This window comes from Gossypium hirsutum, chromosome D01 (assembly GCF_007990345.1).
Source record: "Gossypium hirsutum isolate 1008001.06 chromosome D01, Gossypium_hirsutum_v2.1, whole genome shotgun sequence".
In the NCBI taxonomy this organism is placed as follows: domain Eukaryota; kingdom Viridiplantae; phylum Streptophyta; class Magnoliopsida; order Malvales; family Malvaceae; genus Gossypium; species Gossypium hirsutum.
The window spans coordinates 41,786,474-41,858,562 of NC_053437.1; positions in this window are offsets into that span (position 1 = coordinate 41,786,474).

The window sequence follows — 72,089 nt, forward strand, 5'->3', positions numbered from 1 at the left end:
TGTGTGAAAAAGAGGGAAGAGGGAAGAGGGAAAAATAAAAAGGGTTTTGGAGGGAACCCTAGAATAACCTAGCCTTAAAAATTTTTGGCATTTTCTTCTTAGGTTGCCTAATTAATAGGATGAGGTCTAGCTATCTAAAATCTTTCCATTCACCTTTCTCTCTATTTTCACCCCATATTTCTCTTGCTTCAATGTACCCTTATCCACTTTGCTGTAGCATAATTCAATTTTGAATTATTGGGGCAAACACATATTAGTACTACCTCTATTGTGCTTGCACATTCATTCTTTCTCTGTAATTCCTTCGAAATCTATACACTAAAAGAACATAACCAAAATTGAAAATAAAATCAAGTAAGTAAAAATAAAAATTGTAAAAACAAAATTACAGTAAATCAAGTAACGAAAATAAGGAAAATAAAACAGGAAAGAAAGGTTGAGTTTAAAAATCTCTAAGGTTAATAGGTTGTTTGTCTCGATCCACATAAGCGCCCTAGTAATGCTTTAAACATTGTCCATTGACCTTAAAAATTATCCCAGTCTTGATATCGTTAATGTCCACTACAGCATGAGGATAGGCCTTGATCACGTCAAAAGGTCTTGAGCATCGTGATTTTTACTTACCAGGGAACAACTTCAACCTTGAGTTGAATAGCAACACTTGTTGCCCTTATTCAAATTACCTTGGCACGATCCTCTTGCTGTGCCTTCGCTTGGTCTTCTCCTTATAGAGGTTAGAGTCTCATAAGCTTGGGATCTGAATTCTTCCATTTCATTAAGCTCTAATAGTCTTTTATGTCCGATGGCTATCCAATCCATATTCAGCTTTTTAATTGCCCAAAATGCCTTGTGCTCTAGCTCAACAGCCATGTGACATGGCTTACTATAAACAAGCTTAAAAGGTGACATTCCGAATGGTGTTTTGAAGACAGTACAATAAGCACGCAAGGCTTCATCTAATCTCAAGGACTAATCCTTTCGAGTTGGTTTCACCACCCTTTTCAAAATCTACTTAATCTCCCTGTTAGAAATCTCAGCTTGTCCATTTGTTTGTGGGTGATATACTGTGGCAAGTTTGCGCTTCACCCCATACCTGTGCAAAGCATTAGTGATGAGTTTGCACTAAAAATTTGACCCCTCATCACTGATGATGGCTCGAGGCGTACCAAATCTCGTGAGGATGTTCTTGTGTAAGAACTTCATCACAGACTTGGCATCATTGGTAGGAAGGGCTATAGCTTCTACCCACTTGGAGACATAGTTGATAGCCACTAGTATGTATAGGTTGCTAAATGAGGGTGGAAATGGACCCATAAAGTCTATTCCCCATACATCAAACAAATCAACCTCTAGAATGTTTTGCAATGTCATTTCATGTCTTCTTGAAACATTACTAGTTCTTTGACATCGATCATATGCTTTATAAAAGCTATGGGCATCCTTGAATAAACTTAGCCAATAAAATCCTAACTGAAGTACTTTGGTAGTAGTTCTCATTCCTCCAAAATATCATCCTTAAGGGGCTAAATGACAATGTTGCAAAATGATGTGTATTTCATCATCAGGGACACACTTCCCAATTATCTGATCAACACACTACTTGAATAGGAAGGGTTCATCCCAGAAATAATATCTTGCATCATGAAGGAATTTCCTTTTTGTTTAGCTGTTAATACTAGGTGGTAGCAGACTACTTACTAAGAAGTTCACTATATCGGCATACCAAGGTAATGTCGTAGCAGCCAACAATTTCTTGGTTTGGAAGTCTTTCTTAAGAAGCTCGACATTTCCATCCTCATTTCCAGCTTCTAACCTAAATAGATGATCTGTTACTTGATTCTCTGTTCCTTTTCTGCCTCAAATTTCTTGACCAAATTCTTGTAGCAAAAGAATCCACTTGATCAGTCTCGATTTTATGTTTTTCTTGGCTACTAAGTATTTAATTGCAGAATGATTGGTATACACTATGACCTAGTGCCTACTAAATATAATCTAAACTTATAAAATCAAACACAATAGCAAATAATTCTTTCTCAGTGGTAGTGTAATTTAGTTGTGCTTCTGTTACAGTATGGCTAGCATAGTAAATAGCATAAGAAATCTTACCTATCCGTTGCTCAAGCACTGCTCCAATAGCAAAATCACTCGCATCGCACATGAGCTCAAATGGTAGTGACTGATAACTCTTGAAAGAGTTATATTTTAGGCCTTTAAATGGAATTAGTTATTTTTAATTAAGTAAATACATCTGCATTTTTAAGATAATTTTATAACATTGCATAACAAAGCTTAGATTTTGCTATAATTGTCATCATTTATTACTTTTATTACTTGGGGAAGGAAAAGGTATGGTTTTGGTTGGACACATGTGTAGGTAGAAAAAAAGGATGAAGAGGATGCAGAAGGAAAATAAAGGAAGTGAAATATTGCCATGGCAAATGGTGAGATTGATTGTCAACACAATTGCCATGGCAATTCCAGGAAGATGTCTTAGCACTTTATCCACGTCACTCTTAGCCAGCTAGACATGTAACAGAAAAACCACCTTGAAAAAGAGGAGAAACAAATGTGTGCTGAAAGGGACAAATCTACCAAATAAAAGAATGATAGAGAAGAAAAAAAAGGAGAAAAATAGGAAGAGTTTGCGTAAGAAGAAAATTGGTGACAAAGGTTTTTCTCTTTATTGGAAAATTCCAGGGAAAGAAAGGGTAGCAACTTAAGAAAGTAAAATACAGACGTGAAGAAGGGGGATAGATAGCTATCCTGGATTTACGTACAATCTAAATATCAAAGAGAAGTTGGAGTGTGGCGAGATTCTGCATTTCTGTGATTTCTGATATGACTTATTGGTTGATGAATGATTTTATTTTGATGTTAAGTTTTCCACCCATGAACTAAATCTTTTATGGGTTGGAGTTATTTGGGTGAATGTTTTATCATCTTTAATGCCCGTAATTTGAGATTGTCTATGTCACTGTTTCATTCAATTTATGCTTATTTGAAATACATGCATGCAAGCTCTAGACATAGTTGATTGTGTGCTGTGTTCTTAGATGTATTTTTAATTTTGAAAAGGTTAAATGTAATGGATCTTGAATCATTTGATGCAAATGAATACTTGACAGAATATTTGTAGCACTCTAGACATAGATGTTGCGAGTTGTACAGAGAAGAATGTTCATTGTAGTTACTAATCCAGAATTCTGTAGACATATAGTAACTTAGATCTCTAGCTTAAGATCTAGCTATCAAAAATGCCAGGTTACAGTAGTGACGCTCTGAACAGTTGATTAGATAATAATTTTCCATGGCATTATTTTGATATGAACATTTCACCTGAATAATTCTAGCCCGATTCATTCAACAATAGAAATACTCTTGCTTTTCTCTGTAATTTTCCACATCATTTTATTTTTCTTGTCAATTCTTTATTTTTAGCATTTGATTTCATTAATTCATTATACAAACATCTTATTCAACTTAAGAGTATTTCATGTTATTCAGTATAGTCAATAGGATTATAATAACTTAATTTCTTACCAATTTCGAATCCCTATGGAGATGATACTTTCTTATCACTTTATTACTTGAATGACGTGTACACTGGCACAATTGCATTAGTTATTTACATGCAACAGTGACCAATCTAGGGCCACTACTATTGGAGCTACCACCAGTCACTTCTTTAGCTCCTTGAAAGCAGACAGGCAAGCATCGTAAAAAAAGAAAGGTTTATTTTGTTCCAACAAGGTACACAAGGGATTAGAGATCTCAAAGAAGTATTTGATACATCTCCTATAAAATCTAGCATGCCCTAAAAAGCTCCTAATTTCCTTAACACTCGTTGGAGGTGGCAGCTTCTCAATCATTTCGATTTTTTCCTTTTCAAGTTCGATTCCTTTATGACAGACCTTATGCCCTAGGACTTCGATTCCTTTATGACAGACCTTATGCCCTAGGACAATGCCTACTCGTACCATGAAATTACACTTCTCTCAGTTTAAAACAAGGTTAGTCTCCTCACAACGTTGAAGTACCAACTCTAAGTTGTGCAAACAACCTTTCATTGAATACTGACATCATGCATCGTTGGAATGTTGCTGGTGCATTACACATATCAAAGGGCATTCTTCTGAAGGAAAATGTAACATATGGATAGGTGAATATTGTTTTTTGTTGATCCTTTAGGGCAATTACAATCTGATTGTACCCAAAATATCTATCTAAGAAGTAGTAAAAATCCTTACCAGCTAATCGGTTTAATATTTGATTAATGAAGGGCAGTGGAAAATGGTCTTTCCTTGTTGCTTTGTTGAGCTTGCGATAGTCCATACAGACTCGTCATCCCGTGATAGTTCGTGTAGGTATAAGCTCATTATTATCGTTATTGACCACGGTGACACCTCCCTTCTTTGGTACATATTGGACTGGACTCACCCAAGAGCTATCTAAGATTGGGTAGATAATGCCAGCATCCAACCATTTGATTATCTCATTTTTCACCACTTCCTTCATAACGGGGTTCAACCTCATTTGCTACTCAATACAACTACCATGACAATTTTCTAGCAAAATTTTGTACATGCAGATTGTCGGGTTGATTCCTTTAATATTTTCGATTGTCCATCCTAATGCTTTTATGAATTTCCTAAGTACAGTTAACAATTGAAACTCTTGCTCATAAGTCAGCTCAGCAGATACAACTATAGGCAGTGTGATATCCTTTCCCAAATAAGCGTAATTTAATTGAGCAGGTAGATGTTTCAACTCTAACATGGGTGGTTCTTCTATAGACAGTTTAGTAGGGCTGAAAGTTTGAGTAGATAAATCTAATGTGTCAAACCTCTTTCCAGGTCTATCGACAATTAGTTTGAATTCCAACAACTACTTATGGTGTCCTAATGGCCCTTAATCTTCAATAACATCTGGATTGATTCACTATGATATTTGTCATTATACTTTTTCTCAAATTTCTCTTCCACAATAGAGTCTAACAAACTGATAGCATTACACTCTTCTATATCATCAACACATTTCAAAGATTGGAAAACATTAAAAGTGATTTGTTAGTCATTCACCCTCATAGTTAATTCTCCCTTTTGAACATCAATTACAGTCATACCTATTGCAAGAAAAGGTCTACCCATAATAATAGGCACATCTTTGTTAGCTTTATAGTCTAATACAATGAAATCAGCAGAGAAAATGAATTTATCTACCCTTACTAGGACATTTCTGATTTTACCTTTTGGGTGTGCATATGATCAATCTGCCAATTGCAAGATCATAGTGGTGGGTCTTGATTCACCAATTTCTAGCATTTTGAACATAGACATGGGCATAAGTTTTATGCTCGCTCCTAAATCGCACAAGGCCTTCCCAACATATTGGTTACCAATTAGGCAAGGTATTGTGAAGCTTCTTGGGTCTTTCAACTTTGGAGGCAATTTATTTGTCAGCATAGCAGTGCACCCTTCAGTGAGACTGTTTCAAATTCTCCCAATCATCTCTTCCTTGAAAGTATCTCTTTAATAAACTTGACATAGTTGGACATTTGCTTTAAGGCTTTCACCAAATGTATATTGATGTGAAGTTGCTTAAGAACATCCAAGAATCGCTTAAATTGTTGGTCTTGTCTATGATTCTAAAATTGTTGAGAAAATGGTGGGGATGGGCAAACTTCAGGTTGTAGTGAGTTTTTTACCTGGGCATTATGTTCATCAATGCTATCTGAATTTTCTTTGGCATTGTTTGGTCTAGTTTTCTCATTTGTGGTGCTCTTCTTGTGTTGTTCAAGAGTTTTTATTTGATCAGATTCTGAATTTTTTGTTTTAACAATAACACTCTCATCAACTCTATCTAGTTGTGTGCCACTTCTAATAGTATTTCTTTACAATGTTCTTTCCCATGTGGCCTTGCATTCTCGATATCACTAAGCAAAGTTCCTAGTGTTCTTGAGTTAAAAGCATTAGTTATCTGTCCTACTTGGTTCTCTAAAGCTCGTAAAGATGACATTTAGCTCTGGATCACAACATTGTTCTTGGCCATATACTCCTTCAATAGAGATTCAATAGATGAGGAAGGAGATGATGTCTGCCTTTGTTGAACTCATTATGTAGGTCGTATAGACTGATGGAAACTAAGTGGGACATTCATGGTATTAGGTCAGATAGCTGTGTTGGAATTTCCAACTCCTTGATTGTACCACCGACAATTTGGGTATTACTTCTAATAGGATTATACGTGTTGGAATAAGGGTTGTTGTTCGTATTGAAGTTGCCTATATAGTAGACAGATGCTGGGTTCGACGGACATTCTTCAAACACGTGATCCTCACCATAGTAAACACATGATAACCCAACTACTTTCAACTTTTTCGCCTCACTAGGCTTTTGCATGGTCTTTATCATGTTGGCTAAAGAAGATACCTGAGCAGTAAGCGATGTAATCGCATCTAGTTCAAATGATCTAGCTACTCTCCTACCAGTTCCAACTCTTGTTGTGGGTTATTGATAATCGTTATTGGCAATTCTCTCCAAAATCTCGTATGCTTCATTGTAGGACTTGTCCAACAGAGTTTCATTAGCTAAGGCATCAACCACCATCCGTGTTTGTGCATTCAAACCATTATAGAACATCTCCATTTGGGTCCAATGTTGAAATCTATGCATAGGACATTTCTTAAGTAGATCTTTGAACTTTTCCCTCGCTTCATATAGTGTTACATCCTCTAGATGCCTGAAGGATGTTATGTCATTCCTCAGTTTAGCATTTATATTGGGTGGGTTATATCGCAGCAAGAATCATTGACAGAGATCATTCCATAGTTCTACTATTCCATATGGGAAAGCGTTGAGCCATGTTCTAGCACTATCTCTTAAAGAATAAGGAAACAACTTGAGTTTTAAGGCATCTTTAGGGACACCTTATTGTCTAAAAGAATCACAGACCTCCAGGAAAAGTCTCAAGTGCAATCTAGAATGCGAAGGTCTAAGGAATATAGTTATTCAACAGGAATGCCTCTACACTGATAACTAGTAAACTGATAACTAGTAACAGACCTATTGTGATCACGGAATAAAAAAATTAACAACTAAAAATACAAAAATTACAATAAAAACTAAAATTGCCAATCGCCAATCCCCGACAACAGTGCCAAAAACTTGTCATGTGGGAATATGATGTGCAAATTGTGCAAGTATACACGTTGAATCAAGTAGTAAAATGATGAGTGAGTATCGTTCCTACAAGGATTGGATGGGTGTTCTTTGTCTAAGTTACCACAATTGAATAGAAAAGATAATTGCATTAAACAATATGTTAATGAAATTAAAATGGGATTAACATATTAGAAATAAGAGCAATGAAATATACTAGTAGAGATTGCAATTGCAACACTTCAAACAAGACTACTAAAAATTTTAGCAAGATTGGAATATTGATCGTAAAGGCTGGGATTACTTAGGGATCAGTTCTAACCTGTGAACAATGTCGTGGAAAAACTATGGCAAACTTACTTTTCAATTGGGTACTAATGTGGTTTACCTCTATCAAAAGCAAGACCTTAAGTTATTCACCTATATGGCGCTATACGTCTATAGGCTTGAGAGTAACAACTACTATTAAGCATAACCCTCTAAATCGTATAAAGTAAGACTCCCATTTCAACATTATGGTTCCCGTCGTACCGTTCCATACTAAGATATTTCGTGAAGATTTCTACCCTAGGTAGATCGAAAAAACCTTTACTTTGATTCATAGCCATGACGACCTCTACTTATCACTATTCTCAGGCGACGTTATTAAACAATCAGCCTTGAGTTGACATTTCCTCTCATAAAACTCTTATTGGTCTACAAGTCTTCAGGCTACTCTTTGCCAACTTATAAATTGAGATTGTACCTTATTTTGATTTGATAATTTATGTTATTTGAACAAATATTTAGGTTTAAGTGGTATATCCCTAAAGTCAAGTGGGTTTAGAAAAGGAGGTACCAAGACCTCATTTCTATAAACTAAGCCTATAAATATTTTATTAATTTTTTTTGGAGTGTTAATAGGGTCATTGAAACTTTGGTTAAGAAATTTTAACGTTTAAATAGTTAATTAATTGAAAAGGACTAAATTATAAAATATGTAAATGTTGAACCCTATTAGCTAAAAAGGGTTAAATGGCTAAGGGATCTTAAATTAATGGATTAATGTGGTAATTATACCAAATTAATTTGTAATGGACGGTGGTGGCATTGTTTTTAATGAAATTTTAAGTATAATTAAAGGATAAACTTGTAATTATATAAATAAATTGAATAAAACAGAAAACAGAGAAAAAATGGTTTTTATCTTTTTAGTTGGAGAATCAAAACTCCATGGGAGCTTGAAATAAGCTTTCGAACAAGCTTGTCTTGTAACACCCCGTACCCGAGACCGTTGCCGGAGTCGGACACGAGGGGTTCACAGACCAAATTCGCTTACTATCGCAGTCCATTTTAAAATTTTCCAGGCAGTTGGCTAACTGAGACACTGTCACCTTAAAAATCATATCTTGAGTTTCACAACTCGAAAATCAGTTTCGTAATTTTTCCCTGAAACTAGACTCATATTCCCATCTACATATTTTTTTCTAGAATTTTTGGTTGGGCCAATTAGTACAGTTTATTAGTCAAAGTCTCCCATGTTACAGGGATCGACTACACTGACCTTTGCGCATTACGACTTGGATATCTCCCTGCACAGAGCTTCAATACTGATGCCGTTTGTTTCTATAGAAACTAGACTCAGAGAGGAATCTATAAATATATGGCATGACTCCTAATTATCTCTGGTTAATTTATAATGAATTTCCAAAGTCGGAACAGGGAATCCAGAAACCGTTCTGGCCCTGTCTCACGAGAACCTGAATATCTCTTAACATACTGTCCATATGATCGTTTCGTTTCTTTCCTATGAAAATAGATTCATCAAGGTTCGTTTACATAATTTATTAATTATTTAATTCCAATCCTACTATTTTTAGTGATTTTCCAAATCTACATCACTGCTGCTGCCAGCATCTGCCTTTAAGGTAGACTTTACCTATTTCATAGTTTCCATGATTCAACTAGCCCTTTTAGCATAAATAGCACAAATTATGATAGTGATTAACCATTCCATACCAAATGATTATAACATTATGCTCAAACATATATAAGCCATTTTCGCATGGCTATATACATTAACCAAAATATTCTTCCGCCACTAGTCTATTTTATACATGCCATAAGATAAGCCGAAACATAGCAGTACCAAACAGTGGATAGTGATGTGTGACTAGTTGCTGACGATCCCCGAGCCTGTAGCTTCGCAATGAGATCTATAAAACAGAGGAAACAGAGTAAACGGAGTAAGCATTACAATGCTTAGTAAGTTTTAAGCAGTGTCAACAGATAACAATCAAATTATAACATAGTTGTTCGTATTTTTATTTCACTCTTCCTTCGGGCATACCATCCCTTTACCGAATATGCACATCTCATCATATACAATATGCAGATAAACTTTCACATAAAAGTGAGCTCATGTGACATAGATATATCGTATGATTTCACATCGCCTCTCACACTGATCCGATGTCACATAATCATAGGAATAGTCTCATAGATTGCTCTCGTATGCATCACATAACTACCTTATGATTTAGTGCAAATCAAGCTCACATATAAACTTGGAGTACATACCTGTTTAACCTTTCGCATTGAATATATTTATAAGCAATTCTTATTACGAAGTCTTACCCGGACATAATCTCCACACGAAGTTATCGGGTCTTGCCCGGACAAAATTCCCACACGTAGTTATCGGGTCTTTAGAGCTCGGATATAGTACGAGCACAAAGCTTACGGACATTAATCAGTGATAATATTCTCGCATAAAGCCTGCGGGGTTTTAACCCGGATATAGGACTGACACAAATGCCCTTCGGGACTTATCACATTTATGCACTTTCACATCCATCACGTTGGCCACTCGGCCCTGTCACATATATACACTTTCACATTCATCACATCGGCCATTAGGCCTTATCACATATATACACTTTCACATTCATCACATCTGCCATTAGGCCTTATTACATATATACACTTTCACATTCATCACATCGGCTATTAGGCCTTATCACACATATACACTTTCACATTCATCACATCGGCCATTAGGCCTTATCACACATATACACTTTCACATTCATCACATCGGCTATTAGGCCTTATCACATATATACACTTTCACATTCATCACATCGGCCATTAGGCCTTATCACACATATACACTTTCACATTCATCACATCGGCCATTAGGCCTTATCACACATATACACTTTCACATTCATCACATCGGCTATTAGGCCTTATCACATATATACACTTTCACATTCATCACATCGGCCATTAGGCCTTATCACACATATACACTTTCACATTCATCACATCGGCCATTAGGCCTTATCACATATATACACTGTCTTGGCTGAATCTACATCTATCATTTTCCAATATCACAATTTAGGATTCACGTATGGGTTTAATCAATAGCTTATGAGCAACTAGAACAAGTTTATCAAGGTTTACAACACAATCTCAAATTCAGCACAAGCTGTTTTTCCTGAGCAATAGTCACTAAATCATTTATAACTGGAGCTACAAAACTCCAAATCACTTTCCGTTAATTTTTCCTGAATATAGACTCGTATATCTTCCATACATAAAATTTCCAGAATTTTAGGTTTGGCCAATCAATACCAGATTTTTCTTAAAATTTCCCCTGTTTCACTGTTTGACTAATCTGACCACTCTTCACTACGAATCAGATTTCTCATTTTACAGAATTCAAAATGTGTTGTATTTGATTTCATTTGAAACTAGACTCATCAAGGAGTCTAAGCATATAAATTTTATCTTATAACCATTTTTTTACAATTTATAATGATTTTCTAAAAACGGAACAGAGGATTACAGTGTCATTCTGCACTGTCTCACACAACTTTAAATATCTCATTATCGGAAATAAATTTTCTTACACGGTTTCTTTTATAAGAAACTAAACTCATTAAGCTTTAATTTCATAATTTATTCAGCCTCCCATTCAACTCCAACAATTTATGGTGATTTTCTAAATTCATGTTACTGCTGCTTCCCTGAGTAGGTTTATCACAATTTTACTCTTCTGACATATCCTTTTAGCACTTCATAATATCATACCCATTTGGCAACATATCATATCAATAACTTACCTATACTTCATAATAGCCATTAGGCTATATGCATAAAAATTTACAATAGAGTTATGATTCTTTTAATATGTGCTTAACATATCATACTCAATCACATTATAGGCTTTAATACTTAAAACTTACCTCGATCGCTAATGTACGTCAATTCCGACTATTCGACCAATTTCCCTTTTTCCACGATCCGACTTTGTTTCCATAAGCTCTTGATGCTCAATCAACAATTTTTAACTTCAAATTTGCAAACAGCAATGTCATCACTTTACATAACAGAAATTAAATTTCATTACTTAAACTATCCACGACGATCACCTTCCGAGCACCTTAATTTTCTTTAAGCTAAACCACCTCATAGTATACATATACACATTCGGCTAATTATAAAACAAATCAGCACTCATAACCGAATCATTGACTAAAATCACATTCGGTAATATGCTTTTAAATAATTTCAATATTTATTAACATCTAAAACTAATTTGCTTGGGGTGCCATGAATTATTCAAATCGGCCGAATATCATTGAATCTCTAAAATCATGCTTATAACCACTTGGCTGAGTTTCACATTTCAAAGCCACATATATATTATTCAAAGTATTTAACAACACTTAAAAATCCAAAACCATAAAACTCAATTCATATAACACCAAACTCAATGCTAAATCACCCTAGGCACATTCGGCACTAGCACAAGCACACACACATTTAACTTTTCTAAAATTCAACTTTAACAAGCTTCCTATGCTTCCATGATAAAAACCGAATGCTTATCTTACCACCAACATGCATATTTAATTATCTCAAGCCTCTCTTAATCAATTTTATTCATAATAGCATGAACTCAACAATCCATTACTCATACAAAACAACATAACCGAAAGTCTTACTCATTCCAAAAATTCAAATCTCAACTTGGTCACAAAAATAACTTGATATCTCACCAACACAACATCAACACCAAGCAAGAATGATGCATCCATGGCCGAGTGTCATTTCCATCACATAGCAAGATTTAGACCATGGGCTAGGTAGAACTCAAGCTAACAACTAAAACATGCATGCATCTCATGGAACATCATCAAACATACCTTAGCCTAGTTACATGCATGGCCGAACCTCTTCAATCTTTCTTCTTCCTTCCTCCTTAAAATTTTCGGCCAAGGATGAACCAAAGGATGAACACTTTTTTTTTTCTTTCCTTCAACTCACGGCAAAGGGGGGGACAATCACACATATCCTTTCTTTTTTTTTTGTTTCTCATCCTACTAACACTAATATTTTATTGCCCATGCTCTTTATTTTATTGTTTCCTCCCATGATGCACCAACACAACATGTCTATGACATGTTTTGCCCATCACCCTTTGTCCATCCTAATGTCATGGCCGGCCACTACTAGATGGGGAGGGGGAAAATTGACATGCAAGTCCCCCCTTTTTCAACATGCACTAATAGGTCCTTATGTTTTGATCTATCACATTTCAAAAATGTCACACATAAGCCCTATTGACTAAATTCACATGAAATTTACTAAATCGAAGCTTAAAATTTTCACACATTTATTTTAGACAATAAATATCATGTTCAAATAATTTGGTTACTCGGTTTAGCGGTCCCGAAACCGCTTTCCGACTAGGGTCAAATTAGGGGTGTCACATGTCTCATCTTGCATGGTATGTGTTTTAAGCTCGTTTCGTATAATTTTTATATTTTTGATATCGTTACAACTAGATCCAACTAACCCATATCTTTGTTTTTGAAACTGTTAAAGATTTTGAATTTAGCCATTGATGAATCTTAGTTATTTTTATGCTAAATGATGGTTTTGTAGTCTTGATTTTTGTTTAGGACTATTTTGTAAAGTGATTTTATTTAATTTTTAGGTAAAGGATTAATTTGATAAAATATTAAAACTGACATGGAATTTTTGTGAATTGTTAATAATTCTGGATTGTATCAAAATAGAAATAAGTTTGACTAGCACTGGGGTTTTTAGAAATTTTGATAAATTTGAAAATTTGAGTTTAGGGACTAAATTGCACAAAAGTTAAAATATTATGAGTAATTTTGTAATTTCACAATAAAATGGGTTATAAGCTAGAATTAATGATATTAAGTTAATTGGACTATTAATTGAATAAAAAGTTTTATTAGATCAAGAAACGAATCAAATGGACAAAACCGAAGAAAAGCTAAGGTGTCAGATTAGTCGTCCGCTTTATTTTTACAATTGTTTTTGTCGAAGTAAGTTCGTTTAAGGATGGAAATTATTATCTTTTCCATTTTGGATGAATTTATGTTCTGTTAAAAATTAATTGACAAAGATGTGATAAATTATTATCATGGTTCAAATAGAGGAATTAATCAAATTGAATGAAATGAGAGTTAATACTAATGTATTTAGTGATTTTGAATTACAGATTAATTGTTTATTTAAATGCTACTTTATTTAAAATTCATGGTAATTCGATTAATGAATATAATTCACTCGAGTTTTATAATGTTGTTTCTAGTTAATGGAATTGTAGATCTATATGTGAGATATCTTTGGTTATTTATATAACAATGAGAATTGCAAGTATGGTACATATATATATATGAAATTAAGAAGAGATTGTTAGTAGTAATTCTTGGATTTGAAATAAATTTTCTATGAATGTAATGAGTTCTATTGTATACGAAAATGAAGAAGTGCCCCTATTTGCACGACTGTGCCCCTGTATACACTCCGGTGCCCCTGTATACACTTTGGTGACCCTGTTTGCACGACTGTGCCCCTTTTCACACTTTGGTGTCCCTATTTGCACGTCTATGCCTCTGTTTGCTCTTCGGTGTCCCTGAATGCACGTATGTGCCCCTGTTCTGCATCTATGATGCCCTTGAAAAAGGAGTGATGACCGAGTATGTGAACCGAGTACTAGTGATTTAGACTAATTGATATGGGTTGTTACACGGAACTGGTGTGGTTGCTCGAGTTAAAATTATTAGTTCATCAGGATATGGGTTGTTATATGGCCTGGGACATGGGCTGCACACGGTCGTGTACCACACATGGTCACCCCACATGTCCGTATATGCTATGTTAGTTTTAGTGTAGGTTTCACTCGGTCTGAGACACGGGTTGGTACATTGCCATGTGTCTTAAGTCTGTGAGTTACACGTTATATGACATGGGCTGGGACACGATCGTGAGTCCCTACTTCGAATGCTCACACGGTCTAAGCTATGTCACACGGCCTGGCCATACGGTATATGATATTGTGATGTCTCTTGACTCATGTGGATGTTTTTTTTTCATTCTGATAAAAGATGTCTTCCAACAAAGCTAATTCCGATGAAGATGAGAGCAATGTTCGAGTCTCCTATCTAGGGGCTGCTTATATAGTGTTGAAATTCAAGAAGTCTTCAGAAAAGGTTCACAATACTTTTATTAATAATGAATAATATGTTTATTGTGCATATAAAAATCAATTCCGTGGCTTTACGATTTCCACCCCTTCATCCTCAAAGTTTTATCTAATAGAATTTACATAGGCTTTTATTTTATAAATTCGAAAATATGGGGCCGAAGAGTTTAAAGGTAAAGTGAGTGATGATTTAGTCAGAGCTGAATACTAATTAGCACACACTGAGAGAGTTTAAGATGAAATGTTATATCTTTCTGAAGATTATCTGAGATGTACAGTGTCACTGTTAAAAGAAGAGGTTATTCACTAGTACTATGGTATCGAAAAATAGATTAACTGGGATTTCTTCTAAATTGATTTCTGAAAGTATTATGTTAGCAAATGATATTTAGACAAGAAGAAAAAAGAATTTCTTGAGTTGAAGCTGGGAAACAGATCAGTTTTGAAATACGGGAAAGAGATTGTTCAACTCAGTGAATATGCTTATGAGATGATATTATGTACTTATTCGAAGATGGATTCAGTGATGTGATCAAAATGCTTGTGGATGCAATTAAATTTCGTGACTTTGTAATTTTATTGGAACGAGCTAAAAAAATGAAATAAGTTGTAATCATAAGAAATAGAGCGAGAAGAGGGTTCGAGACTTCAACACAAGAAATGTATTTAGAATGTTTTCTACTTCCTCGACAATGAAGGAATCGAGTAGTCATTTTCTATATCATTAGGGTTTTAAGTTAAAGATGAAATGAAACAGTGTAAAGTGAGATCACCGAGGATTTTAGTATCCATTACAAGTAGTGTTAAAAATGTAAATAGATCTAAATGCATCAATTGTGGTTAGAATCACTCGGGAGCTTGTAGTTTAAAGGATAGATTTTACTTGGTTAGAATTTTCTAGAAAAATTAATTTGGAAAATCTGAGTGATTTTTGGAAAAATTAATTTTTGATAAAGTAAAATTAAATTAATCAAATTAATGAAAATTAATATGATATTTTTAGAAATTAATTTTCAAGTCAGACAATTGACCCAATGGGTAATTGAACTTTAAAATTGGACTTGAGATCGTAAATTAGGCCCGGGGCCCAAAACCGATACCAAGACCTAAAAATGGGTAGAACTAGACCCGGTATGTGAAACCAGGTCGACGATTCAACCGGCGGCTAGACTAGACTGATTGGGTTGTCATTGACCTGGACCGAACCGACTTAGGGTGCTGTAAGGGTGTCACCCCTGCATCACCGGACATGTTGGTGCTAGTGGCTGTGACGGCGGAATTCTGCTGGCCAGCGATAGTTGGTCTTCGGTGGCTCAGCAGTGGAAGAGTTACACTACTATTGAGACTCTATCAGAGAATTTAATTTCAGATTAACTATTCCAAAAATAATATTATTTTAATAATTTAGTATTAAATTTAATTTAATGTTTATCTTATAAATAAACATTCTATTATTTTAATAAGATTTAATATAAAATTAATATAATATTTATCCTGATAAATATTATATTAATTTAATATTAAAGTGATTAAGTTTAATCACAGTTGAGCTCTCTAAACTCTCCTTATATAAAGAGAGCATTGAGTAATTATTTGACATACACTTAAATTCAAGAGAAAGTTGTAGAGAGAAAATTCTCTGAAGAGATTATTTCATAAAATTTCTAGAGATATTTTTCTGATTTACAACTTGACCCAAAATTTTAGAGAAATTACTCCACTGGTAATTTTTGTGAATTTTTTTTTGATTCGAAGCGAGCTCACACTCAGTAGACATGAGCTTGAGGATAGCGGAGAAGACTACTAGGTCGAAACGCTCATACTAGACGAATCGAAAAGGTAAAATTTTGATTAAGTGTTTATTACTTTAGATATCAAACCCAAGATCTTGTTTTGGAAAAAAAATTAAAACTTTGTTTTTCCTAAATTTATTTTCTGCTGTGTTTTTCAAACCTGTTATTTTCCCAACAATTGGTATCAAAGCTAAGTTGTGTTCTATTTATAAGTATAAACAGATAATCAAAATAAATTTCTCTTCTTCTTGAATGATTTGATTACATAAAAAGTGATAATCTTTAAATCTTATGCATGTTTTGAGTTATAAATGGGAATGATGCGATATTATATATTTGTTTTTTATTGGCGAGGTTGTGGTTCTTAGGAACTAGACCGCGAACTATCATCTCCACGTAGGACTATTGTTTTAAAATTCATAGAATTCTTGTGAGTCGAAAATGGACATATGACTTAAATGTAATTTTTTTCTTCCAAAAGGAGTCCATAATGAAGAAAATATCCGATGGCGATTGAAGACTTAAGGAATGTTTTGTGGCGGAAAATTATGTAATTTTATTTTCTAAAAATAGAACCATGAAAACCTTGGCTAGCAATTTTATTTTAATTACCTATCTCATTATATATCATTTTTATAATTGTTGATAATATTTATATTATATAATGTTATAATTGTGATATATAAATGAGATGATCCACAGTTGATCATTTAAAAAATAAAAAGTGTGGTAATGAGAAAAATACATGTGTTGTGTTGTTCCATTCATTTCTTTAGGTTATTCCATAACTATGAGAAGTGTGGTAATGAGAAGGCGCTTGTCTAGGATTGACTCTAGCTAGGAAAAGCATTTTTAATTGGTCAAATTTGACTCACCTCCTTTTCCTTGGACCCTACCTGGTGCATGGTTCACATTCACTTCTTTGATTTTTCCCTTAAAAGAAAAACTGTGGAGAACCAAAATTGTTTGTTTTCATGATTGATTGATTCTTCTGAATGAATGTGAATATTATAAAATTGCCATGGCATCCCATGCATATATTGGAAGCATGTCATTTAGATTAGATAATAATGCCACTAGGACTGTTGTATGTCAATCTGGATATTTGGGATAAAAAATTTTGCATGTTTTTAAAATATTGAGTGGGAGAAGGTCCTTGAATAAGACCTACGGCCTGCATTGATGGTCTCTAAGTGATAGCATGATAAAATTTCGAGCCGATTCTTACCTTGGTCGCACCCTAATGTAAACTTTGTCATGTAGGTTCACTAGATGAGATTTCTTTTTAAGGACAACTAGTCATGCATGACTTTCAAAGAGATTGTCCCAACATGACTCACTTGAGGACATGTTCATGATGGGTGTAGAGTCAATGGTTACACACTCAAGATCATCTCTTATTAAATAGTTTCCCAAGAAACGATATTTAAGCTAGGATGATGGTCAAACGTTAAATGGTCGTTAGTTCATATGGAGTCTTGAGAATTAAGATTCACGAATTGATTGGATGCAATCCATGTTCTTGCTAGTTAATCATGGGACCCTAAGGAGACATGGTTAATGGGTGTGAGAATGATTGTAGCAATGAAAAAATATTTTTTTTCAAAATTTTAATACAAGACGCGTGCATCATACTGCATCTTGATATATTGGTGAAATGAAAAATATTTGCTTAATACAAATATGGTAATTAGTGAATCTTTATTTTTTTAGGTCAAATATGTCTCCTACTCCTTTTATTAGATTTTTACTGAGAATAAATTAAATGGGGATAACTTTCGAGAATGAAAAGGGAACTTTCTGATAGTTCTCAACTATGAGAAACACAAATTCGTTCTTGACAAAATATACCGTCTTGAAGCTCAGCCCATAGCGAGTAATCATTGAAGAGATTCTAACTCGATTGCTTGATATTATATGTTAGCGAGCATGAGTAGTGTGTTGCAAAAGCAATACGAGAATTTATGTACTACCTAATATATCATAACAAATTTAGAGGATTTGCTCGGAGGCCAAGTCACATTGGCTCGACAATCCACTATTACAAATTTGATGAATTCTCAACTAGGGGTGTTCATTTGGTTAACCGACCTGAAATAACATTAACCGAATTAACCGACCTTTCAAAATCTTTAACCGTTAATCGAACTGAAATTTTTTTCAAAAAAATTAACTGAACCGAAATTTTTTCGGTTAATTCGGTCGGTTAACCAAAAATTATATGTTTTTTATTTTTGGTTAAAAATTAACCGAATTAACCAAATTACCCGAATTAACCGAATTACCCGAATTAACCGAATTATCCGAATTAACCGAATTAACCAAATTGAATCACTACATAATTAAATTATTTTTAGACTTTTAGACTTTAGTTTTAGTCTTAGTTTTAGAATTTTATTTTTATTTATTAAATTATTTGTAATTTTTATGATTGGGTTGGGTTGGGTAATTGGGTAGGGTTGAATACTTGGGTTTAGATTGTGTTTAGGTGAATAGTGGGCCTATTTATATTTTATAATTTTATTTATTAATTTTTTCGGTTAAACCGAAAAAATTCAGTTAACCGACCGGTTTCGAACCGAATTAACCGTTAACTGAAAAATCAAAAAATAATTAACCGACCCCCGACCGAAAAAATTTAGTTAACCGACCGATTAACCGAATTTGATCGGTTAACCGAATTTTTTCGATTTTACCCGAATTTTGCACACCCCTATTCTCAACTGAAAATCGGTAATCCGGTCAAAAAAACATATGCTTAAGCTTATGGGGTTCTTTGCGGAAAGAGAGGACAATGAGGTTGAACTAGACGTGAACACTCAGATTGAAATAGTGTTCAAATCATTAACCAATGAGTTTGCTGGTTTTAGGGCCGCTTATAACTTAAGGAATAAGACGCTTACCTTAACTCAGCTTATGAAGGAATTATAATCCTATGTGTTGATGTTGAATGGTGGTAAGTCAGTTTAGGAGAAACTTGAAGCAAACTTAGCTGTGGGTCCCTCGTCCTCTAAGGGGAAACAAAAAGCTAAGGGTAAAAAGAAACCGACTAAATCTTCAGTTCCACCTCGTGTGGATAGAAAGAAGGCTAAAAAGTCAAAAGATCCTAAAAAGATCAAATGTTTCTTTTGCAACAGGAAAGGGCATTTCAGATCAAACTGTAAAAAATATTTGGATTACCTAGCCGAAAAGGGCAAAGGTATGGAACTCTTTGAGGTTGAAGCTTGTTTAGTGGAAGAATCAATTGACAACTAGATTATTGATTTTAGAGCCACTAACCATATTTGTGTTTCTTTACAGGGGTTCAGCGAAATGAGAAGTTTGTGTGACAAGATCCTCTCGTTGTGGACCAGAGATGGGAGCTATGTTTCAACCGAAGTAGTGGGAGAAGTTATTTTACACTTTGATAATTTTAGGAAGATTGTTTTAAAGAACGTGTTTTATGTACCTCATTTTAAGAGGAATTTAGTTTCTGCAGCATGTTTATTTTATGACGGTTATATTGTGACATTCAATAAATGTATTGCTATTCATAGAAATCATTTTTTATCTATAATGGATGGATGAAAAACAATCTCTACTTTATCAAACCAAATAACTACTTGATGCTTCAAACTGAAATAGTTAATATAAAAGCTTAAAACATCTCACTCTAATGAGGGGTACCTATGGCATTTAAGGCATAGTCATACTAAACAAGAAGGAATCACTAGACTCGTGAAAGATGGTCCCTTAAGTATGCTTAAGGAAGTTAGTCTTCCACAATTTAAATCTTGCTTGGAAGGTAAAATGACTAAAATGTCTTTTAATGAAAATGGTACAAGGGCCAACCAACCTTTAGAACTTGTACAAAATGATGTATATGGTCCCATGTGCATCAGTGCCTGAGGAAGTTACGATTACTTCATGACTTTTATCCATGACTATTCTCAATATCAATACGTGTATCTAATGCACCGTAAAAGCGAAAATTTTGATAAATTTTGAGAGTTTTATGCGGAAGTGAAAAAGCAATTAGGTTTATCCATAAAGAATCTTTGATTTGACCGAGGTGGGGAATACTTGTCCAATTAGTTCTTGGGATACCTCATAGAGAATGAGATTTTATCTGAATTGGCTGTATTGGGCACTCCACAACAGAATGGAGTAGCTGAGAGAAGGAATAGAACCTTGCTTGACATAGTTCGTTCAATGTCAAGCTATTCATGACTTCCTACTTCCTTCTAGGATATACGATACAAACGACTTGCTATATTCTGAATGATGTACCAACCAAGTCTGCTTGTAAGTGGAAACACAAAACTATATAGACTATTTCAGCATCTTTTGAGCCCTAATTCATTCAGTTTCGTAGTGAATTTTGTCAAAATTCACACTTTAATTATAAAATAATTAATTTACACTTAAATTATTAACATATTGAATTTTAATTATTTTTGTAATAAATTTTAACAAATTTGGTTTATTTTCGACAGTTTTGCACAAAATGTGAAAAATGGCTCGGCAAACACCTCGAAAGGCTTGAACCGTTGGAGAAATTTTTGCATTGAGTGAACCAAGAGCAAGGCTGAATATCTTTTCCAGCCAAGGACAGTCCAAATGATGATTATTTTATGCACTTTATATTTAATTTTTATCCAAAGATAATTGGGTCAAAAATTATTATAAAGCTTGAAAGAGAAAGTGACTCAATTGTGCTAATAAAAGAAGACTGATCCAATAAGAGAAATGGCAGTCCGAAACCATCCAATTAGCTGAATTTTTTTGATTTTTATACTTTCAAAACAGCCCTAAAAGTTTCCTTAAACTCCATTCAAACCCCTTCACTTTTTGTGCCTTTGAAGATTTGCCCCAAGCTAAATTTAACAAAGGTTGAAACATTCAAACTTTGCTCCATGTGTGACCGGCCAAGGGGAGTGTATGGCTGCTAATTATTTTCTATTTTTAGCATCCACTCCCACCTATAAACACCCCTTTTTGCTACTTCATTCAACACACCTTTCATTCCACAGATCTCTCTCTCTTTCACTCACTTTCTCTCTTCCAAAACCTCTTTTTGTTTCTCGTTTTCCCTTCTATTTCCTTTGCCAATTTCCTTCTTGGAAAAGATCCCTTCAACCACCTTGGGTGGTAGCATTAAAGAGCTTTTAGAAGCCTCGATTCAATAGAACGAGTGGAGAAAGAAGATTGGAGCAAACTAATCAGGCTTCTGAATAACACCGGATTTGATTCTAGTTTCCTATCCTTTAACTTTTCTTGTTGTTATGAACATGTCTATGAATATTTGTTGTAACACCCCTAACCCTCTTCGTCATCAGATTAGGGTCACAAACATTACTAACAAATCAAACAATTAATCAATCATAATCAACATATAAGCTAGCCATTAATAATATAATATACAAGGGCATGACACAACAATCGAATACTATCTTACTGGAATATTATACAATCGAATAACGAATCATGCTATGCAATTGCTAAACTTGGTCTTCCACTGTCTACACTCTTATCACTATTTGTCCATTCTTGAATGCCATAAGTCGGATACATACAAGACTATTCCAATTATTAGCATTAGAGTATTGATCCATACTCCAACTACGATTATCTTTTTATTTCATCTTCGTTGATGTTAGTAGAATGCATTTAATTTAGGTTTGCTAATCCACCCCAATTCAGAGTAAAAGTTACTGTTACAGCCCCTATTTTGAGTCTATGAGACCCTAAAAGTAGTTTAAAAATAGGTAGGGACTAATTTGAAATAATTCTGGAAGTTTAGGAAATAATTACAAAAGTTTTGATGTAGGGGTCACACGGTCGTGAGCCTCACATGGCTGAGACACACGCCCGTATCTCAGGTAGTTTAACAATTGAAATAAGGACAAATGGCCGTGTCTTAGCCTGTGTCCTTGCCCGTGTAACATTCAAACTAGAGACACACAGCCAATTCCCAGCCCGTGTCTCTGCCCGTGTAACTCACTGAGTAGGGTTACATGGTAATGTCACATGCCCGTGTGTCAGGCCGTGTAACTCTCGAAATATCCCCACACGCCCGTGTATTAGGCCGTGTGCTAAATGACTTGCACCCTAAGAACTCAACAGACGATACACAACCGTGTCGCCAAGTTGTGTGTCTCACATAGCCAAGTCACACGCCCGTGTGTCTGGCCCTGTGGACCCAAAGTGTACCTTAAACAACAAATTTACCATTTCCTACTTGCTTGGGTATTAATCAACTCAACAACATATCATTTAACCTATTCAAAATACGATCATACACACTCAAAACATGCCAAAACAATCATCTTAGGTGCCAAACCAATGTACCCTCATTGGTACCACATTTTATATGTTCAAATACATCAACAACACATCAAACATTCAAGACTTCCATTCATATCACATTTACCATAATTGAACTAACTTTTAACTTCTAAAGTTACCAAATTTGAAGCTAAGCACTTACCAAGCATTAAACTATCACATACCAAAATATAAACTAGGCTAACATACCAACATAGCCTCAACCATAACCATATACACATTTAACCATAATTTCACTAGCAACTAAGATAACAACACCTTGTAAACAATATCAACAAAAGACTCCCTAGGTACATGCCATTACAAAATGAAATATCACCACACTTGAGCTTGGGATTTGTGATTTGATGCTGAGTCAGCAATAAATCAAACAATATTTTTGTAAATCGAATAATATAAACTTGATATAAGTATTTAACATGTAATATACAATAAGTAAGCTATATTCAAAAGTTCCAATTCAATAACATAATTTTTGCTCACTCCTTATTCACATTTACTAAGATTTCACATATTAATATATATACATATCAATGGCATTTCATATAACATTTTAATATATATACTCACGCAATGGCATGATTCATCTATTTGAATCACTACTTGAATTCATTTCAATTTTCACTTATCATTTCATCATTCCATATTCATTTCTCATCTTTGCCATTTCAATATCAATCACATAACTTATTATTTAATTCCCCCTATTAACATGACTTGGACTCGGATGGATACACGGATTCAACCAACACACCAATTTGGCACCCAGTGCCTCATTGGATAAATCCGAAGTAATAACTGTGTCCAACGCTATATAAATTGACACCTAGTGTCTCATCGGTTAAACTGAAGAAAATTGGAACCCAGTGCCTCATCGACTCGAGGTAGAAGAAATCCTTGAGCTCTTCCTATCCTATGGCATGCTATCTATATCCGACCCAGCCCGATATAGTTAATAGGGTTTCATTTCACTTTTCAATACGACCAATGTCTCAATTTCATAAATGTATATAATCACATATAAGCATATATTCAATTTGATAATAATCATATTTTTCTCAATACACATATATTCATAATTAATATATTTCATAATATACAAAATCAATCCATTTCATTTCAATTATGAATTTAATTCAATCTTAAGGTACCAAAGTACACATCTCGAATGCTTACCATATGCAAACAATTATATATGTAATAATATACTATTTAATTCGAATTACAAAAACACAAACCATGAATTCCGAGCTATTGGACGTCGATTTTATCCTTCCCCTATTTACTCGAGGATTCCGGTACAACGTTAGCTTCGAATTAAAAAAATTAAATCACATTAATATTACACATTTCAATTTCACATTAAATTTTAATTTTCACACTATATTTTGCTTATTCTTCAATTTTATCCCTAAACCGAGTCTAATTTTAACATTCACATTTATCTTCATATTTTCATACTAATTTCACTCTAGACCACATTTAGAAGCTCTTTTCTAATTTGACCCCTTAATTTTGAATTTTTCACAATTTAGTCTCTATTGCTCGAAATCAATAATTTATTCCACAATTTAGTCCTTTTCCATTTCTAACTTAAAAATCCATCTATTTAATCCCTAACATTTAAACTATTCAACAATGTCAATATCTAAAATCTTGAACAATACTAAAAATTACAACATAGGCCGGGTAGCCCGAAGTACTGAGATTCCAAAAACGTAAAAATATATACTCCAAAAACCCTTAGTGCCGTGAGTTTCTTCTCCTTTTCTTTCTTTCTTTTATTTCTTTAATGTTTGCATGTAATAGTTTTAGCCTTTATTATTATTGTATAACATATATATTAAAGTTAATTTATAATCAAATTATATAATATATATAACATGATATTAATTTTTTTAACCCATGACCATCCACTTTAAAGAGAAAAAAGGTATATTTGTTTATTTATTCCCTTTAATTTATTTCAATTTATAGTTCAACTTTTAACCCTTACGCGATTTAGTCTCTGTATCTTAAAAATTCCCAATTTCACAAAAATCACCAATCAAAAAATTAATTAGGTACTAAGCTAGCCTCATAAATATTTGATAAAAATATTTACGGTCCGATTTGCTGGTATGGAGTCCCAACAATACACTTTTTGATAACGCTGACTATCGGGTCATTACATTTGTTATGTTGTTATTCTGAATTTAATTAACATGGCTTAAATTTAATTCGTGTTAGGTTTATTGTTTCTTTTACTTAATCAGTGCATGTTTAATCTTCTAAGGTAGCTGAGGGTTAAATTAGCGAATGTATTAAATGATACATTAGCCTTACATAACTTACAAGATTATTGTGATTAAACTCTTTCAATGTAGGAATATATTGTTACTTCACTTAATATTTTACTTGCTTATTAAAATTGATTAATTGTTTGAATTGACATAGTAATATGTTCAAGAAATTAGTTAATTTTGTAAGTCTATATGTGCTATAGTTAACAAATTACCAAGTTGCTGTGAATTTATTCATAACAACATAAACATTGTTTTAGTAAGATTAAGTTAAGAAATGTAATTGATCTAACACAATAATGTCATATTGATTAAACTTGTTTTTCCAGAAATTGTGCATTGGACTTTTTTTTACCTTTTAAAATTTCTTAGTTAATTTACTTAGTAAAAAACTAGTTTTATTAAACCCTTTTTTAAAACAAACGATTTTCATTCACCAAAGTGTTTTTAATTGCATTTCATAAATATTTTCTTACATAGTCCCTGTGGGTACGATAACTAGACATTTACTTGTCACTTTATTACTTGTTGTAATTATGTACACTTACACATTTCCATCATTCCAGTAAGACACCTTATGAACTGTGGCATGGAAAGAAATCTGCTCTAAGTCACTTTAGAATATGAGGTTGTCCAGCACATGTTCTGGATAAGGATGCAAAAAATTTGGATGCACGAACAAAATTGTGCATGTTTGTAGGATATCTGGAAGGAATAAATGGAGGATGATTCTACAATCTGAAAGATAATATGATTAAATTTTCTACTCATGCTACTGTCTTCGAGGAAAGCTACATGGATAAATTTAAGCCTCGAAGTAAAGTGATACTCAATGAACTTTTGGGAGTGGTAGAACAATTACCAACTTTAATTCTCGAGAAAGTTGTAGAAAGACCTGTAAATAATCAACAACATAGGGGAATCCATCATAGTGAGAGAGTTTCTAAGAAACCAAACCTCTTCATCACTTCTTCATCTATAATAGTAGTATTTATAATATGAAAGCCAATCATGAAGATGATGATCCACTCACTTACGAGACGGCCATGCAGGACTGTAACATCTCGATTTTGGGCCTAGTCGGAACAGTGGTTTTTGGCCCACTAATTCGACGAGAAAAAATTTAATATTCTTATATTTTTATGACCTATAAATGTACGAAATGATTTTGTGAAAATTTCATTCAAAAATTTTGACGTTTGGGCACTCAATTTAGTCGAAAGGACTAAATTGTAAAAAAATGCAAAACTTTAGTTCTAGAAGTTAGAGGTGTCTAATTGCTATCAAATTTTAAATTGGAGGTCCTTAAAAGGTAATTAGACCATTTGTTAATTTGTTGGACAAAAATGGACATAAAATAGGTGAAATAGAATATTTTTAAGTTGAGGGCATTTTAGTAATTTGGTGATTAAATGAATTAAAAAGCCAAATTAAAAGTCAATTTTTTCTCATCTTCAATCCCTTGGCTGAATTTCACATGAGGAAGACATATTTGGAGTTTTTCAAGCTTCCAAGCTCAATTGTAAGTCTGTTTTAGCCTTGTTTTTAATGTTCTTTACATTTTTGAGATCCTCTTAGCTCGATTTAGCTAGTTTTACCTTTATTTTGAGCTAGGGTTTGTGTTTAAAAATTTACCCATGGATGAATTGCATGTGTTTTGATGTTTTATGGTAGAATATGAAATTTTAAAGTGTAATAAACAACTTTTACTAAGTGATTTTTAGTGAAATTGCATAAAAGGACTTATTTGTAAAAGTTGTAAAATATGTGTAAAAAAAGAAAAAAATGTGATTTATTGAAAATTGTGGGCTACTATAAGAGGGAATATGAATCGGCTAGGCTTGAATAATGAGAAAAATGAGTACTTTTCATTTTACGAGGCTAGGGGCAAAATTGTAAATATGTTAAAAGTTAGGCGAAAAATGTAAATTTTGCCATAAGGTGTTTTTGGGGCTGAATTGAAAATGTGTGTATTAAATGAGTTAAATGTGTTATTATAGATCAAGAAAGATGAGGAATTGACTTTGACCGGGGAAAAGACAAGGTTGTGGTCTAAGATACAAACATTTGACATTTTGGACCAAGGTAAGTTTGTATGTAAATAATGCATCGTTTTTACTTACACTTTCATATTTTGATATATTTTATGAAATGTGGCTGAATATTTTATGTATTTGACAAAATATCGACAAGTGAGAAATTTTCCGGTTGAACCTTAAGAATAGAATAGGATACAAGTGACATGTCACTAGGAACCTATGTGAAAACTATGTGAAATTGTGACTAAGTGAATTCGGGTGCTGGTCTTATGAGTTCTACCAGTGACTGGGTAATTCGACATGTGTTGCGGATACCTGACAACTTGTGTGAGCAGTATTGAGTAGTTACGAATGACCGACAGCTTGTGTGAGCAGACCCGCGAATGTGTGATAAGTGATGTGAAGTAGCTTTCGCTACAAGTGTGACACTATGTGCAATATTCTGATATTTTCGTTAATACTCTGATGTGTTCAACGGGAAATGACTAAGTGTAAATGATTGTGATTATGTGATGAATGAGTGCAGGTATATGTGTATATATATTCATGAGCAATGTGCTCGATATGTGATAGAATTTTGGTAAGGTTGATGTGGAGTAAGTATGACTATGAAGACTTGCAAATATTTGATAATGACTAGCTATTGGGCTAGCTATGGACATGTTTAGTGTTATGTGTGTGTAAATGAAAGTTAATACAAAGAAAACATGAAAGAGTAAAATTAGTAATAAAATAGTTTTGAACAGCAGCTGTTGTATAAATTTGAAAAATCACCAAAAAATGTGAAAATTGAATTAGAGGTTGAATAAGATATGAAATTAAAGCTTACTGAGTCTAGTTTTACATAGAAGAAAAGGTGTAAGCATGAGAATTTCATATTATGAGATATTTGAATTTTTATGAGATAGGGTCAGAGTGATTTCAGAATCCCTAGTTCTAACTTTGGAAACTTATTAAAAATTGTATAAAAATAATTATGGGTTAAAATTTATATGTTTAAAATTACTAATGAGTCTATTTTCAATAGAAACAAACAGTAAAATCATCTGAATCCTGTAAGAGGAGGTAATTAATTTTTAGTGAAGAAGGGTCGAAACTATCAGATAGTAGAATAGGGATGACTTTAAAGAATAAACTGTACTTATTGGCTAAACCATAAATTCTAAAAATGTTATGGTAAGAAGATACGCGAGTCTAGTTCCAGAGAAATTTAACGGATCTTAATTCGAAGTTCTATAGCTCAATATATAAATAATTTATTGACTATGAGTCGCGTAGACAGCCTGATATGAACATGAGTGAATAGTGAAACTATGTGCAAATATGATTGTATTATCTTGAGAACACATTATGAGGATTGATAAAATCATGTTAATAAATTTTTTATTATTTACATACCAACTTACTAAACTATATGCTTACTCCCTTTTCTTTCCCTTGTCTTATAGTGTCACTAAGCTAGCTCAGGGTACGGAGATCCATCCACACTATCAACACTCTTTTGGTATTTTGAAAGCAATATTATGAATTATGGCATGTATAGAGGACTTGATAATTTAGTTATGTGTCATAATTGATTTGGCCTAAAATGTTGGCCTATTTTATTTGATAGTTCATTTTGTATAAGGCCATTGATGTTGGCTAATATTGGTTAAGTTGTACGTTTATGATAATGTCATGTTGTGTGTTGATAAATTTGGTATAAGTGTAAATGTTTGGATGGAAAAAGGCTTGGTAAAAAGCCTAACTTTCATCCACACAGCTGGCCACATGGCCATGTGTTCAGGGCGTGTGCCCTTATTTTTCAAGAAAATTTTCAAAGTTTTCAAAAGTTCTTGGTTTGGTCCCGAACCACTTTCAAAGTATGTATTGGGTCTCGTAAGCCCATATTAGGGACTTTATGATGAAATATGAAAAGTTTTAATTTGGATGAAATTTCATGACTCAGTTTTGTATGATTGGTTATGTTTAAGTCCGGTAATGCCTCGTACCCTATCCTGGCGTCTGACACGAGTAAGGGGTGTTACATTTAGTGATATTAGAGCCATGATTTAGGTGGTTCTCGGACTAACATAGCATGTGCGAAAGTCTAGCTATACATGCCATAAATATACTGTGATAGTGCGATGACTCCTGACAATTTAAATTGTGTTTTCATATAGTAAATGGATCCTGACCGAGCTGTAGCTAATGACGTAGAGAGTAACGCGCTGGCTCCCGCGCAAGGGACCGTGCTAGTTGAAAGTACCTAAAACACATAGTCAGAGAGATAGGGCTCAGGAATCCTTCCTCCATATGATGAATAATTGGTACACAGAATTTATTCGGGTGAATTCGAATTGTAACAACCAGATTTTAGGCCTAGTCGAAACTGTAGTTTCGAGACCACAAAATTCGAAGAGCAAAATTTTATTTTTTATTATATTTTTATGGTCTACAATTTCATGGAATGATTTCGGAAAAATTTCATTCAAAAATTCGACGTTTGGGCACTCAATTTAACTAAAAGGACTAAATTGTAAAAAGTACAAAAGTTAAGTTCTACGTGTTTGAAGTGTCCAATTGTTATTAAATTTTAAATTGGAGGTCCTTAAATGGTAATTAGACCATTGGTTAACTTGTTGGAAAAAAATGGACAAGAGATAAGTGAAATAGGATATTTTTAAGTTGGGGGTATTTTGGTCATTTAGTAATTAAAAGAATTAAAAAGGCCAAAATAGCCAAAAAATTTTCCATCTTGTCCATGATGAACGAAAATAGCAAGGGGGAAGCCATTGTTATGGTTTTCAAGCTTCTAAGCTCCATAGTAAGTGATTCAAAGCCCCGTTTTTAATGTTCTATACGTTTTTGAAGTCCTAGTTGCTTAATTTAGCTTATTCTAGTAATAATTTAACCTAGAGTTTATATTTGGAAAAATACCCATAGGTGAAATGTGTTTATTTTGATGTTTTATGGTAGAATATGAAGCTTGAAATTGTGTTCAACAATTTTTGCTAAGCGATTTTTAGTGAAAACAAGTGAAATGGCATAATCGGTAAAAATTATTATTGTTCATAAGTGCATGTTAGAGCAATAATTTGATGTTTCTATAGAAGGGAAAAATATTCAGCATGTTATAAAACATAAAAAAAGGAATAAAGTTTAATTTCTGAGCCTAGGGGTAAAAATGTAATTTTGTCAAAATGTGATTTTTGGACTGGATTGAATAATGTGAATGTTATATAAGCTAAATATGTTATTATAAATCGAGATGATGAGAAATTAACATTGATTAGTAAAAAAAAGTGAGAAAAAGTGAAAATTCTCGGTTGAACCTTCGGAATGAAAGAGATACGAGTGAAGTTGCTAGGTCACGTGTGTAGTACTATGTGCAGGCTACTACGTCTATCGAAATGATAGGTCGCATGTGTAGTACTATGTCCAGGCTACTATGCGTACCGGATAGCTTCAATCACGTGTGTAGTACTAGTGTAGGCTACTACGTGTATCGGATGAAAATGGTCACATGTATAGTACTATGTGTAGGCTACTATGTGAATCGAGTGTCATTTATTATAAGGTGGTTGATATGTGTTGATTCCACCGTGTATCTGTTATTATTCCGAAGTGTTCATCGAGAAATTGACTAAGTGTAATTGAGTGATGAATATATATGTGGAATTGAATTGAAGATTGACTTGAAATTGGAAATGAGAAATTGGATTGCTTTGAATATTGTGATAAATTGAATGAATTGTATATGAATTGAAATGAACTATTGGAATGAGATGTGAAAAATTCAATGGAATTGAGATAGTGAAAAAGTGAAATTATGAAAGAATACATTTTACAACAAAATAGTTTTGACAGCAACAATTATATATTTTGAAAATTGAATTAGAGAGTGAATAAGATATGAAATGAGAGCTTAATTAGTCTATTTTTACATAAAAGAAACAAATCAAGAAAAAGAGTTATATATTTTGAGATATTTGAATTGTAGTGAGGTAGGGTCGGAGTGATTTTGGAATCCCCTATTCTGACTTTGGAAAATAATTAAAATTTGTACAAAAATAATTATGAGTTATAATTTATATGCTTAGAATCCTTAATGAGTCTATTTTCAAAGGAAACAAACAAAAATATCATCCGAATTCTGTACAATGAGATAATTCATTTTTAGTGAAGAGAGGCAGAGATGTTGAGTAGTGAAACAGGGGTGACTTTAAAGAATAAACTATACTAATTGGCCAGGTCAAAAATTCTGAAAATTTTATGGTCAGAATATGTGTGAGTCTAGTTTTGGGGAAAATTAACGGATCTTAATTTGGAGCTCTATAGCTCCAGATAAAAATGATTTAGTTACTTTGACTCAAATAGACAGCTTTGAATTTAAATATAAGTGAATAGTGAAATTATGTAAAATGCTATTTGAGCATGTTATATACATAAAGGATGTGGGATGGAGAGGAGGAGGAGGACAATAAAGTATATGAATGAATTGTGTATAATTTGTTATAAGCCTGATTATAATCGATAAACATTGAAATAAGAGTGATGTTTATATTGGTGCATTACTGGTCATGGTAAGCTCATGAGAGAAAATAAAGTTTCATAGCATATGTGTGTGGTATATTTGGCATGAAGTGATGTCATGAGTGACTCATGAATTAACTCATGTTGGTAAGTTGATGCATAATTATAGTATTCAAATATATTCATATTTGTAATATTTTGCTATGTGTTTCGGAAAAAAGGGTAATAAATAGCATAATGAAAATTCGGCCATGGTGCTAGTTTATGTGAAATGAGTGTTTTATTACATATCTTAAGTAATGGAATGTTATAAATTTTGAGGTTAATTTGCTAGTCAAATAAATGACAAATGAATTGATTGCGTATTCGTAATTTTAACATATGCTTGGTATATGAAACGTAATAATATATGCTTGAATAAACTTTAAGTATTCGAATGACATGGATTTGATGGTGATAAGAATCGAATATTGAACTCATGAAGCACAGGTGATGTATTATTGTTGTGTGATAGCTTGGTTCGAGAAATTGATTAGGTAAATGGTAAGTGGAAGCATTTATGAATTTAGAAGAAATTTTGGAATGAACATGAAATTTAGCTCAATTAAATGATTTCATCAATTAAACATTGTGTATACCAGAATGTGTTAGTGAATTACATATTTGTAAATTAACATTTGAAGTTCGGTAAGTGATATATGAAACTAGCATGAAAATATTTATGATTGTTATTAATATTGATTCTGACATAAAGTGGATTCTTCAATATTAGATTGATTTAACGAATATGTTGAGCATATGAATGGGTATGTATTGGGCCACGTATACCTTAATTAGTGACTCGAAGATAATATTTTGAAAGTTTTTAATTTGGATGAAATTTTATAACTCGGTTTAATATGTCTATAGTGTATTTATTCTGGTAATGCCTCGTACCCTATTCCAGCATTGAATACAGGTAAGAGGTGTTACAATGTGACATCACCAGATTTGGCCCTAATGTTTAGGTCGGGTTTGGGGTGTTACACGAATGCCCAACCTCCTCCACCCCTCCTATTCCCCAACCAGTTCCCGTAGTTCCTTAAGGTACAGAAATGGTAAGACTGACTGAGCCTCCAGTTGATAAGATCCGAAAGCAAAGGGCTGAAGAGTTTAGGGCTAATATAGATGATGATCCTTAAAAAGCAGAGTTTTGGCTTGAGAATTTTATTCGGGTATTTGATGAACTTTCTTGTACTCCTGAAGAATGTTTAAAGTGTGTTATATCTTTATAGAAGGACTCGGCATATCACTGTTGGAAGACACTAGTATTCATGGTTCCAAAAGAAAGGGTTACATTGGGTTTTTTCCAGGAGGAATTCAGAAAGAAGTACATAATCCAATGGTTCATTGATAAAAAATGCAAAGAGTTTCTTGAGTTAAAGCAAGGCTGAATGTCTGTGGCAGAATATGAAAGAGTCTTTGTTAAACTCAGTAAATATGCCCAGAAATGTGTGTCTACCGAGGCTATTATGTGTAAAAGATTTGAAGATGGGTTGAACGAGGATATCCGACTACTAGTTGGAATCTTAGAGCTGAAAGAATTTGTGGTACTGGTTGATTGAGCTTGCAAAGTCGAAAAGCTAAACAAAGAAAAGAAAAAAGTTGTAATTGAGGCCCGAGATGTAAGAAAAAGGCCAATGAGTAAGTAATTCTAATCTCAGTCAAAGAAGTCCAAAGAGATGAATCCTCGATTGTGTGTTTTAGTTGGGTATTTGCATCGAGACCGTAGGAGATCATATTCAGGTTATAAAACCCAAGCTACTTCAATGGCAATTGTGGGTAATGTTAAATCCAATAGACCTGAATGTGAACATTGTGGCAGACGGTACCCCAGCCAGTGTTATATGGTTAGTTGTGCTTGTTTTAAGTGTGGTTCTCAAAAGCATTATATTAAAGATTGTCCTGAGAGGGCTGAGGAAGAAAATTTTCAGAGTGTTAGATGAGGTAATACTACCAGCAGAGGTAGACCACTGAGAAATGCCGGAAGTGGAGCTAGCAGTAAAAGTGTAGTGAAAGATTCAGCTATGAGGCCAGAAGCTAGAGCACCCGCTAGAGCTTATGCCATACGTGCTCGTAAGGATGCGTCATCTCCCGATGTGATTACTGGTACATTTTCTCTTTATGATATTAATGTTATTACATTAATTGATCCCGGGTCTACTCATTCCTATGTTTGTGTAAATTTAGTATCTAGTAAGAGTTTGGTTGTTGAACTTACTGGATTTGTGATTAAAGTGTCAAACCCTTTAGGCAAATATGTGTTAGTTGATAAGGTTTGCAAGAATTGCCTTTTGATGATTCAAGGTCACTATTTTTCGGCTAATCTGATGTTGTTGCCAATTGATGAGTTTGATGTTATTCTGGGTATGAATTGGTTGACATTGCATGATGCCAAGGTAAATTGTAGACAGAAAACCCTTGATTTGAAATGGGAAAATGGTGAGATTCTTTGGGTTGAAATAGATGAATCAAATGAATTGCCTATGGTGATTTCGCACATGTTTGCTCAAAAACACATGAGAAAAGGGTGTGAAGCTTATCTTGCATACATGTTGAATATTGAGATGTCTGAGTCGAAACTTGAATCAGTGTCGGTAGTTTGTGAATTCTCAGATGTGTTTCCGGAAGAACTGCCTCGGTTACCTCCGATCAGAGAGATTGAATTTGCTATTGATTTATTACTTAGGACTTCACCAATCTTGATTGCTCCATACAGAATGGCTCCGATTGAATTGAAAGAATTAAAAGCTCAGTTGCAATAATTGACAAATAAGGGATTTATGAGACTGAGTTTTTCTCCTTAGGGTGCTCCCGTACTGTTTGTAAAGAAGAAAGATGGATCTATGAGACTTTGTATTGACTACCGTCAGCTCAACAAAGTAACTATAAAGAACAAGTATCCGTTATCGAGGATTGATGATTTGTTCGACCAGTTAAAAGGGGTGACAGTGTTTTCAAATATCAATTTGAGATCCAGGTACTATCAGTTGAGAGTTAAAGAATTAGATGTGCCAAAAACCGTTTTCAAAACGAGGTATGGACACTATGAATTTTTTGTGATGCCTTTTGGTTTAACTAATGCTCTGACTATTTTTATGGACTTGGTGAACCGAAATTTTCGATTGTATTTGGATAAGTTTGTAGTTGTGTTTATAAATGGCATCTTGATTTACTCTTGAGATGAGTCCGAGCATGCCGAACACTTAAGAACTGCGTTACAGATTTTGAGAAAAAGGAAGTTGTTTGCTAAGTTCATTAAAAGTGAGTTTTGGCTTCGTGAAGTTGGAATTTTGGGACACATAGTTTCAGGTGATGGTATTCGGGTTGATCCGAGCAAAATTTCACCAATTGTTGATTGGAAACTGCCAAAGAATGTATCCGAGGTTAGAAGCTTTTTGGGCTTAGCCGGGTATTATAGACGTTTTGTCAAGGGATTCTCGATGATTGCCTCTCCTATGACTAAGTTGATGCGAAAGAATGTTAAGTTTGAATGGACCGATAAATGTCACCAAAGTTTCGAGAAATTAAAAGCATTATTGACTAAGGCGCCGGTTTTGGTGCAACCTGAGATAGAGAAAGAGTTCGTGATTTATAGTGATTCTTCATTGAATGATCTTGGTTGTGTGTTGATGCAAGAGGGAAAAGTGGTAGCTTTGAAACCACACAAGAAGAATTATCCGATGCATGACTTGGAATTAGCTGCCATCGTCTTTACTTTGAAAATTTGGCGTCATTATTTTTATGGTGAGAAATGCCAAGTCTTTACCAATCACAAGAGTTTGAAGTATCTGATAAATCAAAAGGATTTGAATTTCCGACAACGGAGATGGTTCGAATTAATAAAAGATTATGAGCTAGTGATTGATTACCACCCAGGAAAGGTGAATGTAGTCGTTGATGCCTTGAGCAGAAAATCCTTATTTGCTTTGAAAGCTATAAGTATGAGTTTGGCTTTGTCTGATGATGGTTCGATTTTGGCCAAGTTAAGGGCTAGACCATTATTTCTTCAGCAAATTTGTGAAGCTTAGAAGAATGACAGTGGATTGCAAGCCAAGAGAGCTTAGTGTGAATCAGGTTGTGATTCAGATTTGTGAATCAGATCAGATGACTGCTTGACGTTCCGTGATAGGGTATGTGTAGTAAAAGATGATAAGCTGATTCGAAAAATTTTACATGAGGCACACAATGGTTGTTTATCAGTTCATCCAGGTAGTATGAAAATGTATAATGATTTGAAGAAATTGTATTGGTGGTCAGGTATGAAAAGAGATATTTCTGAATTTGTATCAAAGTGTTTGACTTTCCAACAAGTGAAAGTTGAGAATCAGGTACCTTCAGGTTTACTTCAGCCAGTGATGGTTCCCGAGTGGAAATGAGACGAAATCAAGATGGATTCTGTGACAGGTTTGCCTCTGACTCTGAAAAAGGAAGATGTTGTTTGGGTTGTGGTTGATAGATTGACGAAATCGGCTAACTTTATACCGGTACGTACTGACTACTCACTTGATAAGTTGGCTAAGTTGTATATTGCCGAAATTGTGAGATTGCATGGAGTGCCTATGTCTATTATTTTGGATAGGGATCTGAGGTTCACTTCGAGGTTTTGGAAAAAAGTCACAATAAGCCTTGGGTACGAAATTGAATTCTAGTACCGTGTTTCATCTGCAAACTGACGGTCAATTCGAAAGAGTAATTCAAGTTCTCGAAGACATGCCCTGATGTTCGAATTCAAGTTTTAGAATGCGAAGGTAGTTGGGAGAAATATCTACCTTTGGTCGAGTTTGCCTATAACAATAGTTTTCAATCGAGTATACAAATGGCACCGTACGAAGCATTGTATGGTCGCAAATGTCGAACTCCTTTGTATTGGACCGAGCTCAGTGAGAAACAGATTCATGGGGTTGGTGTTGTTAGAAAAACCGAAGAGATAGTAAAAGTAATCCGTGATTGTCTAAAAGCTACTTCAGATCGAAAAAAGTCAAACGCGGATTTGAAAAGAAAAGAAATCGAGTTTCAAGTGGGTGATAAAGTGTTTCTGAAAGTATCTCCGTGGAAGAAAATTTTAAGATTTGGCCGAAAGGGCAAGTTGAGTCCGCGTTTCATTGAGTCGTATGAGGTTATTGAAAGGATTGGGCCAGTGGCGTACTGGTTAGCTTTACCGACAGAGTTAGACAGAATTCATAACGTGTTCCATGTATCAATGTTACGATGATATTGTTCTGATCCTTCACATGTAATTTTTCTGACAGAGATTGAGATTCGGCCGGATATGACCTATGATGAGGAACCCATAAAGATTTTGGTTCGGGAAGTTAAACAGTTGAGAAATAAAAGTATAGCCTTAGTGAAAATGTTGTGGCAAAGACATCGAGTAGAAGAGGCTACGTGGGAATCGGAATAAGCCATGAGAAAATAGTACCTAAACCACTTTTTCGGTAAGATTTTTAGGGACGAAAATCCCTAAAGGGGGAGAGTTGTAACAACCTAATTTTGGGCCTCGTCGGAACATTGGTTTCGAGGCCACTAATCCGATGAGGAAAATTTTAATATTCTTATATTTTTATGATCTACAGATGTACAGACTGATTTCGTGAAAATTTCGTTCAAAATTTTGACGTTTGGGCACTCAATTTAGTCGAAAGGACTAAATTGTAAAAGAAAAGTGCAAAACTTGAGTTCTAGAACTTAGAGGTGTCTAATTGCTATGAAATTTTAAATTGGAGGTCCTATAAAGGTAATTAGACCATTGGTTAATTTGTTGGACAAAAATGGACATGAAATAGGTGAAATAGAATATTTTTATGTTAAGTGCATTTTAGTAATTTAGTGATTAAATGAATTAAAAATCAAAATCAAAAGCCAATTTTTGCTCATCTTCTAGGGTTTTTCAAGCTTCCAAGCTCGATTGTAAGTCAATTTTAGCCCTGTTTTTAATTTTTTTTTACATTTTTGAGATCCTCGTAGCTCAGTTTAACTATTTCTACCATTATTTTGAGCTAGGGTTTGTGTTTAAAAATTTACACATGAATGAATTTCATGTGTTTTGGTGTTTTATGGTAGAATATGAAAGTTTAAACTGTAATAAACAACTTTTACTAAGTGATTTTTAGTGAAATTGCATAAAAGGACTTATTTGTAAAAGTTGTAAAATATGTGTAAAAAGAGAAAAAACGTGATTTAGTGAAAATTGTGGGCTTCTATAAGAGGGAATATGAATTGGCTAGGCTTGAGTAATGAGAAAAATGAGTACTTTTCATTTTACGAGCCTAGGGGCAAAATTGTAAATATATGAAAAGTTAGGGCAAAAATTACATTTTTGCCATAAGGTGTTTTTGGGGCTGAATTGAAAATGTGTGTATTAAATGAGTTAAATGTGTTATTAAAGGAAAGGTTGTGGACTAAGACGCAAACATTTGATATTTTGAATCGAGGAAAGTTTGTATGTAAATAATGCATCGTTTTTACTTACGCTTTCATATTTTGATATATTTTGTGAAATGTGGCTGAATATTTGATGTATTTGAAAAACTATTGACAAGTGAGAAATTTCTCGGTTGAACCTTAAGAATAAAATAGGATATAAATGACATGTCACTAGGAACCTATGTGAAAACTATGTGAAATTGTGACTAAGTGAATCCGGTTGCTGGTCTTATAAGTTCTACTTGTGATTGGGTAATCCGACATGTGTTGTAGATACCTGACAGCTTATGTGAGCAGCACTGAGTAGTTATGAATGACCGACAGCTTGTGTGAGCAGACCCGCGAATGTGAATAGCTCGAGAACAAACCTATGTGTGATAAGTGATGTGAAGTAGCTTTGGCAACAAGTGTGGCACTATGTGCAATATTCCGATGTTTCCGTTAATATTCTGATGTGTTCAACGGGAAATGACTAAGTGTAAATGATTGTGATTATGTGATGAATGAGTGCAGGTACATGTGTATATATATTCATGAGCAATGTGCTCGATATGTGATCGAATTTTGGTAAGGTTGACGTGGAGTAAGTATGATTATGAAGACTTGTAAATATTTGATAATGACTAGCTATTGGAATGGCTAGATCTGGACATGCTTGGTGTTATGTGTGTGCAAATGAAAGTTAATACTAAGAAAACATGAAAGAGTAAAATTAGTAATAAAACAGTTTTGGATAGCTACCGTTGTATAAGTTTGAAAAATCACCAAAAATTATGAAAATCAAATTAAAGGTTGAATAAGATATGAAATTAAAGCTTATTAAGTCTAGTTTTACATAGAAGAAACAGTGTAAGCAAGAGAATTTAATATTATGAGATATTTGAATTTTTATGAGACAGGGTCAGAGTGATTTCGGAATCCCCTGTTCTAACTTTGGAAACTCATTAAAAATTGTATAAAAATAATTATGGGTTAGAATTTATATGTTTAAAATTACTAATGAGTCTATTTTCAATAGAAACATACGGTAACATCATTCGAATCTCGTACGAGGAGATAATTATTTTTTAGTGAGGAAGGGTCAAAATTGTTAGATAGCAGAACTTGAATGACTTTAAAGAATAAAATGTACTTGCTAAACCATAAATTCTGAAAATTTTATGGTAAAAATATATGTGAGTCTAGTTTCAGAGAAATTTAGCAGATCTTAATTTGAAGTTCTGCAGCTCAAGATATGAATAATTTATTAACTATAACTTGCGTAGATAGCTTGATATGACCATGAGTGAATAGTGAAACTATGTGCAAATATTATTGTATTATCTTGAGAACATATTATGAGGATTGATAAAAGCATGTTAGTAAATTGTTTATTATTTACATACCAAGTTACTAAACTATATGCTTACTCTCTTTTCCTCTTGTCTTATAGTGTCACCAAGCTAGCTAGGGGTACGGAGATCGTCGGAGATCCATCCACACTATCAACACTCTTTTGGTATTTTGAAAGCAATATTATGAATTATGGCATGTACAGAGGACTTGATTATTTTCTTATGTGTCATAATTGATTTGGCCTAACATGATGGCCTATGTTATTTGATAGTTAATTTTGTATACGGCCATTGATGTTGGCTATTATTCGTTAAGTTGTATGTTTATGATAACGTCATGTTGTGTGTTGATAAATTTGGTATAAGTGTAAACGTTTGGATGGAAAAAGGTTTGGTAAATAGCCTAACTTTCATCTACACAGCTGGCCACATGGCCATGTGTTTAGGGCGTGTGCCCCTATTTTTCAAGAAAATTTCCAAAGTTTTCAAAAGTTCTTGGTTTGATCCCGAACCACTTTCAATGTATGTATTGGGTCTCGTAAGTCCATATTAAGGACTTTATGATGAAATATGAAAAGTTTTAATTTGGATGAAATTTCATGACTCAGTTTTGTATGATTGGTTATTTTTAAGTCTAGTAATGCCTCGTACCCTTTCCCAGTGTTTGACACGGGTAAGGGGTGTTACAAGGACGTTGTTTCCAAGCTCTAGAAATAAGCCATGGACGCCGAGATGGATTCTATGAAATCCAATACGATGTGGGAACTTGTAAACTTACTGGTTGGAATTAAACTATTAAGGTGTAAGTGGATCTAAACGAAGAAGAGAAATGCGGAAGGGAAAATGGAAACACAAAAAGCTAGACTTGTAGGGAAATACTATACACAGAAAAAAGACATCGATTACTATGAAACCTTCCCTCTGGTAGCCATGCTTAAGTCTATTTGCATACTTTTATCCATTGCTGCTACTCTCAATTACGAGATCTGGAAAATAGATGTCAAGACAACATTTTGGAATGACTATCATAATAAGACCATTTACATGGCTCAACCCATTAGCAATGCTGTCAAAGGAAATGAGCAAAAAGTTTGCAAACTGCTAAGATTTATTTATGGACTTAAGCAGGCATCCCGATAATGGAATAAAATATTTGATCAAAAGATCAAGACTTTTGGATCTGAGAAAAATGCTGATGAATCTTGTGTTTATAAGAGTACAAAGGACAAAAAAGTGGTCTTCCTCGTTTTGTATATCGATGATATTGTCCTTGTTGGAAACGATGTAAGAGAATTGTCATCGATTAAACTGTGGTTAGCTCAACAGTTTAGCAGGATTTGGGTGAAGCTAGTTATATTCTTAGAATTCGAATCCTAAGGTATCGAAAGAATAAAATGATAGCTTTATCTCAAGCTTCATACATCAATAAGGTATTAGAACATTTTGCAATGACTGATGCAAAGCTAGGCATTCAGTTGACTGCATCAGGTTTTTATCTTTCTTTAAATGACTGTCCTAAGACATCGGAAGAAAGAGAGCATATGAGTAAGGTTTCATATGCTTCGGTAGTTGGAAGCCTTTTTTATGCGATGCTTTGCACACGTTTCGATATCTATTTCGCAGTAGGAATGATTAGTCGATATCAGGCGAATCCAGGTCTCAGGCATTGACAAGGTGTAAAGCATATATTAAGGTATCTTAAAAGAACCAGTGATTATATGCTTGTGTATTCTGGGGAGAACCTTACTGTTGTTGAATACACAAACTTAGACTTCCAAACCTATAAAGATTCAAGGAAATCGACACCGAGAAATGTACTCGTTCTAGGCCGTGGAGCCATAGTATGGAGAAGTGTAAAACAAATTTGCACTGTTGACTCTACCATAGATGTTGAGTATGTGGCTACTTTTGAGGCAACGAAAGAAGCAATATGGCTTCGAAAGTTCTTAAACGATCTTAAAGTCATTCCTGGTATGGAGAAAGCTATAACACTATATTGTGCTAACAGTGCTACAATAGCTAATACCTGGGAAATGAGAAGTCTATAGAGGACAAAACACATTGATCGAAAGTATCCGAATGAATTTTAGACATGGAGAAAGTAGTTTCTGAAGATAACCTTGCGGATCCGTTTACTAAGACTCTTGTAACTAAGAGTTTTTAACAAACACTCTGAGGATATAAGAATGCAAAACATGACACATTTACTTCACTAGGGCAAGTGGGAGATTGTTGGGAAATGTACCTATATTGCAGTAAACATGTAACTGTTTTCTATTTATTTGAACGATGAATAAATAAAGTTAATTTCACATTTCACTATTATGTCCTTTTTATTTTTTTTGTCTTCCATATTTTGCATGTATAGCGAAATTGTGACAAGCAAATATTAGCTCATTGATTGTTTAAGTTCAAATTGAAGATAAGTGGCATTGTAAGAACATTTACATTGTGAAAAAGGCAACTTACTTCAGTAGATAATCTAAATAAGTCTGTAATTCCGTAAAACAATCGAAGTGAGTATTTGATTCAAATACTGAGAAGGATTATTATGTCGTCTACAATTCCAATTGGGAAGATGACGAGTCTTGGCTATCAGACCAGTTGGCTGCACGGGTAAAAACATAGATGTATTCATTGGTAGAATGATTCATTGGACTAGACCCAAGATGAATTAATTCTAAATCTATTTTTTAATTAATTCACTTGTGATGTTCAAGGTGTGATTTACCTAAATCCTGAGTTAGTCACTGACCGTGTATATTCAACTCATGTGCTTTGATATAAGTTGAGGCTTATGCTCTAAAGATGATTAAGCCCATAGTCGGTATGTTGGGTACATGACTTGTGTATGACATGGCTTTACTAGAAACAATGGAATTCATAGCTCAATTAAAGAGTTAATGATATCCTCTCATTGGCATCGTGTGGATTGATAAATATGGAATGTGGTCACTGGTTGCTCGTTCTCGAACGAGCAATTTATCACAGTCATTTATTGACAGTGATCATATTAATAATTAAAAAGACACAATGGTTACAATGAGATAAAATAGGATTGTATTGATTGAACAGATTTAACTCAAAAGAATCAAGGATATCATATAAGAGTAACACACACATGACGAGGTCATTGGACAAAACAGTTGGATGAATTATTTTCATAAAGAGTACAAAATAAAGAGTTTTCAATCATGGTACTTCTTTTGGACTGGCTCTATGATTAAGTAATTGTAAATTATCAGAACGATGTTTCTGGACATAATTGCAATCACTAGAGCCTACTTGTATATATCCGATTGGCCCTCCCGCTAGCACGATAAAAGCTCGATTGGACTGCATTTGAATAAGAAGAAAATTCTACGACTTTGAAAATAATTTAATTGATTCGATTTATTCGATGTGGAATTAAATTAGACGGTCGTGAGAATTTTTCAACTAGAGAATTTGATTAAATAATTTTTTTGAAACATTAACTTAGAAAATCTAAGTGATTTTTGGAAAAATTAATTTTGATCAAGTTAAATTAAATTGATTATAATTAATATGATATTTTTGAAAATTAATTTTCAAGTCAGACAATTATAGGTAATTGAACTTTAAAATTGGACCTGAGATCATAAATTAGCCCCAGGAGCCCAAAATTGAGACCAAGACCCAAAAACATGTCGAACCGGACCCAGTATGTGAAATTAGGCCAACAGTCCATCCAGTAGCTATACCGGACCAATCGAGTTGTCATTGACCCGGACCATACTAGCAGCAGTCGAACCAGCTCGAGGTATCGAAAGGGTGTCGCACCTGCATCACCGGACACGGTGATGCCGGTGTCTACGACGGTGGCATTCCACTAGTAGGCGGCAGTTGGTCTTCGATGGTTGAGCAGTGGAAGATTTACACTTCTACTGGGACTCTATCAAAGAATTTGATTTCAGATTAACTATTCTAAAAATAATATTATTTTAATAGTTTAATATTAAATTTAATTTAATACTTATCTTAATAATATTTTATTAATTTAATATTAAAGTGATTATCTTAATATTAAATTAAATTTAATGTTTATCTATTATATTATTTTAATAAGATTTAATATTAAATTTAATCCAATATTTATCTCGATAAATATTATATTAATTTAATATTAAAGTGATTAAGTTTAATCATAGTTGAACTCTTTAAACTCTCCCTATATAAAGAAAGCATTGGGTCATTATTGGACACACACTTGAATTAAAGAGAAAGTTGTAGAGAGAAAATTCTTTGAAGAAATTATTTCATAAAATGTCTAGAGATATTTTTCAAATTTACAACTTAACCCAAAAGTAATTTTATGAATTTTTTTTTGATTCGAAGCAAGCCCACACTAGGCAGACGTGAGCTTGAGGATAACGGAGAAGACTACTCGGTCGATGCACTAATGTTAGACGAATTTAAAAGGTACTATTTTGATTAAGTGTTTATTACTTTAGATATCACAACCAAGATCTTATTTTGAAAAAAAAATTAAAACTCTATTTTTCCTAAATTTATTTTCCACTACTTTTTTCAAACCCATTTTTTCCAACATTCTGCCCAAGGGGGAGCTATTGTTGAGAGGAAGGAAAACGCATAGGAAACGGTTGAGCCGCTGACTGAAGATAATGCTTAATCCTCTCTTGTATTTGTTCTTTTTTCTCATAATTGTAGAAACTTCCATCTTTTTCCTTCCTTCTATTATTATTTTTCAATATATTTATCGCCATTCTAATAATGATCCGCCAACCTACACTTATTCTTGTCACACTTACTATCTGATAACAACCCTTGAGGGACGAAGGCTTTGTTTAGCATTGCTTCTCAAAAGTGCTTTTGAAGCCAGATGCAATGCTAAATAGACAACTTTTTGAGTCAAAAGTGCTTTTGAAAAGTGCTTTTCAACCCAAATGTAAAATTAATTTTTTTAGCTTTTGCTTTTGGCAAAAGTGCTTTTAGGAATAAATGACAGTTTTAATCATTATAATGTATTTTATATAATATTTATATGGTGTATGTAATTATTTTCTTATTAAAATTTATTTTAAATATATAATAATATATATTTAGATTTTTATTGGATATATTTTATTATTTAAAATATAGTTTATATTCTCAAATTAAATTTTATGAATAATTAATATTAATATCTTAAAAATATTTAAAATTTATATTTCATATATTAAAATATTAACAATTAATTATAATAAATTATTTTTTATTTTCTTACTAAGATATCGTAATATTAACTAATTTGAACATTATTTAAAAGCATATTTATTACTTTATAACACAATGTTTAAAATGAACATTTTATTTATCAAAAGCACTTTTTGATAGCAATACTAAATATTTAAATCTTAAACAAAACTTTTGAAAAGTACTTCTCAAAATCACTTTCCCACAACACTTTTTAAAAGTATTTCTCAAAAGAAATGCTAAACTAGCCCTAAGTCAGATCTGATATAATATGTATATAGGGGATATTTCATAACTTCTTATGTCTAGAGGATTGGTTAAACTAAAGCTCTAATACCATTAAATTTGTAATACCCTTTACCTAACCTAATCTCCAAGTTTGGGTATCAGATGCCACACAATCTGAATGTTTTAACACAATCGATTCTAGTCTGAATACATCCATAAACCATTTATGCCTTCCAATAACTTTCTGAAATCTATACACACATCGTATTAGTTCAATTTCTTACAACCTGACACTTTTTATGATTTAAAAACTGTTTGCAGTTCACAATTCGACTCCATTTAGACTCAATCAACTTCCACCCTAAGGTGTAGCCTTTGTGGGTGCCCCTCTATATACATGAACAACTACCTTGCAACACGTAATTTTGGTGGAGTCTGGCTTGGTCCCCTTTAACTTTTCTGAGTCTTTATCTAACTTGCATTCAAGCAGTGATTTTATAAGTTTGGAAGATCTTAATGAGAATTATACATAGAATGCATCTACAACTACATAAATTTTGAAGAAAATGAGATTTAGGCTCAAAATTAAACTCCTTGAATATCATAAGAAAATTGGTGAACTTAGTCGACAAGGCCCATGCCTTATGCTCCTTGAGTCGTTTATTGGTGGACTTAGACCTGGACTAGTCCTAGCCACATCAACTCTTGGGTCACACCCCCTACGTATCTCTCATTAATCTAGCTCCCTGATACTTGTACCCATTACCTCTAGCTAGCAACACTTGGTGTGTTAGAGTATGCCCAAAGACCAATCATGAGATGATTGTAATCACATACTCATTTTACCTTGTCTATTAATATAAGACATTGCCATTATAATTTCAGTTTCTTTTTCTGTGTATATAAATAAAATAAATTGTAATAAAGTCCTAAGAAAATATAATTATTCTTAAAAAATTTCTTAGTCAAGTATTATTATGAGCTTGGAAAACAATAATGCATTGAGACTAATATGTAGTTGATTGGTGACAAAGAATTGTCATTGACATAGGGAAGTTGTAACACCCCTTACCCAAGACCGTTGCCGGAGTCGAGCATGAGGCGTTACTTGACTTAACTTAAAAGTTCGGGGCATAAAATTTTACTTTTGAAATTAATTTCACTATTCACAACAAAGCTGTCCACCTATGCAACAGTTACTAAATTAAATATAACTCGAGCTATGGAACTTGAAATTTAGATCCATAAATTTTCCCTGAAACTAGACTCATATATCTTTTTACCATAAATTTTTCAGAATTTTTGGTTTGGCCAATTAGTACAGTTTATTAGTTAAAGTCTCCCCTATTTCACTGATCGACTGTCCTGACCTCTCGTTAGTAAAATTTAATTATCTCATTGTACAGAATTCATATGGTGTTCTCACTTGTTTCTAAAAAAAATAGACTCAATAAGGAATCTAGAAATATAAATTACAACTCATAAATATGTTATTAAAATTTTTAATTATTTTTCAAAGTTAGAACACGGGATTCCAAAAACCACTTTGACCTTGTCTAACTCAAATAAAAATATCTCAGAATACATAATTTCTTTGTCTACACTGTTATTTTTATATAAAAATAGACCCAATAAGATTTAATTATATATCTTATCCACTCTCTAATTCATTTTCCACTATCCTTGGTGATTTTTCAAAATCACGTCACTACTGCTGTCTCAAAACTGATTCACTACCAATTTTTACTCATTCATGATTTCTATGCATAATTTATCACCTAGACATTTATAACAACAAACACCTTCATATTTATCCATTTTAATAACAATTCATCATCAAATATTTACATATCATCTTTTGGTCATAATTTAAGAATATACAATCGAAATGACTAAGTCCCTATACATGCCATAGCTCGAAGCATTTATCGTCTTAAAATACCAAGTTGTGGTGGTTGATAGTGTGAACGCTCTCTGACATCTTCAAGATCCTGACTATACTTGATAATACTATATGAAAGAGAAATAAATAAAAGAAGTAAGCATAAAGCTTAGTAAGTTTACAAGTAAATAAATAACAACATTTAACACAAATAATGATATGCAAGTATCATGTTCTTAAGTTTCTTCTTCACTTACTCTCATTTAGTTGTTTATTTACTTACCTATTTAGATAGCTTAAGATTACAACTTACTCTTCTCTTGCTAAAATATTGGTTCTCACTGATATCATAACATATTCTTAACTCTTATAACTCACCTAAAGTTGCTAATTATACTTTTACTTGAACTTCTATAGAACATAATCTGTTTTCTAGCCCGTTGAGCCACATTGGAATAATAAGGATACTTGGGTCTCTCTTTTCTGATAATAACATGCCAAATTCATGTCCCGGACATGGTCTTACATGGGATGTTTCTTGTACTGCCAATGCCATATCCCAAATATGGTCTTACATGGGACTTCTCATATCGGTGCCCATGCCATGTCCTAGACATGGTCTTACGGGGGACCTCTCATCTTGGTGCCATGTCCCAGACATGGTCTTACATGGGACCTCTCATAACCTCAATGATGCCAATGCCATGTCCCAGACGTGGTCTTACATGGGATCTCTTTACCCAAATGTCATGACATTTGTATCCAATACACTCCTAATGTTTCAACGGGGCTTTTATCACTGATTCTCTGTCATCTCATACTTAAATCAACATTAAAAATTTTCATGAAATAAATACATAATTACTGGAAAATAGCAGCATTAATAATATTTATTGAAATATTGCATTTATTTACCGTAAACTTACCTCGGTACAAAAATATGATCAAATCTAACACTTTAGTCCTTAATCTTTTTCTTTCTCCAGACTAGCTCCAGATTTCGTTCTTCTTGATCTATAATAGCAAATTTAGCTTATTTAATATTCAAATTCATCAAAACAGTCATTGACTCAATTTTGGCAAAATTATAGTTTTCCCCCTAAACTTTTGCATATTTACACTTTTACCCCAAAGTTCGGAAATTAAACTTCATCTCTTATTCTTATGTTTCATAACATGCTGAACATTTTTCCCTTCTATGACAACATCAAATTCTTACTCTAACACTTACTTATGAACATTAGGTATTTTTGTCGATTATGTCAATATACTCGTTTTCACTTAAAATCGACTAGCAATAGTTGTTTAACATAATTCCTAACTTCATATTCTACCATAAAACATCAAAATAAACATATTTCTCTTATGGGTGTTTTTCCAAATAAGAACCTTAGGTTAAATTATTGCTAAAATAAGCTAAATTAAGCTACCTGGATTCCAAAAACGTAAAGAACATTAAAAACGGGGCTTGAAATCACTTACTATGAGCTTGAGAAAGTAAAGAAACCCTAGCTATGGCTTCCTTCAAGTTTTGGCAGCAAGCAAGGATGATGAACACAATTTTTACATCTTTTTCCCTTTTAATTCTATTTATTTACTAAATGACTAAAATGCCATTACTTAAAAAAATCCTATTTCACTTATCTCCCGTCCATTTTTGTCCATCACTAACTAATGGTCGAATTACCATATAAGGACCCCTAATTTATAGTTCCATTACAATTAAATACCTTTAACATATAAAACTTAACTTTTGCACTTTTTACAATTTAGTCCTTTTGACTAAATTGAGTGCCAAAACGTCAAAATTTTTGAACGAAATTTTCACGAAATCTTTCCGTGAAATCGTAGGCCATAAAAATATAGTAAAAATAATTTTTTCCTCATCAGATTTGTGGTCTCAAAACAACTATTTTAATTAGGCCCTAAATCGGGATGTTACATTTCTCCCCCCTTTTAGGGATTTTCGTCCCCGAAAATCTTACCTGTGAAGAGATTTGGGTACTGTTTTCGCATGGCCTCCTCAGGCTCCCATGTAGCCTCATCAATTCCATGCCTATTCCATAATACTTTCACAAGTGCAATACTTTTGTTCCTTAGTTGCTTAATCTCTCGATCAAAAATTTTTATTAGTTCTTCAACATAAGTCATGTCTGGCCAAATCTTAACCTCTGTCGGTGAGATCACATGTGACGAATCAGAACGGTAACGACGTAACATAGACACATGAAATACATTATGATTCTTCTCTAACTCAGTTGGCAAAGCTAACCGATATGTTAAGGGCCCAATTCTTTCAGTCACCTCGAACGGTCCAATGAAACGTGGACTTAGTTTGCCTTTCTTGCCAAATCTAAAAATTTTCTTCCACGGGGATACTTTCAAAAGCACTTTGTCACCAACTTGATACTCGATCTCTTTTCTTTTTAAATCTGCATAAGACTTTTGTCTATTTGAAGCTGCTTTTAAACAATCTCTGATAACTTTTACTTTCTCTTCCGTTTCTTTGACTAAATCAACCACATAAATCTGATTTTCCTTAAGTTCTGTCCAATATAAAGGCGTACGACATTTCGTCCATACAAAGCTTCATAAGGTGCCATTTTCAAACTAGACTGATAACTATTATTATAGGCAAACTCTACCAACGGCAAATATTTCTCCCAACTGCCTTGAAATTCTAAAACACAACATTTGAGCATATCTTCAAGTAATTGAATAACTCTCTCTGACTGACCATCGGTCTGAGGATGAAAAGATGTACTGAAATTTAACTTTGTACCCAAAGCTTCCTGCAATTTCCTCCAAAATCACGATGTAAATCTCGAATCTCTGTCTGAGATAATCAATAATGATACTCCATGTAGTCTAATTATCTCTAAAACATACAATTCAACCAACTTGTCAAGTGAATAACCCATACGAACCGGAATAAAATGAGCTCACTTCGTTAGCTTATCAATTACAACCCATATTGCATCTTTCTTTTTCGGTGTCAACGGTAACCCTGCTACAAAATCCATGGTAACTCGGTCTCATTTCCACTCAGGAACTAACACAGGCTGCAATAAACCTAAAGGTACCTGATGTTCAGCCTTCACATGTTGACAGATCAAGCATCTAGAAACAAATTCTGAAATATCTCTTTTCATTCCTGCCCACTAGTACATTTTCTGCAGATCATTATACATCTTTGTACTACCTGGATGAATAGACAAAAAAACTACTATGTGCTTCCTGTAAGATCTTCCGAATAAGCTCATCATTCTTTGGCACACATACTGTCTCTGAACATCAAACAACCATCTGAACCGTTCTGAAAATCAGACTCTATTCCTGACTCGCATTGAGTTTTTTTAACTTGCAACTCACTGTCATTTTTCTGAGCTTCATAGATTTTTTCAAGAAATATCGGTTTAGCCCTCAACTCAGCTAAAATGGAACTGTCATCTGATAAAGCCAAACTAGTATTCAAAGCTCTCAATGCAAATAAAGATTTTCTACTCAAGGCATCAGCAATAACATTTGCCTTAACAGGGTGGTAGTCAATCACTAACTCATAATCTTTAATCAACTCTAGCCATCTTCTTTGCCTCAGGTTCAAATCTTTCTGAGTCATCAAATACTTCAAGCTTTTATGGTCAGTAAATATTCGGCACTTCTCACCATACAAGTAATGTCTCCAAATCTTCAACGCAAATACAATGGCAGCCAGCTCTAAATCATGCGTCAGATAGTTTTTCTCATGTGGCTTTAACTGTCTGGAAGCATATGCGATTACTTTATCTTCCTGCACTGCATAAGTACACAACCCAATCCATTTAAGGATGCATCACTGTAAATCATAAATTCTTTTCCCGATTCTGGTTGTACTAAAACAGGAGCTTCAGTTAACAGTGCCTTTAACTTGTCAAAAATCTGCTGACACTTTTCAGTCCATTCAAACCTGACATCTTTCTACAACAACCTTGTTAATAGGGTAGCTATCATGGAAAATCCCTTTACAAATCGTCGGTAATAACCAGCTAATCCAAGAAAGCTTCTGACCTAAAATACATTTTTAGGAGGCTTCTAATTAATAATTGTTGAAATTTTACTTGGATCAACTTTAATACAATCGCTTGAGACAATTTGTCCAAGGAATCCAACTTCCCAAAGCCAAAACTCACTTTTACTAAACTTGACATAAAGCTTATTATCTCTCAAAATCTATAAAACGGTTCTTAAATGCTCGGCATGTTCAATCTCATCGCGATAATAAATCAGAATATCATTAATGAACACAACTACAAATTTATCTAAGTAAGGTCTGAAAATTCGATTCATTAAGTCCATAAAAATAGCAGGAGCATTAGTCACTCCAAATGGCATCACAAGAAACTCATAGTGACCATACCTAGTCTGAAATGCAGTCTTCAGAACATCTGACTCTTTAACCCTCAACTGATAATAACCGGATCTCAACTCTATCTTGGAAAACACAGTAGCTCCTTTCAACTGGTCAAACAGATCATTAATTCTAGGTAGTGGATATTTTTTCTTTATAGTTACCTTATTAAGCTATCGATAATCTATGCATAATCTCATAGAACCGTATTTCCTTTTCACAAAAAGCACTGGTGCGCCCCACGGAGAACAACTAGGCCTTGGAAAACCTTTATTAGTTAATTCCTGCAACTGAGCTTTCAATTCTTTCAATTCCAATGGGGTCATTCTATAAGGAGCAATAGAAATAGGAGTTGTACTTGGAATCAACTCAATACCAAATTCAACTTCTCTAACAGGAGGCAAACCTGGCAATCCTTCCAGGAACATATCTAAATACCCACGTACCACTAGCACTGATTCAATTTTCAACTCTAGATCTTTAGTGTTCAATACAAAAGCAAGGTAAGCTTCACACCCTTTTCTTAAACATTTCTGAGCAGACATAATAGAAATCATAGAGAGAGAACCATCTGACTCATTTGAATCAACCCGGATAATATCACCATTTTCACATTTCAACTCAATGTATTTCTTTCTGCAATTTACTATCACATCATGGGTAGTCAAACAATCCATACCAAGAATCACATCAAACTCATCAAACGACAATAGCATGAGATCGACCGAAAAACAGTGACCTCTAATCATTAAAGGGCAACTCTTGTATACTTTATCTACTAACACATAATGGCCTAATGGATTTGATACTTTAATTAAAAATTCAGTGGATTCTATAGGCATGTTCATACTAGGCATCAATCTCATACAAACATAAGAATAAGTCGAACCCGGATCAATTAAAGTAATAACATTAGTATAATAGAGAGAAAATGTACCCATAATCACATTAGGGGAGGATACCTCTTCCCGAGCACGAATAGAATATGTTCTTGCGGGTGCTCTAACATCTGATCTAGCTGCTGAGTCTCTAGACGTACTCCTGTTACTTGCTCCAACTCCTGGGTTCCTCTGTGATCTGCCTCTTGTAAGAGCATTTCCTGATCTCGCACTCAGTATTACTTCTCTTTTAGTTGTTTTTGGAAAATCCCAAATAAATTAGTCTGGTGCACTACATCTGCAACATGCATTTTTATTTGCTCTATACTCTCCAGGATGACGTTTACCGCATTGGGCACATTTTGGCCCAGTGGGTCGAGTACTACCCGTACTTGCAACTGTAGTAGTTTGAGCTCTAGAACCCTCAAATCTTCTACCTCTGCTTCGACTAGAATATCTGGCTGGAAAATTTGATCCACTAGGGAACTCTCTAGGCCTCTTGGAAATAGACTAAAATGATCTACTCATCTGGCTTTTCTTCGTGTCCTGCGCTTTAATTTCAGCTTTGCCCTTTTTTTTCTTTTAACAAATCCTCTACTTTACAGGTTCTCTCAACCAGAACAACAAACTCTCTGATTTTTAAAACACCCACTGATAGTTGAATATCATCATTGAGCCCGTCTTTAAATCTCTTGCACATGTTAGCTTCAGTGGACACAAAATCTCAAGCATATTTACTAAGTATAACAAATTCCCGTTGATACTCGGTCACAGTCATCTTACCTTATTTTAACTTAAGGATCTCTTTTCTTTTCTGATCTATAAATCTCTGACTAATGTACTTCTTACGGAACTCCTCCTGAAAGAAATTCCAAGTAACCCTTTCACTAGGTACCACTGACACAGGAGTCTTCTACCAATGATAAGCCGAATCTCTGAGAAGTGAGACAACACACTTCATACCTTCTTCAGGTGTACAAGATAATTCATCAAAAACTTTGATAGTATTCTCGAGCCAAAATTCTACTTTCTCTGCATCATCGTCTTTAGTAGCCCAAAATTCTTCAACCCCTTGTTTTCTGATCTTATCAACTGGTGGCCTTTCCCTGATAACTATACCTGCGGCTGGAGAAGCTACATGGGAAACCTGAGAATCATGAGGGGGTGGAGGTCTAATAGCCGTATTTGTGCGAACAAACTCGGCAAACCAATCATTCATAGCTTGGAAAACAGCTTCTTGAGCTCCTCCTCCCTGACTAACTGAAATGGGCCTTTCACTAACATTAACATTTGGTGGCACCGTCCTTTCTGCGGGAGCGGGCGCATTACTCTCTACTTCATCTGTACCAGCTCATTTGGGATCCATAACTATAAAAGAAAACATTTCAAAATCGTTAAGAGTCGTCACACTATCAAAATATATAAAAGTATGGCATGTGTAGCTAGACTCTTCTTCATACTGAATATTTCGAGAACTGACTAAACCTACTCTAATACCAATAAAATGTAACACCCCTTACCCAAGACCGTTTTCGGATTTGAGCATGAGGCGTTACTTGACTTAACTTAAAAGTTCGGGGCATAAAATTGTACTTTTGAAATTAATTTCACTATTCACAACAAAGCTATCCACCTACATTGTAGTTACTAAATTAATTATAACTCAAGCAACGAAACTCGAAATTTACATCTGTAAAATTTTTCTAAAACTAGACTCATATATCTTTTTACCATAAGATTTTTAGAATTTTTGGTTCAGCCAATTAGTATAGTTTATTAGTTAAATTCTCCCCTATTTCATTGATCCACTGTCCTGACCTCTCGTTACTAAAATTTAATTATCTCATTGTACAAAATTCATATGGTGTTCTCAGTTGTTTCTACAAAAAATAGACTAAATAAGGAATCTAGAAATATAAATTACAACTCATACCTATTTTATTACAATGTTTAATAATTTTCCAAATTCAGAATAGGGATTCCGAAAACCACTTTGACCTTGTCTAACTAAAATGAAAATATCTCAGAATACATAATTTTTTTGTCTACACTGTTATCTTTCTATGAAAATAGACTCAATAAGATTTAATTCTATATCTCATCCACCCTTTAATTCATTTTACACTATCCTTGGTGATTTTTCAAAATCACGTCACTACTACTGTCTCAAAACTGATTCACTACCAATTTTTACTTTTGCATGATTTCTATGCATAATTTATCACCTAGACATTTATAACAACAAACACCTTCATACTTAGCCATTTTAATAACAATTCATCATCAAATATTTACATATCATCTTTTGGTCATAATTTAAGAATATACAATCGAAATGACTAAGTCCCTATACATGCCATAGCTCGAAACATTTATCGTCTTAAAATACCAAGTTGTGGTGGTTGATAGTGTGAACGCTCTCTGACGTCTTCAAGATCCTGACTATACTTGATAATACTATATGAAAGAGAAATAAATAAAAGAAGTAAGCATAAAGCTTAGTAAGTTTACAAGTAAATAAATAACAACATTTAACACAAATAATGATATGCAAGTATCATGTTCTTAAGTTTCTTCTTCGCTTACTCTCATTTAGTTGTTTATTTACTTACCTATTTAGATAGCTTAAGATTACAACTTACTCTTCTCTTGCTAAAATATTGGTTCTCACTGATATCATAACATATTCTTAACTTTTATAACTCACCTAAAGTTGCTAATTATACTTTTACTTGAACTTCCATAGAACATAATCTGTTTTCTAGCCCGTTGAGCCACATTGGAATAATAAGGATACTTGGGTCTCTCTTTTCTGATAATAACATGCCAAATTCATGTCCCAGACATGGTCTTACATGGGATGTTTCTTGTACTGCCAATGCCATATCCCAAATATGGTCTTACATGGGACTTCTAATATCGGTGCCCATGCCATGTCCTAGACATGGTCTTACGGGGGACCTCTCATCTTGGTGCCATGTCCCAGACATGGTCTTACATGGGACCTCTCATAACCTCAATGATGCCAATGCCATGTCCCAGACGTGGTCTTACATGAGATCTCTTTACCCAAATGTCATGACATTTGTATCCAATACACTCCTAATGTTTCAACGGGGCTTTTATCACTGATTCTCTGTCATGACATTTGTATCCAATACACTCCTAATGTTTCAACGGGGCTTTTATCACTGATTCTCTGTCATCTCATGCTTAAATCAACATTAAAAATTTTCATGAAATAAATACATAATTACTGGAAAATAGCAACATTAATAATAATTATTGAAATATTGCATTTATTTACCGTAAACTTACCTCGATACAAAAATGTGATCAAATCTAACACTTTAGTCCTTAATCTTTTTCTTTCTCCGGTTTAGCTCCGGATTTCGTTCTTGTTTATCTATAATAGAAAATTTAGCTTATTTAATACTCACATTCATCAAAACTTTTTACCCAAAGCTTGGAAATTAAACTTCATCTCTTATTCTTATGTTTTACAACATGCAGAACATTTTTCCCTTCTATGACAACATCAAATTCTTACTCTAACACTTACTTATGAACATTAGGTATTTTTGCCGATTATGTCAATATACTCGTTTCCACTTAAAATCGACTAGCAAAAGTTGTTTAAAATAATTCATAGCTTCATATTTCACCATAAAACATCAAAATAAACATATTTCACAAAAGGGTATATTTCCAAATATGAACCCTAGGTTAAATTATTGCTAAAATATGCTAAATTAAGCTACCGGGATTCCAAAAACGTAAAGAACATTAAAAACGGGGCTTGTAATCACTTAATATGAGCTTGAGAAAGTGAAGAAGCCCTAACTTTGGCTTCCTTCAAGTTTTGGCAGCAAGCAAGGATGATGAACACAATTGTTACATCTTTTTCCCTTTTAATTCTATTTATTTACTAAATGACTAAAATACCCTTACTTAAAAAAATCCTATTTCACTTATCTCATGTCCATTTTTGTCCATCACTAACTAATAGTCTAATTACCATATAAGGACCCCTAATTTATAGTTCCATAACAATTAAATACCTTTAACATATAAAACTCAACTTTTGAACTTTTTACAATTTAGTCCTTTAACTAAATTGAGTGCCGAAACGTCAAAATTTTTGAACGAAATTTTCACGAAATCTTTCCGTGAAATTGTAGGCCATAAAAATATAGTAAAAATAAATTTTTCCTCATCGAATTTGTGGTCCCGAAACCATTGTTCTGACTAGGCCCTAAATCAGGATGTTACAGATGTCAAAATCAATACATGAGTATGTGTTAGAGAACAACATATTGGACTGACCCGCTATGAGTATGTTTATTAGATGTAATAGTCACAATATTACTCATAGTGATAACTATGTATATGATCCTCAGACTTGAGATCATCGTTGTCCCAACATCGTGAGTCGTATATTTTGATACAATTAAAATGTCTACCTTAACAAGTTGTATTATAAAGACTGATGTTGGATATACCACAATCCATTTAGTGGGATATGGCTGATCAAGATAGAATTTATCCCTCCTACATAATTGGAGCAATATCTTAGGTCTCTTGATGGAGTGAGACTAGAAATGCATGACCATGCTCGAATAAGTTGATATGAGATATCACACTTATTTGTTTATTGTAGTTTGCTCAGAAAATCAACTAATATGATATTGGACTATACAAGTGTGACTATTCCATGACTTATGTCCAACCTAGATATTAAGAATAAAATGATATAATACATGAAAAGATTATCACAGAAAGGTTATGTCAAATCACGACTTCTTCTAACTTGGGTGGTAATGATGCATTGCTAGATGACACTCATTTCTTGTAATGTTAGAAATGTTCTAGTATTACTACCAACATTATAAGAGCCTACAAGGTCACACCCTATAGTTGAAACAAATAGAATCCAAATACATTTGATAATGTATTTAGTCGTCACATGAATTAATTTAATTTGATAGTTAAATATTAAATACATTATATGTACAAAATTTTTGTACACAAATCAAGAAGATAAATATAATTAAGATATCAATTTGATTCATACAAAATATTAATTGTATATATTTTACTGAATATATTAATATAAACAGTTATATTAATTAATTTCGGTCAAAATATAAAAGACATGAAAATTAATATTCTTTTGGAAAGAATATAATTACTATATGAATTTGATTCATACAAAATATTAATTGTATATATTTTACCGAATTTATTAATATAAAAAATTATATTAATTAATTTCAGTCAAAATATAAAAGAAATGGAAATTAATATTCTTTCGGAAAGAATATAATTCATTTTTCTAACTTTCCATTTGTCTTCTTTATTAATAAGGGAATAATCTTGGTTTTCCTCTTTAATATGTGATATCAAAAAGGATAAAAGGATGATAATCCTTAGTGTGTTAAGGTTACCAACTTAATAATTTAAAAGGTCTAGCAACAGTTTTAATTCTCTCTGAAAAACTTCAAGAGAAAGTGGTTGTTCATTTTTTACGAGGAGGACTACGTAGAGGCCAGGACATTTTGTTGTGGCTTGTAATCAACATCGAATTAGCAGCATCCTTTCAAAATTTTCAAAGCAGAATGTATATTTTCAACCCTATTTCAACACAATTTGTTCCTCGTACATGGATCATTGGCTGTGGACCGTCGGAATATTTTTCTGCTGCGCCACGAGGTGTACCGGATGTCACATGTAAAATGATGTGCAATTTTGTGCAAGTATACATGTCGGTTCAAGTAATAAAGTGATGAGTGAGTATTGTTCCCATGGGGATCAGATTGAGGCACAAAATTGGTCAAGTTATTGTAATATGGTTAGTGCTATGGCAAGACTGATGAATAAGATGTTATGGCAAGCTAAGGTAAGTATGCATTGATAATTCAAAGGAATGATGATGTATGCGATAGATGGAATTGATGAATAATTGGAAATGCTATGGAAAAGGAGAGAGCAGAAATGTAATGGCAATAACGAGAGTGATTATTCAAATAGAATGTAAACAAAGAAATAAACAACTAAATATGCTGTGGCAAAGTTACTACGACAAAGAATAAGGATAGAGTGATGTTGATTCGGAAGGTCGGGATTACCCAGAATCGACCATTACTGTCAATAATGTCTTGGCAAAATCGTATCTACTTTACTACACAGAAGAGTTATAAAATGGTCTGCCTCTCGCGAAAGCAAAACCTCAAGTTACCTTGCTCGTGTCTATAGGCTTTTTAGATATCTTTCATGGGTTCCTTCTACATGATCGTGACTCTATGTCTAGAGTTGACTACAAGTGTCTATCTAAAACTTGCTCATCTCATTTAAATTTAATCCAACCAATCCAACCCTTTCGAAATTAGAATCAATTTATAAGTATGCGAACAGTCTTCTATGTCTAGAGATCATTTCAATTTTAATTAAGAAATAAGAACAATCAAATGAAATAGTAAAGTAAATTTGAGATATATTGCATCCATAAAAACAATTTAAGGTTTCATCGAAAGTAATCCCAACCCTATGAGATTTAGCTCATGGGCTGGGAAATAAAATTCCAAACCAAAATATTATCTGACATTATGTTCAACTACTTCAATTCAATCTTTTGAAGGAAACTAATGGAAATAATGGAAGAACTTTGGGAAACAGCTTTGGCTTGCCCAGTCCACACTTTGGCAACACAACATCCTGTTATGGTTAAGAAGGACTGCCTTCGTCTTCCTTTCCTTTGCGCAGCCGAACCCTTATTCACGCCTAAAGATCTCTCCCACTTTTTTTTGCCATTTTTGAGGTCCCCTTCATCGGCTTCTATAGATATATTAGGTTATGTTCGGCTAATATCTTGTGATTATCATCTCCCATTTTAGGGGGATTTATCTGGTACAAGTTTGAATTTGAGCTGGGACAGTTGCACAAAAAATGTTGACCTTGTCTTCCCGGTATTGTCACGGCATTCGTGCTGGCAAACTGTCTGCACTTTACCTTGACAAAACTTCACTTGTTTATTTCCTTCGTTCCAAAACTTGTTCTTGCCAAACCACCAAACACAACCCTTCCACATATAATTAAAAGTACTTAATATTTAAACACAGTCCAAGCTCCTGGTGAAATGATGAAAATACGAATGAAATGTTTTAAAATGCAACTAAATGTACCTACATTCAAGCAATTAGCTAGGTCTAAAGGCATGAAATATAACTCTTTTCAAGAGTTATCACCGGTGGTCCCAACATGGCGTCTACCCAAGTAAGTTCCATAATTGTGATATTTACCCGAATAAAATACCCTATCATCTTTGGGGAACTAGTGCCCCCGTTTCACTATTATTGTTCTCGCTGTACCATTCCCTACTTATATATTTCGTGAAGATTTCTACCCTTGGTAGATCGACACGACCTTTACCTTGTTTCACGATCATGACGAATTTTACTTATCACTATTCTCTAGTAGATTTTATTGAACAATCAACCATGAGTTGGCATTTCCTCTCATAAGACTCTTATTGGCCTGCAAGTCTTAAGGCTACTCTTTGTCGACTTATAAATTGGGATTGTACCTTATTATAGTTTCTTCTGTAACTGCTTAAACAATGTGAGATCCCAACTTCCCTTGCTGACTCATTTTGATGAACAATACATTTAACTCTTTCCTAAGGATTCTCTTCCTCCTTTCACCCTAAATGGGTTGAGACACGTCATTGGTTCCACTCATTATCACCTTTGGTGAATTTCTCATTATCCCGATAGTCTATTTCCTCAGATGCACCCAACTCATTCATTTTTGTGACTTATCGCATTAGTCATACCGTGAACTCTAGTTTAAACCTTGGCATCTCTCCTACGGACTTTATGAGTATAACCTTGTGTTTAGTGTCTCGATGGACTACCCCGTGTTTAGCGTCTCGGTGGACTACCTCATGTTTACTATTTCGATGGACTATTTTGTGTTCAGTGTCTCGATAGACTACCCCGTGTTTGTTGTCCTAGTGTACTGCCTCGTGTTTACTATCTTGATCGACTCTCTATGTTTACTTCCCTGTGTTTACTGTGTTTTGTTTTTCCCAATTTGCCTCTTTTTCAATGAATGCATGCAAACCAATATTTTTAAAAGACAACCCTCAACCCAAGGTTTTGAGCCTCACACTGATACCATTAAATATAACCTTCCCAAGCCGGCCTAGACATCATAGCCAGATCATGGAGATTACATTAGTCACTGAAGTGAATGAGTAACCTTATGGACCATAAAACCTTATTTTGACTCACATTGGAAAAAAATAAATTTATTTAGTCGTTTATTCTTAAGACTAATTTTATTATTAACAGTGTTTTTTTTAAAAACTCGATGTTTGTCACGTTTTGAAAAATCTCATTATCTTTTAATGTAAAGAAAATTAATATTCATATCAGATTTTAATTAAGTCGGGTAAAATGTGTTTTTGGTTTACATATATATTTTCAATATGCTGAATAATTCATGAATAAAACCCAAATCCAAAAAAAGCCACAAAACATAGTCCAAAAATTGAATAAAAACTTAAGAAATTTTATTTAAAGTGAAAATAATCCGAAGTCTGTGATATGTCCGCATGTCGAGTCTGGTCCTAGTCTCGATCATTACTTGAGAAGTTAAGACTTGGGGGTGAGCATATAATGGCTCAGTGTGAGTAAACAATAACATGAACAATCAACAATTTCATTACAATTTAGTACATGTCTCATCTCATTAACATTTAAATAATGCACGTATATGTCATGAGTATGATGCAATGTAAATGAGGATTCCTACCCAACCATCCGCTACACACCACAAGCTCCCCAAAACTCACCTACCAATCACCAATCAACGTGAGCCGAAGTTCGATGTGGATAAACCACAGGTACAGTAGTGCAATAAACTGCCAATAAATACGCAGATGAGCTGCTAGTAATTTTGTGGATTAACACCAATAACAATTTGTAGGCTAATACATTGTCAGTAGGTTGTGAATACACAACATGGCTGCTGATAAAAGCTGCCAAGAATGTGATAAAATTGCCAACCTCCTCGGTATTCCTGGTGCAATGCACTAATAACAATAATGCGGACTTTAATTGCTGCCGGTACGCCACGAAACTCCTCCGTCAACCACAATAATCCATCCCATGCAAATGCAATATGGCATACAATCAATAAGCAGTTCATGCTTTCAATATCAGTAACAGTACAGTGGCATGCTAAACATGCATACTGATAATTAGTGTCAGTCTACACTTTGTATACTTCTCATTTAACAATAATATTAGTATTTAATTATGCTCTCAATACATGCTCGATTTAGATTTGCACTCAATAAGTGAATCAATTCAACGGTTTCATTGGTATGTAACATACGATACAATCTAGTCTTATATACATCCAACTCATAAGGGAGTTCGGATGAATAATCATAATCTCTAAGCTTGTGACCATAACTCCACTGATTTGTTGAGACTTCTTGTGTTTGACTTGGCCTTTATTTGCTCCGATGTTGCTCAAACAAGTACATATATAGGTCATCATCCATTATTGAATCCAATTCTTGCTGAACTGAGTAGTCAAGCATGTTACATTCTCTGTCATAACTCCATTGGTTCATCGAATCTCCATCCCTCTTGGCTGTATACTTGTTTGTCTTAGGTGGGAGTTCGTTTGAACACTCAAGCTGCTCATGTTTGTAATCACGACTCCATTGGTTTGTTGAAGCTCTGTACAACAACCTCAAATTGGGTAGCTTGTACAAAGACCTCTAAAAATCAACATTCATTATTAAATCTGTTAACTGACAAGATAAGTAAAAATATTAAAAATAAAAATATTTAATTACTACCAAAATTCAAAATAAAAATATTTAATTATGTACAAAAAACTTTGAACATTATCTAACTCGTTCGTCTTTTGATTAATGTTATTTTACAATAATAAATGTAATAAAAATTTCATCGCCACAATCCCCGGCAATAAGGCATACAACTTGACCACTTATAACCATGTTATTGTGTAACACCCTACACCCGGGCTAGTCACCTGACCTGAGCTCTAAGGTATTACAACTGTTTAACATCCTTATTATTCAATAATTTGACATAAATAATGAACCAATCCATAATGTAATAAAAATATAATTATTCAATGATATTCAAACAAAACTGAGTCTTAATCGAGCTTATGAAGCTCTTAAAAAAACTTGGGAACAAATCTGGACTAATTTGAAAATTTATGAAAAGATAGGTAAAAAGTGAAAACAAAGGTCACACGCTTGTGTGGATAGGTCGTGTGGTGCTATGACATTACTATGTTGCCTAACTGTGGAACAAACTAATGTTGTGTAGTCTTAGGTCACACGGCCATATTGTTAGGTCGTCTAAAAGACTATGGCCGTGTGGATCAACCTGTTGGAAACACTAAAATATATAGAGTTTTTAGCACCTTTTGAGAACTAATTCATGCAGTTTCTAGCAGATTAGTTGATCGTTCATATGCACATCCAAAAGGTAAAATTGAAGATGTGTTGGTAAGAGTTGACAAATTTATTTTTCTAGTAGATTTTTTATTATTATGGAATGTGAGGCTGATAAAGAGTTACCAATTATACTTGGGAGACCTTTTTTAGCAACTGGTAGAACATTAATTGATGTACAAAAAGGTGAATAAACAATAGGAGTTAGTGAACAGCAGATAACCTTTAATGTTTTTTATGCTATGAAGTGTGTAGATACAGATGAAGAATGTCACGTTGTTGAGATTGTTGAAACAATAGTTCAGGAAGAATTTGCAGAATTTTATCACAATAATTCTAATGACAATACAGTCTCATTTGAGTTCATTGAAGTAGAAATAATTAAAGAGCTTGGTAAACTGATGCAAGCTAAGCAACTTGGGAATGGATCTGATACGAGTCACAAAGGCCCAATTCAAGCTCAAGAATATGATGGGCTCAAATTACCACAATGCCCAATAACAAGGTCAAAGGCCAGGCAAATGCGTATGAAACTAAATGGAACCGTTCAAGACTTCATTAGCAAGGCCTTAGATGCGTATACAAAGGAAAAAGAAAATCAAGATTCACTTTCTTGTTTTCAAGAAAATCAAGAAACCGAATCTTGGTCCAATTTTGTTGTTTTGAGCGATTTCAAGAATCAAGAAAATCAAGATTTCAAATCTTGGAAATCTTGGTCCAAGAAAATGAATCTTACAGCTAAGGCACATTGGATCTCAGTTACGAGCATCAACGAACCAATTTAGGGAGAGAACGGATTACAAGCCCAAGTTCTTGAAAATACGATCCAGTAAGATGTTCCTAGCCCAACCAAGAAGTTTAAATTAGACTTAGTTGAAAATCAGGCCAAATTGTCAAAGTGGCCTAATTTGTAAAATTTTAATTCTTTAAATACTTAGATTTAATTTTTCAACTTTATGAATAAATTTCTATGTAAGAATTCAGTCCAAGAGGCCCATTTAAAGCCTTGGACGAAATTCTCTTGAAAGGCAACAATTAGGATTTTTTTTAGTTTTCCTAGTAGGGATATGAAAGTAGTTGGGAGGCCTATATATATGGCTTGGCCGCCCACCCTTATACATGATATATTGAATTTAGATTTTTTTTTGTGGAGTGAAAACTCTCTTTGAGTTTCTCCAAGAATTCTCTCTTGAGTTTTCTTTAGAAGTAGTTTTAACAATCTTTTTGATTGTGGGTGCCATCTTCAACCTTCTTTTTGCCGTGTTTTTACATTAGAGGGAAGATTAGAGCCGTTTGAAGGGAGTTGTGAAATCTTTCTTGATTTCAAGACTTCTTAGGACTTTATCCATCTTTTTGCTGTTTGTTTTTTTTTAATTATTTTTGTTTGTGTCGAATTGTTGATTAACTTGGTTTAATTGTTCTTGTTGCGTTTCCAGCCATTCCAAGCTTCAAGAATCTATTTTGCAACATTCTTTGGCATCAAGAAACGTTCTTTCTTCATCCTTTCTTGCCGCCCAAGTATCATTCTATTTCAATTTGGTCTTTTAAGTTTAATTTTCTGTTTTTTTGTTTCCGTTTCAGCCCAAGTGTTTATAATTTTCGTAGGATTTTCCCATGACTTGGCAACCCGATCTTGGTCTGCACGGGATCTTCTATCATTTGGTATCAGATTTTGGGCGTTTTGGGTGTTATTGGTTGATTTGTAAACTGATCTCCTTTTAAAAACAGTAAATAGCAGTTTTTCACCCGGAAAAATTTTTGGAAAAAAATTCATTTGAGTGGGTAAACTTTCTCTGATTAGTCTGAAATTTTATATGCATATTTGTGGCACTGTGATAAAATATTAAAAAATATTTCCCGCAAAAAAATCAGTAGAAAAAGTCAAAAAAATAAAAAAGATAAAATCAAACAAAAATTAAAAAAAAAATTCAGCGGATTGAGTTTAGTGTCAAAACTTTCCAGATCAAATATAGAATATTTAAGGACATTCCAATTTAAATTTCATGATTTTTGGAGATCAGGAACACCTCGAACGAAGTTGTCAAGTTACTCCGCAGTTTTTTCGGTTTTTGGGTATTAGTAATTTTTATTGATTCTTAGCTGTAGGATTCATTTGTTTTACTTTTATTCTTACTTTACACTATCTAACACCTTCTTGTTTCTTGTGTTACTAAGATTTAAAATTGTGCACAATTCTTTCTCGGTGCGACACAAACCAATTTGTGTCTCGTCACTTTTTGGACTCCTAGTGCAATTAAGATTCTTTTGTAGTTACGGTTCATACACTTTCTAATTGATTGATATAGACTCCACTAAAGAACTCACAAGACTGAATCCTACCTCTTTGAGAATCTCATTTTCCTTTTTGAGAGATTAATGATGAGGTTTTGTTAATTTTTGAGTGTTGAGTGTTTGTTTTGCAGGTATTCCAAAAAAAAAAAGATCTCTAGAATTGGTCAAGTCGTTGATTTTTCAGATTCGAGGACGAATCTTTTTGAGGATGGGGGAATGATACGAGTCACAAAGGCCCAATTCAAGCTCAACAACGTGATGGGCTCAAATTACCACAAGGCCCAATAATGAGGTTAAAGGCCAGGCAAATGCGTATGAAACTAAATGGAACCGTTCAAGACTTCATTAGCAAGGCCTTAGATGCGTATACAAATGAAAAAGAAAATCAAGATTCACTTTCTTGTTTTCAAGAAAATCAAGAAACCGAATCTTGGTCCAATTTTGTTGTTTTGAGCGATTTCAAGAATCAAGAAAATCAAGATTTCATATCTCGGAAATCTTGGTCCAAGAAACTGAATCTTGCAGCTAAGGCACATTGGATCTCAGTTACGAGCATCAACGAACCAATTTAGGGAGAGAACGGATTACAAGCCCAAGTTCTTGAAGATTCGACCCAATAAGATGTTCCTAGCCCAACCAAGAAGTTTAAATTAGACTTAGTTGAAAATCAGGCCAAATTGTCAAAGTGGCCCAATTTGTAAAATTTTAATTCTTTAAATACTTAGATTTAATTTTTAGACTTTATGAATAAATTTCTATGTAAGAATTCAGTCCAAGAGGCCCATTTAAAGCTTTGGACGAAATTCTCTTGAAAGGCAACAATTAGGGTTTTTTTTAGTTTTCCTAATATGGATAGGAAAGTAGTTAGGAGGCCTATATATATGGCTTGGCCGCCCACCCTTATACATGATATATTGAATTTAGATTTTTTTTTGTGGAGTGAAAACTCTCTTTGAGTTTCTTCAAGAATTCTCTCTTGAGTTTTCTTTAGAAGTAGTTTTAACAATCTTTTTGATTGTGGGAGCCATCTTCAACCTTCTTTTTGCCGTGTTTTTACATTGGAGGGAAGATTAGAGTTGTTTGAAGGGAGTTGTGAAATCTTTCTTGATTTCAAGACTTCTTAGGACTTTATCCATCTTTGTTGCTATTTGTTTTTTTTAATTATTTTTGTTTGTGTCGAATTGTTGATTAACTTGGTTTAATTGTTCTTGTTGCGTTTCCAGCCATTCCAAGCTTCAAGAATCTATTTTGCAATATTCTTTGGCATCAAGAAACATTCTTTCTTCATCCTTTCTTGCCGCCCAAGTATCATTTTATTTCAATTTGGTCTTTTAAGTTTAATTTTCTGTTTTCTGTTTCCGTTTCAGCCCAAATGTTTATAGTTTTCGTAGGATTTTCCCGTGACTTGGCAACCCGATCTTGGTCCGCGCGGGATCTTCTATCATTTGGTATCAGATTTTGAGCGTTTTGGGTGTTATTGGTTGATTTGTAAACTGATCTCCTTTTAAAAACAGTAAATAGCAGTTTTTCACCCGGAAAAATTTTTGGAAAAAAATTCATTTGAGTGGGTAAACTTTGTCTGATTGGTCTAAAATTTTATATGCATATTTGTGGCACTGTGATAAAATATTAAAAAATATTTCCTGCAAAAAAATCAGTAGAAAAAGTCAAAAATAAAAAAAGATGAAATCAAACAAAAATTAAAAAAATATTCAGCGGATTGAGTTTAGTGTCGAAACTTTCCATATCAAATATAGAATATTTAAGGACATTCCAATTTAAATTTCGTGATTTTTGGAGATCAGGAACACCTCGAACGAAGTTGTCAAGTTACTTCACAGTTTTGTCAATTTTTGGGTATTAGCAATTTTTATTGATTCTTAGCTGTAGGATTTCATTTGTTTTGCTTTTATTCTTACTTTACACTATCTAACACCTTCTTGTTTCTTGTGTTAGTAAGATTTAAAATTGTGCACAATTCTTTCTCGGTGCGACACAAACCAATTGGTGTCTCGTCACTTTTTGGACTCCTAGTGCAATTAAGATTCTTTTGTAGTTACGGTTCATACACTTTCTAATTGATTGATATAGACTCCACTAAAGAACTCACAAGACTGAATCCTACCTCTTTGAGATTTCATTTTCCTTTTTGAGAGATTAACGGTGAGGTTTGTTAATTTTTGAGTGCTGAGTGTTTGTTTTGCAGGTATTCCAAAAAAAAAGATCTCTAGAATTGGTCAAGTCGTTGATTTTTCAGATTCGAAGACGAATCTTTTTGAGGAAGGGGGGAATGATACGAGTCACAAAGACCCAATTCAAGCTCAACAACGTGATGGGCTCAAATTACCACAAGGCCCAATAACGAGGTTAAAGGCCAGGCAAATACGTATGAAACTAAATGGAATCGTTCAAGACTTCATTAGCAAGGCCTTAGATGCGTATACAAATGAAAAAGAAAATCAAGATTCACTTTCTTGTTTTCAAGAAAATCAAGAAACCGAATCTTGGTCCAATTTTGTTGTTTTGAGTGATTTCAAGAATCAAGAAAATCAAGATTTCAAATCTTGGAAATCTTGGTCCAAGAAACTGAATCTTGCAGCTAAGGCACATTGGATCTCAGTTACGAGCATCAACGAACCAATTTAGGGAGAGAACGGATTACAAGCCCAAGTTCTTGAAGATACGACCCAATAAAATGTTCCTAGCCCAACCAAGAAGTTTAAATTAGACTTAGTTGAAAATCAGGCCAAATTGTCAAAGTGGCCCAATTTGTAAAATTTTAATTCTTTAAATACTTAGATTTAATTTTTAGACTTTATGAATAAATTTCTATGTAAGAATTCAGTCCAAGAGGCCCATTTAAAGCCTTGGACGAAATTCTCTTGAAAGGCGACAATTAGGGATTTTCTAGTTTTCCTAGTAGGGATAGCAAAGTAGTTAGGAGGCCTATATATATGGCTTGGCCGCCCACACTTATACATGATATATTGAATTTAGATTTTTTTTGTGGAGTGAAAACTCTCTCTGAGTTTCTCCAAGAATTCTCTCTTGAGTTTTCTTTAGAAGTAGTTTTAACAATCTTTTTGATTGTGGGAGCCATCTTCAACCTTCTTTTTGCCGTGTTTTTACATTGGAGGGAAGATTAGAGTTGTTTGAAGGGAGTTGTGAAATCTTTCTTGATTTCAAGACTTCTTAGGACTTTATCCATCTTTTTTGCTATTTGTTTTTTTAAATTATTTTTGTTTGTGTCGAATTGTTGATTAACTTGGTTTAATTGTTCTTGTTGCGTTTCCAGCCATTCCAAGCTCAAGGATCTATTTTGCAACATTCTTTGGCATCAAGAAACGTTCTTTCTTCATCCTTTCTTGCCGCCCAAGTATCATTTTATTTCAATTTGGTCTTTTAAGTTTAATTTTATGTTTTCTGCTTCTGTTTCAGCCCAAGTGGTTATAGTTTTCGTAGGATTTCCCGTGACTTGGCAACTCGATCTTGGTCCGCGCGCGATCCTCTATCTGGATCAATGAGAAGTTTCAAATCATTAAATTTATCAGACTGTTCTTTTAAACATCCTTGACCATCCATAGAAGATCCTCCTACGTTGGATTGAAGCCTTTGCCTGTACATCTGAAGTATGCTTACTTGAGAGATAACAACACATTGTTAGTAGTTATCTCTGCGGCATTGGCATTAGATCAAAAGGCTCAACTGTTGAAAGTGTTAAAGAAATATAAGAATTCATTGGGGTGGACAATTATAGATATCGAAAGAATCAGTCCAGCAATTTGTATGCGCAAGATATTATTGGAGGATTGCCATGACAAATCTATTGAGCAGCAGAGAAGACTGAATCCAATTATGAAGAAAGTTATCAAAAAGGAGATTATCAAATTTCTAGATGCTAAAATTGTATACCCAATTTCTGATAGTTCTTAGGTGAGCCCCGTTCAATGTTTACTTAAAAAAAGGGGTGTCACCATGGTAATCAATGATAACAATGAACTCATTCATACTCGTATTGTCACAGGAAGGAGGGCTTGTATGGACTATCAAAAACTCAATAAAGCAACAAGGAAGGACCATTTTCCTCTGCCATTTATCGACCAAATGCTAGATAGATTAGCGAGGAAAGCCTTCTATTATTTTCTATATGGTTATTCGGGGTACAACCAGATTGCCATAGCTCCTACTGATCAAGAGAAGACCACATTCACATGTTCTTATGGAACTTTTTCATTCTGATGAATGTCGTTTGGATTATGCAATGCCCTTGCAACATTTTAATGTTGCATGATGGCAATATTTTCAGACAAGGTGGAGAAATTTTTAGAAGTTTTTATGGATGACTTCTTGATGCTTGGCGATACTTTTGAAGACTACTTAAAGAATCAGGAGTTAGTTCGTTGTCAGTGTGAAGAAACCAACCTTGTTCTCAATTGGAAGAGATGCCACTTCATGGTCTGTGAAGGCATTGTTTTGGGACATAAAATTTTGCAATAAGGGATTGTTGTCCACAAAGAAAAAATTGAGGTTATTGAGAAATTACCACCACCCTCCACAATTAAAGGTATTCGTAGTTTTCTTGGCCATTCAGGATTCTATCGATGATTTATCAAATATTTTTCAAAAATATCCAAACTCCTGTGTACATTGTTAGAACATAACAGATCTTTCAATTTTGGTGAGTCGTGCTTACACATATTTGAGGAATTGAAAAAACGACTAGTCACATCACCAATAATCATAGCACCATATTCGAGTTTACCTTTCAAACTTATGTGTGAAGCTAGTGATTTTGTCGTAAGGGCAGTACTTGGGCAAAGAAAGGACAAGGTAATTCTTGCTATCTACTATGCAAGCCGTACTTTGACATATTCACAACTAAATTATACCACTACTTAGAAGGAGTAGTTAGCTGTGGTATTTGCCATCGACAAATTTAGAGATTATTTAATGGGCACCAAAGTTACAGTTTATAGAAATCACTCTACTATTAAGTACTTTGTGACTAAGAAAGATACCAAGCCCAGAGGGTACTACTACTGTAGGAATTTGATCTGGAAAGTAGAGATAGGAAAGACATAGAAAATCAAGTGGCTGATCACATGTCTCGAATTGAAGTAGGAAATGAATACAGTAATATTCAGCACATTCAGGATGATTTCCTAAATGAGCAATTGTTAGTTGCCATGGCATTACCATGGTATGCTGATATCATAAATTTTTTGGTTAATGGATTGCTACCACCTGACCTCACTAATCAAAGACGAAGGAAATTTATCCATGATGCTAAGCAAAATTATTGGGGTGAGCCATTTTTATTCAAGCAATATGCAGACTAGATAATTCGGAGGTGTGTTCCGAATGATGAGATTTAAAGTATTTTATATCAGTGTCATTCATCATCGTATGAAAGACACTTTAGGGGCATGAGAACTACTGCAAAAATTCTCCAATCTGGTTTTTATTGGCCAAACATGTTTAAAGATGTTCATGAATTTTTTCAAGCTTGTAATTGCTATCAAAGAACTGGAAATCCATCGAACAGGTATGAAATGCCCTTGCAAACTATTTTAGAAGTGGAACTATTTGACATATGGGGAATTGATATTATGGGCCCATTTCCACCTTCTTGGGGTAATGTATACATACTTGTAGCTATTGATTATGTCTCCAAGTTGGTTGAGGCTATTGCTCTACCCACGAATGATGCCAAATCAGTATTGAAATTTCTACATAAGAATATTTTTACTAGGTTTGGTACCCCTTGTGCTTTGATTAGTGATGAAGGTTCACACTTTGGCTGCAAATTAGTTGCTAATGCTCTGAACAGGTATGGAGTTAAACATAAAATTGCCATGGCATACCATCCCTAGACAAATAGACAAGTGGAAATAGACAAGTGGAAGTCTCTAATAGAGAGATTAAACAAATTCTGGGGAAGGTTGTCAATCCCACCCGCAGATATTGGTCCTCCAGATTGGATGAAGCTTTGTAGGTATATCGAACTACATTCAATACACCATTGGGGATGATGCCTTTCAAGCTTGTTTATGGGAAACCCTGTCATTTGCCAATTGAACTTGAACATAAGACATATTAGGCAATCAAGAAATGGAATATGGATTAGAGTGCTTCTGGTACTAACCACCTATTGGAGTTGAATGAAATGGAAGAATTCAAAGCACAAGCTTATGAGAATGCCAAGATGTACAAAGAAAATACCAAACAATGGCATGAAAAAAATATTTTGCCACGGCAATTTGAACCTGGACAACAAGTCCTGTTATTTAATTCTAGGCTTAAATTGTTTCCTAGCAAATTAAAATCTCGTTGGTCTAGCCCATTCGAGATACTGCATGCTTATCCTCATTGAGTTGTAGAAGTCAAAGACGATAAGACTAGTTTCAAAGTCAATGGCCAACAATTAAAGCATTACTTTGGAGCTCCTATAATTCGTGATAAAAATTCCATCACTTATCGAACTATTTAATATTTCTCTCCTGCATTGTTTTATTCATTTACTTTGTTTTTAATTTCTATGTTTAGTTTATTCAATAAGTTTACTTAACTTCTATTTTCTTTTGTTGTAGGTACATTACAACCCAATTTTGTAGAAATCATCCTATTTAATATATTAGTTAATTTTAGTTTAATAATTTTTTCTCTTATTTTTCTTTTTCTTGCTCAATTTTTCCTTTTTTTTATGTCAGGGCACAATTTTAGGTTAACATTATCCCCCACGTTAGTGCTATATTTTCTCTCATGTCTTACCTTACTCGATTCACTTCTTTTCTAACTTACTTTCCATTTCATCTTCTTCACCCTTCTTTGTTTTTTTTTTTTTTGCTCCATAAATTGAAAGGTCTCACCTTTTTCATTTTACAATTACTATTTTTTCTCAAATGGCTCACCAAGCACCATTTTTTTCCACCTCTATGCATCCACAGACATTCTTCCGCAAAATCGCGGAAGAAAAATATAGCAAAAACATATCAAAGTGACCTTTTTGCATGGAAAAAGGTTTCATTTTCCAAGATTCCCCTTTATGGGTTGTTTTGAAGCCATTACATTTGTGGCAGAGAAACATTTAACCTTTCCTGAAAATGCTTTCATCTATGTGAGTTGCGTCTCGGTGTTATTTGATGAAGATTCAATCAATGCAAAATATCAGTTACCTGAAGGCCCTGATGAACACTCTTAATTTGTCAAGACAATGATGACTGAAGGACTCAACCAAGTTTTGACAGGTTTATGTGTAGAAGAAATGGCATTGACA